The sequence below is a fragment of the Drosophila simulans genome, chromosome 3L, assembly GCF_016746395.2.
Source record: "Drosophila simulans strain w501 chromosome 3L, Prin_Dsim_3.1, whole genome shotgun sequence".
NCBI lineage: Eukaryota > Metazoa > Arthropoda > Insecta > Diptera > Drosophilidae > Drosophila > Drosophila simulans.
In genome coordinates this window covers 6,792,871-6,853,818 of record NC_052522.2, presented here as the reverse complement: position 1 = coordinate 6,853,818, position 60,948 = coordinate 6,792,871, and the positions used below count along the sequence as shown (strand labels likewise).

At 43.5% G+C, this 60,948-nt stretch overlaps 15 protein-coding genes and 2 long non-coding RNA genes across 25 annotated transcripts; 12 read left to right on the top strand and 5 right to left on the bottom strand.

Moving 5' to 3' along the window:
- The first annotated feature begins 2,794 nt into the window (after positions 1-2,794).
- LOC6737069 lies at positions 2,795-3,258 on the top strand. Its single transcript, XM_016170088.3, has 2 exons — positions 2,795-3,079; positions 3,142-3,258. Exons 1-2 carry the CDS (start codon positions 2,920-2,922, stop codon positions 3,219-3,221), a joined length of 240 nt encoding a protein of 79 aa, XP_016030687.1. The 5' UTR covers positions 2,795-2,919; the 3' UTR covers positions 3,222-3,258.
- A 62-nt stretch (positions 3,259-3,320) lies between these two features.
- LOC27206246 lies at positions 3,321-3,944 on the top strand. Of its 2 annotated transcripts, none has more exons than XM_016170090.3 (2): positions 3,321-3,491; positions 3,579-3,944. In XM_016170090.3, the coding sequence occupies exon 1, from the start codon at positions 3,321-3,323 to the stop codon at positions 3,489-3,491; it is 171 nt and encodes a 56-aa protein (XP_016030686.1). In that variant the 3' UTR covers positions 3,579-3,944. The 2 variants fall into 2 exon arrangements, with proteins under 2 accessions (XP_016030686.1, XP_016030685.1); XM_016170089.3 differs by having other exon boundaries at positions 3,321-3,507.
- A 3,317-nt stretch (positions 3,945-7,261) lies between these two features.
- Positions 7,262-14,669, top strand: LOC6737067 (G protein alpha i subunit). The gene is made up of 5 exons (XM_002083878.4): positions 7,262-7,817; positions 12,966-13,437; positions 13,502-13,596; positions 13,656-13,844; positions 13,901-14,669. Exons 1-5 carry the CDS (start codon positions 7,697-7,699, stop codon positions 14,089-14,091), a joined length of 1,068 nt encoding a protein of 355 aa, XP_002083914.1. The 5' UTR covers positions 7,262-7,696; the 3' UTR covers positions 14,092-14,669.
- A 296-nt stretch (positions 14,670-14,965) lies between these two features.
- Positions 14,966-15,881, top strand: LOC6737066. Its single transcript, XM_002083877.4, has 2 exons — positions 14,966-15,141; positions 15,216-15,881. Exons 1-2 carry the CDS (start codon positions 15,075-15,077, stop codon positions 15,785-15,787), a joined length of 639 nt encoding a protein of 212 aa, XP_002083913.1. The 5' UTR covers positions 14,966-15,074; the 3' UTR covers positions 15,788-15,881.
- LOC6737065 (putative serine protease K12H4.7) lies at positions 15,779-18,013 on the bottom strand. Its single transcript, XM_002083876.2, has 4 exons — positions 16,831-18,013; positions 16,631-16,769; positions 16,097-16,568; positions 15,779-16,025 (listed from the first exon to the last, which is right to left on the bottom strand). Exons 1-4 carry the CDS (start codon positions 17,616-17,618, stop codon positions 15,898-15,900), a joined length of 1,527 nt encoding a protein of 508 aa, XP_002083912.2. The 5' UTR covers positions 17,619-18,013; the 3' UTR covers positions 15,779-15,897.
- A 365-nt stretch (positions 18,014-18,378) lies between these two features.
- LOC6737064 lies at positions 18,379-19,404 on the top strand. The gene is made up of 3 exons (XM_002083875.4): positions 18,379-18,586; positions 18,650-18,942; positions 19,049-19,404. The coding sequence occupies exons 1-3, from the start codon at positions 18,517-18,519 to the stop codon at positions 19,226-19,228; spliced, it is 543 nt and encodes a 180-aa protein (XP_002083911.1). The 5' UTR covers positions 18,379-18,516; the 3' UTR covers positions 19,229-19,404.
- A 94-nt stretch (positions 19,405-19,498) lies between these two features.
- On the top strand, positions 19,499-22,173 carry LOC6737063 (cilia- and flagella-associated protein 52). The gene is made up of 5 exons (XM_002083874.4): positions 19,499-20,051; positions 20,120-20,824; positions 20,893-21,122; positions 21,181-21,397; positions 21,461-22,173. Exons 1-5 carry the CDS (start codon positions 19,630-19,632, stop codon positions 22,110-22,112), a joined length of 2,226 nt encoding a protein of 741 aa, XP_002083910.1. The 5' UTR covers positions 19,499-19,629; the 3' UTR covers positions 22,113-22,173.
- A 386-nt stretch (positions 22,174-22,559) lies between these two features.
- On the top strand, positions 22,560-27,833 carry LOC6737062 (UDP-glucose 6-dehydrogenase). Its single transcript, XM_002083873.4, has 3 exons — positions 22,560-22,997; positions 25,445-25,583; positions 26,039-27,833. The coding sequence occupies exons 1-3, from the start codon at positions 22,848-22,850 to the stop codon at positions 27,178-27,180; spliced, it is 1,431 nt and encodes a 476-aa protein (XP_002083909.1). The 5' UTR covers positions 22,560-22,847; the 3' UTR covers positions 27,181-27,833.
- LOC6737061 (SURF1-like protein) lies at positions 27,781-29,041 on the bottom strand. Its single transcript, XM_016170972.3, has 4 exons — positions 28,734-29,041; positions 28,544-28,665; positions 28,288-28,482; positions 27,781-28,229 (listed from the first exon to the last, which is right to left on the bottom strand). The coding sequence occupies exons 1-4, from the start codon at positions 28,935-28,937 to the stop codon at positions 27,848-27,850; spliced, it is 903 nt and encodes a 300-aa protein (XP_016030684.1). The 5' UTR covers positions 28,938-29,041; the 3' UTR covers positions 27,781-27,847.
- Positions 29,042-29,237: 196 nt separating this feature from the next.
- Positions 29,238-30,417, top strand: LOC6737060 (ubiquinol-cytochrome-c reductase complex assembly factor 1). Its single transcript, XM_002083871.4, has 4 exons — positions 29,238-29,403; positions 29,517-29,705; positions 29,765-30,016; positions 30,082-30,417. The coding sequence occupies exons 1-4, from the start codon at positions 29,347-29,349 to the stop codon at positions 30,361-30,363; spliced, it is 780 nt and encodes a 259-aa protein (XP_002083907.1). The 5' UTR covers positions 29,238-29,346; the 3' UTR covers positions 30,364-30,417.
- LOC6737059 lies at positions 30,352-31,605 on the bottom strand. The gene is made up of 3 exons (XM_044923046.1): positions 31,204-31,605; positions 30,969-31,151; positions 30,352-30,912 (listed from the first exon to the last, which is right to left on the bottom strand). The coding sequence occupies exons 2-3, from the start codon at positions 31,129-31,131 to the stop codon at positions 30,419-30,421; spliced, it is 657 nt and encodes a 218-aa protein (XP_044778981.1). The 5' UTR covers positions 31,132-31,151; positions 31,204-31,605; the 3' UTR covers positions 30,352-30,418.
- Positions 31,606-31,676: 71 nt separating this feature from the next.
- Positions 31,677-37,858, top strand: LOC6737058 (ATP-dependent RNA helicase DBP2). 2 transcript variants are annotated; one of them, XM_016170093.3, is made up of 5 exons: positions 31,677-31,695; positions 31,857-31,971; positions 32,183-33,579; positions 35,902-36,080; positions 36,145-37,858. In XM_016170093.3, the coding sequence occupies exons 2-5, from the start codon at positions 31,964-31,966 to the stop codon at positions 37,012-37,014; spliced, it is 2,454 nt and encodes an 817-aa protein (XP_016030682.1). In that variant the 5' UTR covers positions 31,677-31,695; positions 31,857-31,963; the 3' UTR covers positions 37,015-37,858. The 2 variants fall into 2 exon arrangements, with proteins under 2 accessions (XP_016030682.1, XP_016030680.1); XM_016170091.3 differs by lacking the exon at positions 31,677-31,695 and having other exon boundaries at positions 31,814-31,971.
- Positions 37,859-38,613: 755 nt separating this feature from the next.
- Positions 38,614-44,521, bottom strand: LOC6737056 (putative uncharacterized protein DDB_G0271606). Of its 7 annotated transcripts, none has more exons than XM_039294026.2 (7): positions 44,172-44,521; positions 42,563-42,900; positions 40,871-41,054; positions 40,760-40,817; positions 39,401-40,086; positions 39,212-39,350; positions 38,614-39,056 (listed from the first exon to the last, which is right to left on the bottom strand). In XM_039294026.2, exons 2-7 carry the CDS (start codon positions 42,639-42,641, stop codon positions 38,829-38,831), a joined length of 1,374 nt encoding a protein of 457 aa, XP_039149960.1. In that variant the 5' UTR covers positions 42,642-42,900; positions 44,172-44,521; the 3' UTR covers positions 38,614-38,828. The 7 variants fall into 7 exon arrangements, with proteins under 7 accessions (XP_039149960.1, XP_039149959.1, XP_039149965.1 ...); XM_039294025.2 differs by having other exon boundaries at positions 44,250-44,521; XM_039294031.2 differs by having other exon boundaries at positions 40,760-40,802; positions 44,250-44,521.
- A 2,136-nt stretch (positions 44,522-46,657) lies between these two features.
- On the top strand, positions 46,658-48,547 carry LOC120284742. The gene is made up of 3 exons (XR_005543953.1): positions 46,658-47,345; positions 47,522-47,913; positions 47,977-48,547. It is a non-coding gene; the product is annotated as an uncharacterized LOC120284742 (long non-coding RNA).
- A 2,846-nt stretch (positions 48,548-51,393) lies between these two features.
- LOC27207957 lies at positions 51,394-52,686 on the top strand. Its single transcript, XR_001600638.3, has 4 exons — positions 51,394-51,541; positions 51,607-51,776; positions 51,833-51,937; positions 52,026-52,686. It is a non-coding gene; the product is annotated as an uncharacterized LOC27207957 (long non-coding RNA).
- Positions 52,687-52,858: 172 nt separating this feature from the next.
- LOC6737053 (zinc carboxypeptidase) lies at positions 52,859-54,619 on the bottom strand. The gene is made up of 5 exons (XM_016170969.3): positions 54,365-54,619; positions 53,791-54,306; positions 53,494-53,587; positions 53,121-53,417; positions 52,859-53,059 (listed from the first exon to the last, which is right to left on the bottom strand). The coding sequence occupies exons 1-5, from the start codon at positions 54,512-54,514 to the stop codon at positions 52,866-52,868; spliced, it is 1,251 nt and encodes a 416-aa protein (XP_016030678.1). The 5' UTR covers positions 54,515-54,619; the 3' UTR covers positions 52,859-52,865.
- Positions 54,620-55,577: 958 nt separating this feature from the next.
- Positions 55,578-56,111, top strand: LOC27206695. The gene is made up of 2 exons (XM_016182500.3): positions 55,578-55,913; positions 55,978-56,111. Exons 1-2 carry the CDS (start codon positions 55,632-55,634, stop codon positions 55,981-55,983), a joined length of 288 nt encoding a protein of 95 aa, XP_016030677.1. The 5' UTR covers positions 55,578-55,631; the 3' UTR covers positions 55,984-56,111.
- Positions 56,112-60,948: the final 4,837 nt, after the last annotated feature.

Genomic DNA, 60,948 nt, shown 5'->3' with positions numbered 1-60,948 from the left:
ACGCTGTACTCTAAACACAACACAATCGAACCACCACCAGCACCATCCCAACTTTTGTATACAAGAAGAAGCCGCATTCGGATTTTTGTTTTTGCACACTGACCTACAACAACTGGTGAAAGCAAACAATTGCAACTAAGCCAAATCCAGCCAAGTCCAGCGACCACGCCCCTCCCGCCCTATTAAACAGTCCACTAATAAATAATCAAATGGAAAATCGGGCTGATAGCGAGGATCGATATGGAAGTCGAATGAATTTTCAAAATATTTACATAGAGTTTTCGAACCGACAAATTATGCCGTCTAGTTAAACTCCGCTGCCCCGCGCCCTCCCAATTCCCAGTTGGCCAAGACTTTGTTTAAATATTTACATTCGGCTGTGTGCAATTTGTTGCCTAGATCTCACTCACAACGACTGGTGAATGCGATTCGATACGCTTTTTGTTTATCACCATCTTGATTAGGATCACGTGTTGTGGCCAAAAACCAAAATCAAATACACAAACTTTGCTCTATTTTTATTTTTTTTTGTTAACCAGCAACCGTTTAAGTTGTTATTGTTCTTTCCCACGACTGTGATTATGTGTTTGTAAATATTTATGAATTTCCACGTTTTATTTCCCATTAAATGCGAGCAGTTCGCCTTAAGTGGATTCGAGCTTGTTTGGGCCCAATGCGGTTGACAAACTTGAGTGGCATAAACACTGGCACGATGGCCCACAGTTCAAAAAGGTAAACTCAAAGGATTGGCTATCTGTGTAAATAGGAAGCGAAATTGGCAAGAGAAGCTAAACAGAAGTAAGCGGAAACGGAAATGGTTTAATATGTTCTTGAAATGATATGCAGAAAAGAGAAGCTAAGAAACCTTAAAATATGAAATAATAATGTTTATAATTACAATACCGCAGAAATATTAGAAATAAATAAGATATTTCTATATTTAATTTATTTTGCTATACGAAATTGAAAAAATTCCTTTGTTCTTTCAACCGAATGCTACAAATACAAAATGTACAAATTCGGCTAATTGCATTTTCGGCTCCCGCCTCCTGTTGTGACCAACGATTGCCACACTTTGGCACTTCAGTTGGCCATAAACACCTTGGCCGCTGTGGAAACGTGTGTGCGAGTTTGAATTCAAGATGGGCGCCTTGCGCAAGATGGCCAAGAATCGCCCGCCTTCCAATCTCATTCGCGTTGCCATTGCCAAACTATGCGAACCATGGACAGAGGCAGTAAAAGTCCAGAGACGCCTCCAACTCACCAGCTCACATTTGGCGCTTTTGCGCCATTCAACTGTCGAGGCTGGCGCAATAAAATCGAACAATTTATAGACTGGCGATCCATTTGGTGCGCAATAATTGCGCCAAATGTACAAAAATTAAGACAAAGAGAGAGATAGAGAGAGAGAGAGAGAGGGAGAGAGAAAAAGAATTACTGTGGAAAAAAAGAAAAGCACTTCGGATGCCCGAAAATCGAGATCGCATCCGATTCTACACTTGGACTGCTGTTGTTTGGCTTTTAGTTTAATGGCCGGTACTTAAAAACGCGTTGACTCACAGAACAGGAAACCGAAATTGAATTGAATTTGAAATTGAGCATCTGATCGCGGCGATTTACTCGCTTTTCATCGACCCATCGATTCCGCAACGTTGGCAGTAATTAATCTTCCCGCTTAAGCACCCATTGCCAAAATGGCTGATCTACAGTCTTCGTTCTTCAGCTCGATTCTTGTGAGTCCCCCCAATCCCCCCCCCAATCGATGATCTCGATCTGGGATTTTGTATCTTGTATCTGCGATGGCATCTGTTTCGTTTCATTTGACGCCCATTGTCGTCAATGGTCCTCCGCTCTTCTGCAGTCTTCGCCGCTCTTCTCCGCCCACCAATTCTTCCGTGTCGTTCGCTTTGTTCTTCCAGGGCTTTTGTAGACGCGTTTTTTACGAATCTCAGTCTTTGGCCTTCGAGGGCAGCGCACCTGTGGGGTTAAAAATATACGAGTACGGATACGCGGGAAAATAAAGTTCACTTGCTCAACATTGAAATGTCATGGGGGGTTGTGTTTTCCAGCGCTTGACAGTCGAATGCCGAAACTATTTGCTTAAATGTTTTTCACGTTCCGAAGGTAAAATCAGCCTTAAAAATTCTTGTGATCGGTACAAAGCAGTTGAAGGATTTCTCCTTCACTTTCTCTATCCTTTGATGGATTTAACCATGCAGCGATAAATCAAACCCAATTTTCTTGACAAGCCATCAACAGCAGATCATTAGTAGACAGTTGAACAAGTTCGAAACCCCCAGCTAAGATCATGTTCAAGTGGTTTTAGCGTTGGAAAATTCCCTTTACTTTTCATTTTATTCAACGGCGACATCCTGACGAGGCAGTCGCCTAATTATCCGCACCATAAATCGAAGCAATTGAGGCGCTGACGACAAATATTTTGACGTGGCGCCGCCACGACGATTTCCCCGATTTTCCCCGCTTTTCCAGCTCCCTGTGCCCATAAAAAAAATCCAGAGGTTCGTGGCAAATGTGTGGTCGACACTTGAGTTCGATTTTGGAAGCGGTAGCCACGGGGTACTGAAAACTCTCGGCTTGTAATTGCAACCGAAACCCAAAACAAAAAAAATGCAAGCCAAGCGGCAATTGAGAAGCGGATCGGCCTTGTGTCACATTACTAATCGATTTTTTCACACAATTCAGCAAAAAATTCTGGCTTAAAGATAGTTTTGACCAGTCAAATTTGGCAGGAGGACAGAAAGTTTCAAAGCGAAAATCAGGTCTCCCTTGTTTTCTGTGTCAAATAGCAGCAGCTTTCAAATCAAAAGCATAAAAAACTCAGTTCAGCACACAATTTGGACACTTATATTACTAAAATTTCTGTTATAATTATTTGTTAAAAAATTATTCAGTTAAAACATGTTTAAAATACGCAGTTTAGCGCTCATGAAACTGAGTGAAGGCGTTTTCGGTCCAAGACTAATGGCCAAATCGTCGAAGGATTCGGGCAAGGATTCCTGCAAGGGCGCCGATTCCAAAAAGAAGAAAGACAAGAAGAAGAAGGATATGTGTGGCAGAAGTGGGTAGGATATCACTACAAAACGAATCCTGCTAATCTTTGAGTTTTTCTTTTTTGCAAAGCTGTTGTTCCCACTTCACCACGTTGCAAAAACAAGCCCGGCGGCGCAGACAAATCCAAAGATGAGTGCAAGAAAAAGTAAATCATTTAGCAACTTTAACAAAATCACAGCAGGCCCTTAAAAAAACTTCAAGCTGCTTTGGCCCAAGTCTAAATTAAAGTTAAAAAAAAAGAACAGAAAATGTCCCGACTTTTGCTGCAGTGCCGCAGAACTTTGCTGATCCTGCGCCATCAAACGGCGGTGGAAAATGAGAAAGGACTCTTTGGCAAGCTGCTGGGAAAGTGCCAGTCCTTCGGCAAGGAGGAAAAGGAGCTTGGCCAGCAGGAGGAGGAGGAATCAAAGAGGTCTTAGGTAGGAAATTCAAATGGTTAGCTATATGCATGCAATCAATTTTCAAAGATATTTACCATATTTTTTTTTCTTTACAAATCCTTACAGTCTGCAGCAGAAGCTAACCCCTACCCATTGAAGATCATATAATGGGCAGCAAATTACCATATTGTTGCCGGGAGCCCCAGATGAATCGGGTCCATTTTACGGGCAGCTCATAAAACGGAACATTATAAAGCCATAAAGCATCAACTAAAATCGGGCAAAAATAGCTTTGGAGGAGCACAGGCGATGGCCAGACTTAGACAAGTGATACAACATCCATTTCCCTGGTCGGTTTACGATGTCTGAAAATGCCAGGCATCGAAATTCGATGGCGAGGGGGGAAAGGGCAGGAATGACCAGCAGCGAGATGTATCTAAATTTTAAGCGAACCAAATTGTTAGATAAAAGCAGCCGTTTCTCATTGAACTATGTGAACTAGCGTTATTTTCTCAAGGGAAAAACTGCACAATCTCAGCTGGCAGGTGCTTAAAAGCTCCCACGTAGCAGCAACCATAGTTGCAATCCACGAAGTGCAAATTTCCAATCTCGCAGATACTCAGATACATGACAAAGATGAGCCGGAATCCAGAAGCCCAACATCCGTGAGTGGGTGTATGGGGATATGGGGGGGATGGGGCACGATTTCTCGGTGCTTCCCATTTTTATGGCAATTCAATTGCATCGCCAGCGACTTTTGTTTCCTGCCGCGAAGCGTTTCTCCCCCCGCCCCCTTGCTCCACCACACTGCAGGTTGCAACCGTATGGCCATGTAAGATCTATATTTTCGGCTTTTCCTTTGCGGAATGTAAACAAAAGTGAGATATATTTATATGCATATACCGACATAGTCACACTTGTCGGTTCAATAGTTGAAATACTATTTTCCCCAGCTCCATTAATTTATTTTTATATTTTTTGTTGCCTTGCGCTGCGTTTGAATTGATCGAATGAATCGGTGTAATATATGTTCTTCTTTTTATTTTTGGGTAATTATTACTTTATCGCAGTGTAAACAAATGCGATGCGGCTTATTTTAGTCGAAGAGATTATTCGCTCGGATTTTACGATTCTGCGGCCTCATTTCGCTGGCAAATCTTCGCAATTTATTGAATAATTGGGGTTACTCGGGGTCTGAGGTATCTTTCATGTTAGCTGGACTAAGTAAATACATATATGTTTTAAACATAAATCACTTTTATTAGTCAATTCTTTACAAGACAATTGATGGATCGGAAAGAAACTTTTGGCGGAAAGAAACCGGACGGAAGATTTCCATGCTGATTAATATATAAATTAGGCATTTTCCACAGCAACAAATTTAAGAAAAACATGTTTAGTTAGATAAACTATAATTACTAACATATATATTTCCCATCAATTCAATGTACCTACCAATTTAAACCCCATTCCCAAACTCCATTCCACTTTTCCCGTCGATTAATTTTCCCCACTTGTCGGTTTCCAGACGTCGTTTTTGAAAAAGTGCCGAAAATCAATTGGATAATCCGACGATCGACGCCCAAGGAATCCATCAGTACTCTTTAAACTCCAGACTCCAGACTGCAACTTCACTTGGCTGCAGACTGCAGATTGAAGGGGCTGATTTTTGGTGGAAAATGGGCGCTTTTCCCGCCTGTCTGTTCGACCTTTCAACGGCCGGCGAGAGATTTCGTCCGAAACTACATTTTCCAGCCTGCCGAATTATCGGGGAAATTAATCTTTTCAATCTTGAGTTTGCCCAGTGCCACAACACAACACATGTGCCAAACTCAGCACGCAGGCACTGAGAGAAATAGAAAGTACTTGCGTAAAAGGATCCTCGAAAAAATATATATTCCTATTCATATTTGTTATTAAATATTTTTGGAATGCAGCATTTTTGCATTTTTTCCACTGGCTGAAAGTTACTTTTTCTTATTATTAAGTCTATATATTTTTATAAATTATTTGGCAATATTTGTATTTTTGATAATACCAGCCACATACCAAATTTCATATTAATCATTCCCGAATTCCCGCCATAAATCAACTTATGCTTGCACTATTTTCTCGCAGTGCATGGTATGTGTGGCCTGGCTAACGGTATATCTATTTCAAGGCCCATCCTTGTAATTGCTCCTCCATCATCTTCTCTCTCCTTCTAGCCGCTGTTTTCCTGGCAGCTTGTTGTTTTTGGTTCTCCTTCCTCTTCTTCTTCGTTTTCCCGATGGCGATTGAAGTTTTGGATGAAATGATGCCGACATTCGTCAAATTTGTTGGCATCAGCAAACAGTTTGGGATTCCGATTCCGAATCCGACTGCAACAACAACACAGCGAGCTACAACAACAACAATGAGAACAACAAGAGCAGCAATGTGGCAGCGTGCGCCGCATTTGCAGGCAGTGAGTGCAACAGAGATGGGTAGAGGGACCACCCACAGTGCAGCATCGCTGTCTCTCTCTCTCGCTCGCTCGCGCGTCGAAAACCGCATAAATCCATATTTCTCTAGCTTGTGCTTTTTACGATTAATTACAGAGGTTGCAGGGTGTTGGCTAGCACAAATGATCATTCATTCACAAGACAGCAGATACCCCCAATTCCACCCCCCTCCCTCATTCTACACCCCCCTGCAAATGCCGCACGTTTCGTGTAAACATGTGTAAATCATGACCCGTTGATGGCCTTTATTTTCAGGGGAGGGCGGGGGGTTGAAGGGGTGCATGTAAGGGGGAGGGGGTGTTTCTTTAGGGGGATGGGGGCCACATGTGACGTCCTCCGGCGGCGGCAAAACTTTTGCACTGCGACCCCATCCTCATCCTCATTCTCAATCTCATCTTTATCCGCATCCTCTCGTCTTTCTGCCTTCGCATCGTTTTGTTTAGATAAATTAGCTGCGGAAAGAAGACCCCCCACCCCCTCCCCACCGCGATCACAAAATAGTTCCCTTTAATATCATCGATTTTGAAAAAAAAAACAGAGGAGCTTCTATAAGCGGAATAATGCTAATTGAATTTTGAAATATTACAATTGTTATTATTATAAGAACATTAGGTATATTTCGTTACATATCAAAAAATCAGTTTTAAATTCAATATTAAATATTAAAAAAAAATTTAACTTTATTCAATTTAATTACGAAAGTAATTGATTTAGTTTTTCGATGTTTACTTGTTTAAGCACTTACATATTAATGACATTTTAAATGATTTTAAATATTGCCAGTTTGTTAGAAAGGAGCTCCACTGTACCTGCACCGCATGCAACTGCAGACATTTGGGATTCAAATCGAGAATGGAATGGAATTGTCCCAAAATAAAGGCAAATATTATTTATGCCAGGGCCCTGAGAACTTTTTCAGCCAACGGGCTGCGTGCATATTGCGTTGGTGAAGATGAGGGGGGAGTGGGGGGCGTGCATTTCAGAACAACATCATATTTTCGGCTATGTTTATTTACACTTAAAGCGCTATAACAACAAACTGAAATGCAAAGGGCAAGTTGGGCATACTGCATGCATGGCTCACAACTGACCAGAGGAAACAAGATCATATAAGTGGCATTTAAGCACTTAAAGATACAAAGTTGTTACAATTAAAATGTGTGTATATCAATTAAAATAATTTAAAATTTGCCGCCCAGGAGTGACGTCACAGTTGCCTTCAAGAAGATTCTAGCCAAGTCACACACCCCGCCAGTGCTGCCAGACTGCTGCTAGCAGAGTACCACACCCAGCAGAGTTGCCACACAAACGATCGCGTGCAATGTACTAACGCCAGCGGCAAGCGATCTGTTAACATCAGCAAACGGTCACACCAATCCGACGCGAAGTGAATCATATTGCGCACAGCAAAATCAGCGGATAAGCGAATTTAAGCGACAAAAGAATATTAAATCGGCTCTGCCGCTGCAGCAACAAGCGTTAACAACAGCAATGCAATCGGGCTAATATCAAAATATCCCAAAAACGTTTCCAACCAGTGTGTTTGTGTGTGCCTGCGTACGCTGCGCATGTGTGGTGTGTTTGTGTGAAAAGGAAGAGAGGTGGAAACGCACACAAAAAACGAAAAGAAAAAAGTGTACAGCCGACGACGCGCAGACGCATCTCGAAATTGTTGGAAGAAATCGCGAGTGAGAAGAGTGCGCGGCGTGAGAAAGGAGCAACAAATTGCGATCACATACGCGCTAAAGACATAATTCGAAGATGGGTTGTGCCGTGAGTACAGCACGCGATAAGGAGGCCATCGAGCGGTCGAAGAACATCGATCGAGCCCTGCGGGCGGAGGGCGAGCGGGCCGCCTCGGAGGTGAAACTGCTGCTGCTGGGTGCGTCCGCCTTCCATTTCACCTTTTCACCTCTCTAGCATTATTCCGGTATTTCCCCCCTTTGCGAATTCTTTGCTGAAATTCGCGTTGTGACCTCATTATTTTTTTTTCGTTCGCTTGCTTTGCTTGGGCGGGGTGGGTTTCCGCTGGGTGCCGTTGCTTTGCGCTTTCGGCTGTGGTGAGTTGGGGCAAGGATTTTTGCCGGCTTTTCCAGTGCGAAAGGGTCTGGAAAAGGCTGGAAGGCATGGCAAGAAACAATACAGTAGAGCCACAGTATAACGAATTAGTCAGACTAAAATTAGAAAAAATTAAAAAATTTTTAAGATTACCTATCACTCCTTATTATGAAACAATGTTAATCTAGCTAACAGTTTAACATAAAAGTCAAGAGACCCCAACTATCCCATATTTCGACTATAAAGATGTATGGAATGGAGTAAGTAGACTCCACACAGCTCTGTTTATTTGGGAAAACCAATGTTTATGTGGCTGCTTGGGGCTAAACAAATCCGTCTGTTCGTAGATCGTGCATTATGCAATGTCTGTGTCCAATAATTCGTTGGCGATAAGGGAATTGAACGTAAATTGAAACCAAATGTCGGTTTGGCTGTGCGGATACACTCGATTCTAGATTCTCGGTACCCAGTGCTCGCTTCTCGTCTGCTGGCACGCACTTTTCAGATCTTTTGGATCGATGCAACAAGTGGATCGGATCGGATCGCAGTGCCGCAATGGAAACATGTTTATTGATAGTGCAGCGGTTTCCACTTTGCAGGAAAAACCATTCAAGCGACGAGGCGCCATCGTATCGCATACACAAACATACATATGTATACATATATGGTTTATGGTGACCCGACCTCTGCGGCAAATGCAGTGAAACTGAATGCCGCGCCGCGTTGCAACCTTCTGCAATTAAATTTCCACTCGCCGATTTATATGCACGGCATATGGGAACGATAATATATTTCACCGTCTGCGTGTGTACTTTTCATTTCATTGCCATTCATTTGCGAAAAACAATGCCGTGGAGCTTTTCCTCCAGCGCGGCTGAGTGGCCAATGAAGCGGGCCAAGATGACTAAGGCAGCAAGTGGCAGGCTGGAAAGTACAGCCAGGACTGGCTATGCAACACTACACCTAATTTAAGTTAACAGATATATAGGATTTACTGTACTAAATTAATTGTCAAATGTTATCATTTCAAATGGATTTTTCTAAAAGAATGATCTAGATTTGAAAATTATGTTTTAGGAACCTATGCAAAGTGTAGTTTTCATTTACATTTCATTCAGAACCCACTGCACCTTGCACAATGTTTGTTTCCGAGTAACCACTGTATTTGCAGGCTGAAAGATAGTGAGAAAAACCCTGTAAACCGGTTTGGAATATGTCCGCTGAAAGGTGCGGGAAAGTTCTACCATTTTCATCCCCATTAGAAGATATCCCCTATTATCTCTTAGTATTCCAGCTGTTTTCGTCCAAACCCCAGGTTGACCAGTGTAAATGGCTGTGGTTTACATAGCCAAGAAAACAGCTTGCACCAGTTGCATTTTGGAATTTAGCCCAACATTTTACACTTGATTCAATTGTTTGCACCTTGTGGGGCGTCGTGTGTTCTGTAATTTCTGGATCATGATGAAAACCGATCTCTGATCTCCGATCTCCGAGCTGCTGCTGCGGCAGCTCTCCTCCGACTTCCAGCTGAGTAATTGGCTGTTTTTGTTGCTGCTTCGTTGTTTGTTCGCTGACATTTCAAGTGGGGTGAACGATATTAGCGCAAATAAATGGGCCCGCCAACAAATGCAGCTGGCGCGGCTACACGGAAAGAAAAATCAGTGTACGAAGTGTTTATTCTTAGAAAATTATTCTTAAATATGAAAATATATTCAATAATAAGAAATTTTGTTCAAAGCCTGAAATAATAAATGCAGCATCCCAACATTTCTTTAAAAAATATAGTTTTAATGTATATATTCTCGGTATGCAGTAAAGACATTGCTTACAATTGATCTTATTTACAATATATATTCTTCATTGAATTTTGTAGTAATTTCTCCCAGTGTACCGCGACTACTTGCTCGAATTGGAATCGGAATTGCCAGCCCCCAACGCTGCGCTTATTGTGTAGATTTAATAAAGCTGCTCAGCTGACACTCAATTTATATTACACTCTGCTGCCTCCCCTTTTCCCTACACCCCCCTCCCCCATCCGCACGTCTTTCAATTGAAAAGCACAACTTTTTCAGCCGTTTTTCAACCAAAACGATAGTAAATTACTGCATTATTTTCATGATATTTGCAGAGAGAGAGAGAACAGCAAACCGTGGAGAGAAACAGAATTCCATTGGGGGGCATGAGTAAGCAGCTCGGATATCTGTAAAAAAAAAAAATACAAAATGAAAGGCGAAGAAAATAATATATAAACAAAATAGTGTCATGCTGCTGGCGCACCAATATCAAAATCGGCACCCAGACTGTCAACACACAGCAACTTAATAATCTACAATTATTTAAGAACTCACTTACCAACACATTTAAACTGAAAGTATCATTGGGCTTATCAAAATTATCGCCAAGCGAGCGACCTTATACATACGTCAATTTCGATCAGCTTAGTTACTACTTATATACTGAATGTGGTTAAATAATTGATGTACATATGTGCATCACATATACGAAATTTCACGACAATCGAGAGATCTGCGTGAAAGTCACTGGGTGGGTGCTTCCGTTTTCATCTGATTTAATTGTTTACTTTTTCGGTGGGTCCGCTCAATTTCACACTCCCCGCTGATTAACACATTTCCCACTTCGATAACTGAGGCCAGGCGCCATTTAACTCGATTACTCATGGCGCAAACACTTTCTTACGATTCTCCTGCTCTCGCTGTCTACAGCTATTGTTCTTTCTTCTCCTTAGTCACCGTGTTTCCAATGAATATTCTAGCGTCGATCAGTAATTAGTCTAACGAATTAGTTGGTGCACTACGTTGCACACAGCTTGGAAAGTTAATAAGTTATAGAGTGCAAACTGCATGTCTTTCAATTGCTTTTAGATTTCCTACCCCGCTTAATTTATATATAAATATAGTAGCTATATAATTATGTAATATAATAGTTAATAATAATAATTTTTTAATAGTTTTAGTACGTTCTCTGACACATGGAAAAAATATTTGAGTGTTTACAATATCAATTTCTAATAAACATAATAAAAAAAAAAATTTTAGTAACTTCTAACAACTATAAAATATATCAATAGAAGCTAGAAATCCGCAACATTCTACGCTGATTCTCTTTTCGCCGATATTCACTGTTTAATGATGTTAATTATAATACCGTTTGATGAGCTTGTAAACGCGGCTTTGTGCGTACCGCCGTTGTTCTGAGCCCGTCTCGCTCTCGCCCTATTGTTGGCCTCTCGCTCGCACGCGCTGTCGCTGGGCGCTTGTTATGGCACAGCTAACGGTGCATTGATAAATGAAGGCCCAGCCACACCAACACACGCACACACTCTTTCGCATTTTGTTAGTATTATTATTATTAAATTGACCTTTTTCCAGCCGCTCATTTGTGGATTGCTTTGTTCGCTGCTTTTTTACACACGGTGGCAAGTTTGAACATCGCCTAATGTCCATATTCGTATTCAAATCTGTCAATTTCATCATTATGCGGCGACCGTTGTTTGCCCATTATCTGCATTGAGCAGCCGTCTCTTTCGCTCCGACGCTTTTTTAAGGCAAAATTAGTTAGCATTGTTCGGGATTGGTTGAAATTGAAGTGTTAAAAATACATTATAAAATATATAAAACATATTTAAGGTAATATATATTAGCAGTAAATGTAACAGTGGCCATTTAATGTAATATATATTAACAGTAGATGTAACAGTAGCCATTTAATGTAATATACATTAACAGTAGATGTAACAGTGGCCAACACATTACAATTAGAGTGGACCTTATTCTTACACTTTATGGTACCTAAAACAAGAGTCTGCATTTTTTAATCTTCAAAAATGTTTGTAACATATGTATTCAACTTACCAATCTTCATTAAATGAGCTCCATTCGCCTAAGGGAACTTCAACCATGGGTGATTGATGTACCTATGTATGTACGTACGAATAGTAAAAACAATTATAGTTTCAGTGCAAGTACCGAAGCCCTGAAAGTTGAGAAAAGTGAAAGTAAAGTCGCAGTTTTGGCTTTGGCAATTACCTAATCATCCGGTGGCTGGGAATGGACCCAACTACCAACTGCAGCAAAAAGTCGGCTTAATGCGCCATTGTTGCAATGCCCCAACATCGCGTATATATGTTTATATATAGCTATAGATATTCGAAATAGACATATTACTTGGACCGGCAGATTTGCCAATTTTTGTATTTGCCCATTTTCTCAACGATTTCAGCTTCTTCAGTTTTCAGCGAAAAGGGAAACTGGCGGGCACGTAATGCGATTATGTTTCATATTTTTTTATCATTCGACGCAGCAGATAATATACACACATAGTACATACATAATAAACTGCACAGACGAGCCCGTGTGTTTGTTGTTTATCAACGCTGGCGGGTCAGGTCTCATTTAACAATTGAAGGCACTCGGCGAATAAAATTATGCCCAGTTAATTTTCTCCGCCTTTGATAACTTTTGAGGAGAACTAATGGGTGGTTCAACGAACTCCAGGGCTTGGCCATGCATTTTAATGCAAGGGAATGGAAACTGGGAAGTTCATAAATTATAATATATCTATTGGGATTATCTATAGCATAATAATGTGCATATCACTTGATCTGTTATCACATACTATTGACCCCTTATTTGGATGCTGTTCGTTCATTTCATTCGTATTACATGACCATATGCAATATACGATGTTCATTCATTTCTCAACTTGACCAGCGCAATTGAGCGTGACCTTTTGAGCCGCGCAATTGAGCAACTTTTCTCGATCGTCTCATTCATAAATTCCACTTCCGTTCCTCTTAGGGAAACTTAAAAACCCCTCCTCGAATCCGAACTCATCGATTCATTCATTCAGTTTTACGCCCTGAACTTGGTATTTACTCACTTCCTTCAAATGAATCTTTATAAACTTTAATAGTACCACTTAACTGATAAACTCTGTTGAATTCATTTTGTAGGAGCCGGAGAGTCGGGCAAGTCAACGATTGTGAAACAGATGAAGATCATCCATGACACGGGCTACTCGCAGGAGGAATGCGAGGAGTACCGTCGCGTGGTCTTCAGCAACACGGTGCAGAGTCTGATGGTGATCATCCGCGCCATGGGACGCCTGAAGATCGAGTTTGCCGATCCCAGCCGGACGGACATTGCCCGCCAGTTCTTCACACACGCCTCTGCCGCCGACGAGGGCATCCTGCTGCCCGAGATCGTGCTACTGATGAAGAAACTCTGGGCAGACGGCGGCGTTCAGCAGAGCTTCGCCCGATCGCGCGAATATCAGCTGAATGATTCGGCGGGATACTATCTGAATTCGCTGGACAGGATCGCGCAACCGAACTACATACCCACGCAGCAGGATGTGCTACGCACGCGGGTGAAGACCACTGGCATCATCGAGACACACTTCTCCTGCAAGCAGCTGCACTTCAAGTGAGTTGTCATTAATTGCCCTTTTCCGGTTGATTCGATTCTAATGGTTATGCTTTTGCTTTAGACTTTTCGACGTGGGCGGCCAGCGATCGGAGCGCAAAAAGTGGATTCATTGCTTCGAGGGCGTTACGGCCATAATCTTCTGCGTCGCGCTATCGGGTAAGATAAATATTCTAAGAATCTTAGGAATCTAATGCAATTGTTATATACTTCGTTAGGTTACGATCTAGTTTTGGCCGAGGACGAAGAGATGAATCGCATGATTGAGTCCCTGAAGCTGTTCGATTCCATCTGCAACTCCAAGTGGTTTGTGGAAACATCCATAATACTGTTCCTCAACAAGAAGGATCTGTTTGAGGAGAAGATCAAGAGATCTCCGCTGACGATATGCTTCCCAGAGTACACAGGTAAGATAAGAGTGTGGGAAACAATTACATTTTGGGTTAACTTGATATCCTTTTAGGAACCAACACCTTCGAGGAGGCGGCCAGCTACATTCGCATGAAGTTCGAAAACCTGAACAAGCGAAAAGACCAAAAGGAGATCTACACGCATCTCACCTGCGCCACGGATACGAACAACGTGAAGTTCGTCTTCGATGCCGTCACCGATGTGATCATCAAGAACAATCTGAAACAAATTGGCTTATTCTAAGAGATCTTCATTATTTAGCTGGCGTCGTAGTATTAAAGGAAAACGCGCATAAACATTTCCATTAAACGCTAAGAACTCGATACATTTACGCTCTTATGATCCATATATGTTTTAAATGCGTTACATGCTTGACACACGTAATTTTAATAACCGATTTGGTTGCCAGTAGTCGCGGAACAAATACCATAACCAACTGCAATTTAGTTAACCGTGTCCATTGAATTGCACCCATAAGCTAACTAATTTAAACATTAGCCTAACACACAAATGTAAAGTTCGACAAAGGACGGCCGGTGGGTTTTGTACATCCTAAACCCTCAACCCGATCGGCTCCCTTTGGAATTTAGTTAAGTTTCGCGGGCTAATGGCGGTGACCAAGGGGAGCACCCCATCCCGGAATCCCCAGAGGTGTCTCCTTGGACGCAAGCCATTTTCCGGACGTTTATTTTTTGCCAAGAGCTTGACAGCGTTATTTAAGGTGAACCTAAGGCCTGGAGTTGTAAGCCCTAAAATGTAACTAGTAAACTTACTAATATGTTTAGTAATAGCCTAAATAAAAGACAATTTATACAAAATAACCATTCGTACTTGAATGCTGCCAATGCTGCCCATTATTCCATGTGTGCATACAGAGCTGACAACTTAGTTAAATATATATTTGGATCCTTAAATTATGTTGAGCATTTCTCAGTTTGTTTAGTTTATATACCAATTTAGAGCTATAGCTTGTTTCTATTTGCTTAACTACCTTTAAAATATTTTTTTGTTTTAGGGTTAGCTTTTTTTACAACTTAGCGTTCTATTCCTAAAAAAGGGATTTTCTTCGGAAAGAGTTGCAACTCTGGCTGATAATTGGCTCTGGCTCAAGTTGGCCTTTCCGCATTCTGCTTTTTGTCAGGCATTTTGGATTAATTCGTTTGTTGAAATTTTCAATCGCTTCAGTGAAGAATTTTAAATCTACAATCGCCGCTTAAACTTGCAAGATGATTCGCGCCATGGTGATAACCAAATGGAGCAAGTCGGTGGCGGGACCACTGGCCACAGCGTGGAGTAAGTGAAGCAAGCGCACGTGTATTTTTTTTCTCTAGAAACTACATATGCTTACGCCTTTCTCCACCATAAAGACTACTCCACATTGAATCGCCTCAATGGCAACACTGTGCGCCCGCGGGCTCTGTTCCAGAATCTCGATCGCAAGTTCTCCGCCGAAGGTGGCGGCGATGAGAAGCCCAAGAACGTGCCGCCCGGCTTTGCGGCTCCAGGCTTTCCATCCACCTTGGGCAACAACCCAGAGAACACTACGCGCAAGGATGTGCCCATTGGCGAGGTGCAGGCGCCAGCCATTTCCGTAGTGAACGCAGGCGGTAAACTGGGCAGAGCCGAGCCACTGGACGCCAGCGCCATCGTGCGCAGCAAGGGCACTTCGAACGAGGACAAGAGGACCGAGGCGCAGAAGAAGGCATCGGAGGCCAAGGAGGCGGCCGCCAAGCAGTTGCAGGATGTCATGGCCAACTTGCCCAGCAAGGAGCAGACCGAGAAGTACTTCTTTCGCGTGGTTGCCTTCTTCTATGACCTGACCTACCTAACCGGCACCTGGTTGCTCAACTTTGTCGAGCACAATATCGTTCGAAATGCCACGGTGCAGCACTACTGGAAGCGATTCCACGAAAAAATGGAGCAGGCCAAGAAGGATTAACTCCCAGCGGAGCAGAAAAATATTTATTATACAACTCATCATGCGAAAGCAAAAAAATAAAACAACTCGCTGACGAGTCCAAAATTACACTTAACTTGGCCACTTTTCCATCAGATTAAAGCCGAGGTGTAGCCATCCAGTAGCTTGGCCAAGAATTTGAGTATCTTGTTGCGAGCGGCCACCAGTTGGGGCGGATCGGTTTTCACCGGCTCGTACATATTGGCGCAGTGAGCAGTTCCTACAAAAAAAAAACCATAAATGCTTATATTACCCGAGTTATATGTGGAAAATGTGTTGGTAAGCACATACCTTCTATGTAAATGGTAGGAAGTGCTGGGCTAGTGGACTTGACCAAGCCCAAAGCATGCCAGGGATCGATGGAACCGTGCACGTACAGCACATTTGTGGTCTTTGGCTTTAGGGCGCCATAGTTATCATTGGTGGCGGACACCACCAGCTTGAGGAACTTGGCGTTCATGTTCTTGGAGAACACATCCATGCACTGGCGAATGAAGAAGTCGACCCCGAAGCGATCACCAAATGTGTCAGCCGGTTTATCCGAGGTCTGATAGAAGCCGAATTCGTGGCAGGTCTGATATGTCCACTGGCGCATTCCCTTGCCCGTCTCCGAGTCCCAGGAAACGTTCTTCATGTCCGCCACCATCTTGTCGTACTTGTAGTCCAGACAGGTGGTGTTCGATTCCTTCAATAGCATGTCGTTGACGAGGCCCAAACGGGTTACAGGTGGACCCGCCGTGGTGTTTAGCATGACATCGCAGATCTAGGGAGTTTAAACATTGTTAGCATGGACTTGGCAGGGATCAAAGTGAGGGTGAAACACACATCGTCAATGGTGATGCTGGCATGGGGACTGTTGTCCTTGTTGTATTGCACCACTCCAGCAAAGTTGCCGGCCAGATTCTCAAAGAAGTTGGACATGTCCAGGTCGTTTTCAATGGAGTCCTTGATGGGAGTGCAGGTTCTGAGCATAAAATGGTTTACAAAATTAACATTTGTGCAGGATGATAGCCTAATCCACTCACTTGAACTTCTCGTCCAGGCTGCGTTGGCCAATCATGTGCTTGAGTAGAATCTCCACTTGCGCAAAGCTGCGGGTCACGGCATCCAAGCATTCGGGCTTGTAGGAAGCTAGAGAGGCTTTGACCACCTCGAAATACTCCTTGAAGTCAACCTCAGCCAGCAGAGGACCACTGGAGCTGATTGAACCGTAGATGAGCTGGGGATACTTCTCGCGTGCCCAGGCAGCCAGCGATCCCGGATAGGAGCCACCGAAAGCGATCCATTTCTGGCCATCGCCCAGATTGAACTTAACCTTCATGGCGGTCACAAAGCTGGCCAAATCCTCCAGAGCCTGCTCCGAGCTGAGATAGTGCAGATTTTCGGTGGACAGATCAGCGGTGGGATGGCTCTTGCCATAGAAACGGTGCTCCAGCTGCAGGCACAGGGCTCCAAAGTGCTCGGCATAGTGCACCCAGGCGCCTTCGCGCATCCACTTGGCCGACGCCTCGCCCTCGCCGCCGATCATCAGGAATACGGGTGCGGAGCTGTCATTCCGATAGAAGTCGGCATTCACAAAGTATCGCTGCTGCCAGGTGCGCTTATCGCTGGACTTGAAGTGATCCAATCGCTGCTCGAACCACAAATCCTCCGAGTGCAGGTTCCTTTGCAGGGTTGGAATCTTGCTGGGCTCCCCGAGGAATCCCTTGGTCAGCCTTCCGCGTCGAAATCCCATTCCAGAAATGGGCGCAAGCAGACCCAGGAGCAGAAGACCCACTCCCAAGGGCCTCAAAACGCCCCCAATGAAAAGCATATTTGCCTCCTTTGTTTGTTCGGGTCAAGTAGAAATCGCAGTAATTGAAGTATTTAATTAGTTGGAACCTCGCACAGTGCCTAACTGTAAATAGCGACTGAAGGAGAGTGGTGTGTTCTATTTATATAGGCACCGTTATGTGTGTCGCACTCTCCTGATTATTCAGTTCTCGCTGTATTATCTATATTCGCAAAGCCGGCAAGACAAAACCAAAACATTAGGGGCATTCATGGTTATTGATTTCAATCATTAATTTAAATAATGTAATTTCAAGCAGAGAAAGAGATTTCTATACATTGTAAGTGTTCTGGTGACTTTACAAAAGTCAATTTAGCTTTTTTTATTCATATTATTTTTTAGCTAGATATTATCGATGAGCTTAACAGCGCCGTAAATGTGAACGTGTTTTGAACGTATTTGTCAAGTAAATAAGAATACATATATACATGCTTATTTTAATTTCCACCTTTATGTAATTTTAAATTTCACTCAACTAATGTAATAGAAGATTCCTCTATTTTGAATACTTTAATAAAGAATTCAGGTAGTTTAATAAACACCATAGAGCCTTTTTAAATTAGTCAATACATTAGCTAGATGTTATTTCACAGCGCCGTTAATGCGGATGCTCAATAAATGTATTTATCACAAATTTGAAAAATAAAGTTAGCATAGTTATGTTTTTTTTTCATAATTTCAATCTGTATAGTCAGCTATTAGGAAGTAGCCAAATTTAGTAGCTAGATTTTGTAGCTAAGTATGGAAGCACTGTTGCTGTGGTAGCATCTATTTGCATTCTGAAAACGGTAACACTAATTGCGCGACAATTTGGATTGTTTACGTTTTTGTTAATTTTAATTGTAATATATCTAAAAAAATATTGTTGTTAACTGTCATAATGGACTTCAATAGCCTAACCTACGATCAGAAGTTCTTCAATTTCACAGCAGCCCAACTGTCGGCAGAGCGTAAGTACCACATCCTTATATCTCTGGATTAGCGTCCTTTATCCATTAATTTCTTTTAAATAGGCGAACATATTGTGCAGGACATAATTAAGAAGGGCATTGGTCAGATCATCGACAAGATCAAGACACCCGCCACAGCGGAATTACTGGAAGCCGAGAAGGAGACCGTGGAGCGTCGTTTCGAGGCATCCGCCTCCAAGGGCCTAAAAGCCCTCAGGCAACTGGACAGCAAAGTGTTCCACGTTCCACCGCATGTGCTGCATCCGGAGCACATGTTCTTCGAGAATCAGTATACCAGCGAGGAGGAGGAGCAGAAGACAGCTAGGTTGGAGGAGCTGAAGGCCAAATACAGAGAGGTAACTTGTAGAACCAAGGGAAACTATCTTGCGTGCCTCATTTCAATCATTATAATGGGAAAAGGATGCTTTATATTAGATTTTAACAATGCTAAATCAATTTCAGAACATGGCTATGCTGGCGCATTTGAAGATCGAGGAGGAGAAGTACGCCGCCATTGAGGATCTCATCCAGAAGGAGATCGAAATGCAGGATCGCGTGCAGCGAAGCTGCTCCTCCCTCAACATCACCAAGCTAAAGCAGTTCTGCAATCAAGTGCCCCTGCAGCTAAAGAAGGAGACTTGATTAATTAAATTAACTAAAACTAATTTTTTAATTTAGATTTCCATTATTTAACTTCAAAACCAGTTTTAACCCTGAAACATTTATAATCACTTAAGACCTTTTGATATTCCACTTAAACTTTTATTCGGTCGTTAACTTAGTTTTAAACTTAACATTAAAATTATTTTGAAATTGAACTACCTAAATTACTTACTAGTTTGAAACCAATTTACCTTAGCATCATATGAGTTCCTTTGGCAACAGCGGCAACCAAGCAACGGTCGCTGTTTGAAATTCCAACTGCCTTGTTTTCAAACAAACAAAAAAACAAGCCGGTTAAAAAGCTTCAAGCTCAGAACAGACACAAAAACCCCCTTATATGTTACATTTCGAATCGTATATTTAGCTATAAACCTGGAAAAATGGGCGACCAAGATGTCTGCAGGCAGCTGCTGCCGCGCGCGATCTTCGGCATCAATGGCAAGGTGGAGAATGGAGTGCGCCAGCATCCGGTCACGGGTTCCATCATCTTTGCGCTGGGCAACAAAATCGGCATCGCCGACTACAAGAAGAATACGCAGGAGTTTGTGGCCGGACACACGAACACCATATCGTGCCTGGATCTCAGCAAGAGCGGCAAGTACATGGCCTCCGGTCAGATCAATCACATGGGCTTCCGCGGCTATGTGATCATCTGGGACTACGATCAGCGCAAGGAGATCGCTCGCCACGATCTGCACAAGGTCTCCGTGCAGGCCATCTGCTTTACTGCCCAGGATAGATGCGTGGTGTCCATCGGTGGCGTGGATGATGGTTCCGTGATCGTCTTCGACATGGAGGCATTGTAAGTTGTCCATATCAAAGCTCATGCTTGTAACTCCAATGAACTCCAATGAATGTTCGCCATTACAGCTCTCCCATTTGCCAAACACCTGCGTCGAGGGCCATCTCTGGAAATGCCTTGACTGTCCGGCCGTTGCACAACAATCCGTACTTCTTTGTGACCGCCGGCGATCGCCATCTGCGCCTGTGGAGCATCCTACGTGAGGAGAAGAAGCTGTACGTGCAGGATGTGCTGATGGCCAGCAAAACGCGGGTTTTCTATTGTGCGCGCATCAATAAGACGGATGAGTTTGCCTATCTGGGCACCGGAACCGGTGACATTGTGAAGATCGTGCTCAACTGCTGCGATCGCGATCATGTGAGCAAGAAAGGCTCCACCAGCTGCATCCTCGGAGCCTTCGGCACCCACAATCCCAGGAAGCCAACGGGCAGGGACTGCAATCGCTATGTGAATGGTGTGCGTGCTCTGTACGTCCTGGAAGGCGGACGCCTGCTGATTGGAGCGGGAAATGGTGATATAGAGCTGGTGGAGGAGCGCACCGATGTGCCGCTCATAAACTTTCGCGATTATCCCGGACCGACATGGCCATATTTGCGCACCCTGAAGAAGACGCACGTTTCGGGCAGGATCTCGTCCTTTGTGCGCTCGAAGACGGACATGTTTTACATCTGCACGGACACCAACGAGATCTATGGGCTAAATATCAAGACTTGGGTGCTCAAGCTGCTGCGAACGTGCCACACCAAGTCGGTCTACTGCATCACGTTTCCCAAGTGAGTAGAAGGAACTAAAGCAATTGCAATTGCAATCTATATCCTACAATTGATCACATATATTTAAGGAACTACTCTGGTGTCTTTGCCACCTCGGGCAAGGAGTGCATCCGCATCTGGTCGTCTGGTCGCAAGCAGGAGCTGCTGCGCATCATGGTTTACAACTTCAACTGCGCCTGCGTGCGCTTTACCCACGATGGCACTAGCATAGTCTCCGTTTGGAACGATGGCATCATTCGCGCCTTCACTCCCATCACCGGCAGACTCATCTACGCCATACCCAACGCACACAACAAGGGTGAACTCTGGGAATACCCATTCTAGCCTTCTTACTGAAATCCTCTCCTTCAACACAGGATGCAGTGCGTTGGCCGTGGCCTCGTCGGGTCGCCTGATCGTCACTGGCGGCATCGAGGGACAGGTGAGGGTGTGGAAGATCGATCCGTATCGCCAGGATCTCGTGGGCGTGCTGAAAGATCACTCGGGACCCATAACCTCGCTGGACATCAACTATCTCGACACCGAAGTGATCTCGGCCTGCACCGATGGCTCTTGTGTGATCTGGGACATAAAGTGAGCTAATCTCAGTGGCAATGTATAGCATGTATTCCTCATACAGCAACTAATCCCCGCCAGACGCATGACCCGCAAGCAAGTGGTGACCGCCAACACGCAGTTCATGTCCGCATCCTACTTCCCAACTGGAGTGCAAGTGATCACCTGCGGCTCGGACGGCAGAATCATCTACTGGATGGTGTACAATGGAGCGTTGATCAGGGAACTAACTGCGTCCAAGAAGTCGTCGGTCAACTGCTTGGCCATCAACGAAACGGGTGACTACTTCATCACCGTGGGCAGCGATCTGCAGGTGAAGCTGTGGGACTACAACAGTGGTGCTGTGGTGGGCATCGGATCGGAGCACGCCTCCTCCGTGATCAGTTGTGCGTACAGTCCCTGCATGACCATGTTTGTCACCGGCAGCACGGACGGATCGCTGATCATTTGGGATGTGCCGCGTGACTTCTGGGGCAGGCCCAATCCGCCGGATGTCACCAAGTATTCGCTGCCCAAGACATCGTCCAAGACCAGGATGAGTGACGTGCCGTCGCGGGTCAACTCGGGCACTAATCTAAAGACGCCCAAGGGCGAGAACATCGATGGCTTGCTGAAGGCCACTCCCAAGGACGATCTCTGCTGCGTGGAGTGTCCGCCGTGCGCCAAAAAGGATACCAAGGGCGTCGATCCCTATGCCGAGTGCGGAATCGTTCCGGATGTCCGCAAGTGCTGAGCTTTTCCTTTTCAGTTTCTTTTTGTCGTGAAATAAAGGCAGTTGTCCTTCATTAGCTTGATTTAACTGAGATTTTTTATGGGAGCTTGATTTTTTAGGATAGATTGGCTCTCTTTTATAAATCTTATTGATTAAAAGAAACCATTTTCAAATTCAAATTAATTTGATTAAATGATTGTTTGGTCACACTTAGCTTCCGTTCCGTTCAAGCAATCGAACAATTTGTTCGAATCAAACATGTTCGTCGAACCAATTTTCAAAAATTTCAAATGAGCAAGCAAAATATTTTAAAATTAAAATCAAGTCAATGAAACAAAGAATTTGGTAGTAAATATGCATATAAGTTATTAGTTTGTTAAGAAATAAAATTTTTATATATTAGATTCCCAGTATGACCGTGCTGGCGTGTGGCGTAACGCGCGGCTCGCCCTGCGTTCACACTGAATTACTATTGGCCAGCCTTGTTGTTGTTAATCGTGTTCGTAAACTAAGAGTTCGTGTGCATGGATTCTCAGCGGCATTTGTAGTAGTTACTGTCGCTCCGCCGCCGCGTGAAGTCAGATTCCTCCGAGCGCTCGAACGAATAGCACGCGACACTCGCCGGAAAAAAAAAAAAACAAGTACAATAAGTAGTGGGAAATTCGCACAAGAAGGAAGAAGAAGCAGCAGCAGCAGACGAAAGGGACGAACGGCGAAGCAAAACAAATCGAGCGACGAATAGCGGTGTGCAACGAAATGAAGGTCTGCTGCATTGGCGCTGGTTATGTCGGCGGTCCGACCTGCGCGGTTATGGCGCTCAAATGCCCCGATATCGTGATAACCCTGGTGGACAAGAGCTCCGAGCGGATTGCCCAGTGGAATTCGGATAAGTTGCCCATTTACGAGGTACGTTCGCTTTCCTCTTCCTCACCGTTTGTATGTACATAGGAAGTGCCACTGTGTGTGCTAGACAGAGAGAGAGAGAGTGAGGGCACCATAGCTGCACTGGTGTGTGTGTGCTCACGCCTTAGCCTTGCAATTTGTGTGTTTTTTCTGCTTTTCGGGGTTTCCACTAATCATAAACAAACAAGACATCAATCAATTCCCGATCCGAACCATCGAGCAGAAACCAAAACGTCGATGACCGCTCATGTCCAAGTCGGTGAATACCCCCCGCACTCCTTATGTCCACTTAGTAAACCAGTTCCCTGCACACAGAAAATGCCAGATCTATTTGGAGATTTCTTGAATAATTCCAACCTATGAGATAGATTACATGGTGCATAGATATATTTATCATTTAGTACACAAAGCATTGAAATACTATTTGTAATTTAGCCAAGATTTAGTTTGCTATCCAGCTTGTTTAACTACAAATCATTTTATATTTAGCCAGATTTACAAAACTCCATTGAGTTTTCGCGCAGTGTAGTCCGTCTTCACTTGAACAACGCTGCGTGTCCGGCATTCTACTAGACTTCAGGTGCTTAACGCACTTGGCCCACAACAAGGTCAATGGTCAGTCCATTAGTCACTCGAAATAAACCATGAAAAGCGCGCAGAGCCGTTTGATTGCTGAAATATGATTCGGAACGGAAAAGCAGCGTGGGAATCGATTTTACTTTCCAGACTGCGTGACCATCGTCGTCGCTCCATCAGGCCCAAATTCCAGATACTACAAGGCGCATTTGTATGAAGCCATAAGGTGCAAGCGGATTGCCTTCCTCCACCACACCACTGGCGCATTTCCGTCCTGGCTTCCGTTCGCCCTCATTCCCCACTGTAGTAGACTCTTCATCTTCTATGTGTGTACATATGTCGAGCTACCCACTCTTCTTATCGGTTCTGCGCCAAAACAAAGTCTCGGGTCGAGATAAGCTCGCTGGGCATGGCGGTTTTTTTTTTCTTATAATTTTTGGTTTAGCAAGCGCACATTAGTTGGAAATTGTCCAATTACCCACGTTTCCGACAAACAGCCAGTATCTCTGGGGAAAAAAAAGCACGAATAGAAGTAGGTACAATCAGCCAAACACTCAGTTTGGGTTATATATATATATGCATTGTTTCCTAGTAGACAATTGGTATTTGTATCCTATAGCAGTAGTAGCCATTATCAGTTAAAACCCACACAATTTGTCACGAGCCTTTGAAGATGGTATATTACATATATTTAGCTAATTTTTATCGCTCTCCTAATGTATCCCTAAAAATAGTTAAAAACCCATTAAGAAAATACACGATTAACTGCAGTCTAGACCGTAAATGTTTTTCAAAAATACACTTTTCAAGATAAATTCTTCTCCACAATGAAGTTCGATTGTAATCAATACCAATGATATGCACGCAAAAAAACGATGCTGTTTGGTGCACTTGTACCCATTAGAGGCTGTCTAGCCAGTTTCCCATTATTGCTACTCACTTACCAAGATTGCAGAACCACCAGCAAATAATCATGGCCAGCACTTGGAGTACTCCAATGCAATTTGCTGGCGATGGCGATGGCGATGTCAGGGCGAGCATGTCAACAACATCCTCTTGTTTTTGGAATTTGCACAATTGGCGTACTTTCCATTGACACCTACATATTTTCAACGTTTCCTACTCGCTGTACTCATTAATGTTCCATTAGGTTTTTTGCACATCGCGAAAACTTATCGGGCAAACAGTTGATAGCATACCAATCGTATATTTTTCAGCAAATATTCCACAATAACATATTGTATCTGTTTGATTTGCTCTTGTAACTGAGTTTTCAGCTAGATGTATTTAAACTGATAGATTGTTTATAGCTTAGTCAAATGAAATGCGATGTAGAAAGGCAGTTATTAACACCTGCCCCCACGGAGAAATTCGTATAAATACGTATGCAAATTTGGCAAAACGAGTTCAATGAACATTCAAATCGTATCTGAAACGGAAACATGTCTGGCTGAAACTGAATGCGTTGAATGAGAGTGGTGAATGGTGGGTGAATCAGGGGTTCGTGTGAATACACGTATTGCATAAGCGGCATGGTCATGGGAAGACCCTATTCCATAGCTTCTAAATTAATCATTAAATGCCAACAAGTGGACCACTCCAAGTAAACAGAAGTAAAGCAGAGTTAATTGTAAGATAGCTTTCTTGGGAAACCCAATCGGATAAGACCGACGTACAAACTATATGTACATATATCCATACAGAAGGGTTATAATCTTATCGGGCGACGAAGTGGGAACGTCACCAAGTGCCCAGCTTTGGGCGCGGGTCGTCGTGATTGGCATTTTAAAGAAGGAACTGCAAACTAGGCCAACAACTTGTGGAATAACTTGTAAATTATATTAATGAGGCACTTTGGTTCTTCTTTCTGACAGCCCGGCTTGGATGAGGTGGTGAAGAAGTGCCGCAATGTGAACCTCTTCTTCTCCACGGACATCGAGACGGCCATCAAGGAGGCGGACCTCATCTTCATCTCGGTCAACACGCCCACAAAAACCTGCGGCAATGGCAAGGGTAAGTACGAAATAAACCAATATAAACGAAATCTATAGAGAGGTTATCATATAATATAGCATTATTCCAATCATAAAGCTTCATAAGCTTGAATTATGGCTAATATCATAGCTTAAAAATAACTGCCTATTAAAGCATAGATTTGTTAGTTAAATAGCCATAAAATAGCTAAGCTAAACATAAATAATTACAGCATGAGCTGGCACTTGAAAATATTAGTTCTAAAAATAAACAAAGCATAGTGCGAGTTTAATCAGAAATCGTTTGATAATCACACGACACTAAAATCAAATTAATTGAAAAAGTAATTAAAGCTTTTAGTCATCGCAATGTTTAACTTTTCATGGTTTCATACACAAGTTTATCTTTGCTGGTGGAAAAATACTTCAAATTAGATCGAAAGTAAACATTGCCATACTTAAGATCACTTAGTAATCCAATTTTTCAATCTGCAGGCCGTGCGGCGGACCTCAAGTATGTGGAGAGCGCAGCGCGGATGATCGCCGAGATCGCGCAGTCCAACAAGATCGTGGTGGAGAAGAGCACGGTGCCCGTGCGGGCGGCGGAGAGCATCATGCACATACTGCGGGCGAACCAGAAGCCGGGCATCCACTACGACATACTGTCCAATCCCGAGTTCCTCGCCGAGGGCACCGCCATCAATGACCTGCTGAATGCGGATCGCGTGCTCATCGGCGGCGAGGAGACGCCCGAGGGCCACCAGGCGGTGGAGAAGCTGTCGTGGATCTACGAGCACTGGATACCCAAGCAGAACATACTCACGACCAACACGTGGAGCAGCGAGCTGTCCAAGCTGGCGGCCAACGCATTCCTCGCCCAGCGAATCTCCAGCATCAATTCGCTGTCGGCGGTGTGCGAGGCCACGGGCGCAGATGTCTCCGAGGTGGCGCGGGCCGTGGGTCTGGACTCTCGCATCGGTTCCAAGTTCCTGCAGGCGTCGGTGGGCTTCGGCGGCAGCTGCTTTCAGAAGGACATCCTCAATCTGATCTACATCTGCGAGAACCTCAATCTGCCCGAGGTGGCCGCCTACTGGCAGCAGGTGATCGACATGAATGAGTACCAGAAGCGTCGCTTCTCGCAGAAGATCATCGAGAGTTTGTTCAACACGGTGTCGGACAAGCGGATAGCGATCCTGGGCTTTGCCTTCAAGAAGAATACGGGCGACACGCGCGAAACGGCCGCCATAACCGTGTGCCAAACGTTGCTGGAGGAGGGCGCCGCGCTGGATATCTACGATCCGAAGGTGGAACCCGAGCAGATCATCGACGACCTCACGCATCCCAGTGTCACGGAATCGCCGGAGAAGGTGAAGAAGGCGGTGCAGATCCACAGTGATCCGTACAGTGCAGTGCGTGCCACACATGCGTTGGTCATCTGCACGGAGTGGGATGAGTTCGTCGATTTGGACTTTAAGCGTATATACCAATCGATGATGAAGCCGGCCTACATTTTCGACGGCCGCAAGATTCTCGACCACGAGCGACTGCAGCAGATCGGCTTCCACGTCCAGACCATCGGCAAGAAGTACCAGCGCACTGGACTGCTCCGCTCGTGGGGCATTGTGCCGCAGCTTTAGGCGCGTCGGGCGGCGGAGGTGGTGGCATTTACACTTAAAGTTGGCGAAATTTCCAGTATTTGCGAGACTAAATTGTAAATATCCGTATTCTTTTCTGTAGCTGAGTGTGTGTTAGATTGGGTCGATTAAGCTTAAGTTGAAGCATTTTTTAGAGAATAGAATCGTTTCCAAGAAATCAATTCAAATCATCAGCGGACTCTGTCGATTTTAAGTGAAAAGTAAAGTTGAATTCTTGCATTTTGTACATTAGTTTCTAAAGGATATGAGCTTTTAAAACATTTCTGTGTATATATAGAAAGCGAAATACTTATTTGAACAACATAAGGCAATGATTAACCACAAAGTTATAAAACGTAGCGTAACTTTTTATGATCAGACAATATAATATTATTTAGCTTTCCCCATATCGACCCAAACTAACGAGTGTGTTTCTAAATAGTTAAAGTATTCAACTAGGCACACCCGCAAGGGAAACCCTCGAACCGTATTTGTATTCATATTCCTATTCCCCTGTCGATCCGCCACTCGAGGATCGGTAGTTGCAATATTAAGTCCCAGCAGGACAAATCCTCTCCTGCGGCGGGCCAATAAAAACCAGCATTTACACGAGAGCATGTAAATTTTTATAATAAAAATAACAACAGTGCGTTTGATTTGAGTTCCCTTTTCAGAAGGGTATCCTCTTGACTATTTGGCGGTACCACAAAAAGGAGGTGGCCGCCGACAGGCTGAACCAGGTCACCAGGTACGACAGATGATCGTTGCGCAGGGTAACGCGTGTCTGTCCACCGATTGGAGCATGTGCAGCCGTTTGCGGATCGTAGACGGCGTCCAGGAACACAGGAGCTGCTCCCGTGGCGGCGCACATGCGCGCCAGGTCGCGATAGAGATAGACATTGCCCTTGTGGTCAGGTGTGAACTGCGGACGCGCTTCTCCTTTGCGCACCACGGCGGTAAGCTCCACTTCCGCCTGCTGTTGGCCCAGCGGCCTGGTTTCCGGCTCCACTTGCTTGCGGGACACCCAACCCCGATTGACGAGCACTATGTCGCTGGGGAAATCGATGATTCTTAATATGATTCTATGGGATTTCCTCGAGCATAACTTACTCTCTATCCGCCAGCTGAAAAGGGGTTACTATTAGATAGCCGTTGCCCGAATCGCGCTGCGAGAAGAGTCCTCCTTGGGTTTCCACGCCATCGGGACGTATCAGCGATCTCGGACCCATGCGCATCTCCTTGTCGTGAAGGAAACGTCCACGGATCTTCACCAGTCGGTACTCCATTTGGGCTAAGTCACTGAGACTGCAGGAGGGGAACACACAGTAGTGGGAGTATATAGTGGAGAATATGTGGGCAAACCTACTCCTCTGGTAGAGCCACAGGCGGCGTGCTCAGCTGCTTGTTGAGATCCTTGATCAACTGCTCCTTCCAAATCTTGCGCTTTACTTGCCAGCAGCCCAAGCCAAAAGTGGTGGCCGGTATGAGCTGGGGAATGGATTATTAGCAACAAGGATTAGTTGTTTGTGTAGGTAGTGGAGTTGGCATTTACCCACCAGGAGGAACCATCCCAAAGGAGCAATCTTCTCCTTGTCTTTCGCCGCCTGATTGGGAATACTGGTTGTCCAATTAACCGGCGGTCGTTGTTGTGTCATCTTTCTGATGATTAATCTCGGGTTGTTTATGCTGCCCGGGTATCTGGATACAGTCTGCATATTAAACGCCACTTGCCGGCACATCTGGCTCCCCAAACGCATCATACTTTTTTTTATTTTGTTCTAAATTTTCTATTTATTTATTTATTTACATTTCCAATTGGAAGTTGATAGTATGACCGTTTTGTACCGTTATGAACGTATAATAACTTCATGCGGTCACACCATTTCCGAATGTAAGCTTTTCTTGATTTTATGAATTAAAACTACAAAAGTCTAAAGTATAGAAGAAAGTAAAGTAATAGTTCTTACTTTTCCCATGTAATTAAACATTTGTTTTTCTTTACAAAGATTTGTAACTGTTTCTGTTAATCATATGTTAGTAAGTCACTGTTAACTTGTCGTTATACCCAAGTTGGCAGCCCTGTTACGATCAGCTGTTTTGGTCTGTTGTCGCGTGCAATTGGATTTTTTTTAACGATTTTGTTTTAGTAAATTTAGGAAATATTTAAGAATGCAGTGCACTCGTGCAGTCGCAAGACTGGCCGGCGGCATAGCGAGAACCACATGGGTATGTTTAATGCCATGGCTGCACTCTATTTACTCAAAACACGGTCATCCGAATGCACCGCCTTCAACTCTTATATAAACGAATGTAAAATTTTTAAATTAAACATATTATAGGCAACACAACATACGTATAAGCACAGTCCAGCGATACTGGGGCTGCTGGAGCAACCTTGCCGCTTGTGTTCGTCCACCGGCGTTGTGGATAATCCCAATAAAACGAAACCCGGCGCAGCGGAAGCCGCAGAAGGCGGAATCCTGAAGAGAGTGCTCAACAAAGTGGGCTTCACACCGAACACAAAGGCGGTAGGACTGGGATTACTTTGCCTATTTGATTAATATTCATCACAGTGATTCCTTTTCAGCGCCTCAAGGTAACCAGTCACCTGCTGTACGAAAGCGTCGCCGACAAGATCAATTATGTGACCTTTTTCCGCGACTTCAATCTGCCCAATACCTTCAACTCCTGGTTTTTGGTCACCGAACTGCATGTTTGGCTACTCCTGATGCGCTCCATGGCTGAGGGCTCCGAAACGGGCGAGGATGGACGCTTCCTGCGCAACTGCATTGTGGAGGCAATGTGGGGAGATGTCAACACACGCGCCAAGAAATTGGGAGTAGGTTTTACTTTAGTTTACCATTATATATAATCTTTATACTCTTCATGTATGTTTCCCAACAGGCTCACAATCCTTCACGCACCCGTCAGCAAATCGAGACCTTATCCGAGCAGTTCCAAGCGGCCCTAATCGCCTACGATGAGGGCATCATGTCCGACGATCGGGTCTTGGCCTGCGCCTTGTGGCGCCGCTTCTTCGAGATGAACTGCGATGATTACGCGCAGATCGAGCGACTGGTGAAGTACGTCCGGCAGCAGGCCAGCATGTTGGACAGTTTGCCGCGCGATCAGTTCATTGTCAAGCCGAAAGTGGCATGGTTGGAATTGGACAAGTGCAAGGTTTAATCTTAGTTATATTCTGTTTTTTAAAAATAAAGTTTGAGAGTATGTGAACTGGAAGCTAGATGCTAAGGTCCTCCACAGACTGATTACTCAATGCACGCAGCTGGCACTTGAGCAGAAATGCTGTTATCCTTCGCTCTGCTCTTCTCCGCTGCGGTTCCTTTAGTTGGGCCAGTACTTGGTCCATCTGGAGGAAGCTGCTTCTGGGCGAGAGTATTTCAGCGGGCTCTTGCTCCTCGTAGATGATTTCCTCGTGGATGATCTGTTCGCTGGGCTCCTCGATGACCTCCTCGATTATAAACGTACTCGACTGCTGTGGAACATCCCCATCCTCAAAGGTCTCCCACAGAAACTGCACAGGAGTTTCCGTCTGGATGGTCGCCTCCTGCTTGTTTGTTTTGGGTTTGGGTTTCACTTTGGAGGGCGGCTGGATCTCGGCCAGAAATCGCAGGCGTTCCAAGTACGGCCAGGTGGATCCACTGGTGTCCGCGCGGCGGAACTCCTTGCGAAACTGATAGTGCAGATTGTTCCAGCGCATCAGGCAGAAGTCCACTATGAGAATTATAGCGTTAAATAGATATAGCTAATGCTTTTGTTAACTGACTCACCATCACAGCCCATCATCTCGGCTATCCGAGCCCAGATATCGGTTTTCGCCTTCATGGCATCGTAGTTCGAGAGTCCAGATCTCTTATAGAGCACAGGATTGGGTTCCACCAGATCAATTAGCTTGAAGTCGAAAGGTCTGTTTTTCTTGTAACTGGTGCGCATGGCTACCAAATTGAACTAATCTATCTTGAACTTGATAATTAAGAATCTCTTGTTTAAGCCATGTTTGTTTACCTTATGAAGTACAGCAAAGCTACGATTAAGCGAAAACCATTCGACACCTTTTGTATGGCATAATTGCGGGCATAAGTTACTTAACAAATAAAGGGAAATTACGCAATAATAAGTTATTATTTAACTGCATTAATACAACCTTGTTCATTAGTTACAGTTACATTACAGGTAGAAATTAACGGGTTAACTACATTGAGTGATCACTGTAACATTCCAATTTATGTCCACACTTTGGTGTTTGGGCAGGTCTATAGGCTGGTCACATTTTTTTTTTGCTGACCGTTGTTATCGAAGTTGTTGTACTCGATAGCTTCAGACAAGCAAAATTAAACGGATTTGTTTTGCTTAAAAAATTAATAGTTCTTATTGCTAAATACCGGTGCCGCACTAACAAAATACTGGTTAGACAACGAACTAACTACAAACTAAAAAGTATAGTGCTCAATCTAGTGTCTAGTGTCTCATATTCTTTTCAGTTCTTAAAAGTGTTAGGTAAGTTTAAATATTTATTTTTATATATTAATTGTCTCCTACTTACAAATATTTTGACATTTTGCTCCATTCATTGTGATCGTTTCTAGAAAACTCAATCGATGTTTCCAGAAAACCCAACCTATCGAACCAATCGATACTAACACCGATTTTTTCCACAGCTCTATTGACGACGTAGAAGCTGAAAAAATTGTGGAGTGAAAAATTGTAAAAGTGACCGAAAAACTATACTTTGGCCAGCTATATTTCCACTTACATCACACTAGCAATGAACATGTAAGTATAGAAACACAGGCACACATTGTTTAAGCCCAAATTTCGGTCTAACATGCGGCCAGGGGCCGAGTGTCGAAAATCAATAAATTCAAAATGGCAGTAAAAAATGAAAATTACATAAAAAAAGGTCGCTTCGTGTAAATTTCAACATTTTGGCAAATCATTAAAAGGCTCAAAATTCTTATTTCATGGCACAATACGCTCGTCGCAGGTATAACGGACAGATGAACGCCTTCGGAGGCGGTGGCGTCGGAGGAGCTGGTGGCCTAGCCGGCGGTATGGTGCCCAATCGCATGGGCGGTGGTGCTCCCGGCGGCGGACCCGGTGGAGCTGGCATGTTCCAGCGCAATCGCTCGGCCCCATACCCAGGATTCAATGGTCATGGACCCGCCAACGGTGGACAGCGACGCATGAACGGTGGTGGTCCTAGCATGGGACCCGGCGGACCACGCAACCAGGATGGATTCGGTGGTCAGAACGGTGGCCAGCGCTCTTCCAATCACGGCGCTCACTTGCCCAAGATCGTTTGGTCAGAGGTGAATCTTACGCCATTCCGCAAGAACTTTTACAAGCCGTGCGATTCGGTGCTGGCCAGAACTGCCGGTGAAACAGAGACCTTCCTCACCAGCAATGAGATCACCATCAAGGGCGATCAGGTGCCCACACCCAGTATTGAATTCGAGGAGGGCGGCTTTCCCGATTACGTGATGAACGAGATCCGTAAGCAGGGTTTCGCCAAGCCAACGGCCATTCAAGCCCAGGGTTGGCCCATTGCTATGAGTGGACGGGATCTAGTGGGCGTGGCCCAGACCGGATCGGGCAAGACCTTGGCATATGTTCTGCCGGCGGTGGTGCACATCAATAACCAGCCGCGCCTGGAGCGCGGTGATGGACCCATCGCCCTGGTCCTGGCTCCCACTAGAGAGCTGGCCCAGCAGATCCAGCAGGTGGCCATTGAGTTTGGCAGCAACACTCATGTGCGCAACACTTGCATCTTTGGTGGTGCACCCAAGGGACAGCAGGCTAGGGATTTGGAGCGCGGCGTGGAGATTGTGATTGCCACACCAGGTCGCTTGATTGATTTCCTCGAGCGCGGCACCACCTCCTTGAAGAGATGCACCTATCTGGTGCTGGACGAGGCCGATCGTATGCTCGACATGGGCTTCGAGCCCCAGATCAGAAAGATCATGCAGCAGATCCGCCCGGACCGTCAGGTTCTCATGTGGTCAGCCACCTGGCCGAAAGAGGTGCGCCAGCTGGCCGAGGAGTTCCTTAATAACTACATACAGGTTAACATTGGTTCGCTTTCGCTGAGCGCCAACCACAACATCCTGCAGATCGTGGACGTGTGCGATGAGAACGAGAAGTTGATGAAGCTGATCAAGCTGCTAACGGACATCTCGGCGGAGAACGAGACCAAGACCATCATTTTCGTGGAGACCAAGAAGCGTGTGGACGAGATCACGCGCAATATCTCCCGCCAGGGCTGGCGCGCGTGCGCCATCCACGGCGATAAGTCGCAGCAGGAGCGCGACTTTGTGCTCTCGAGCTTCCGCAATGGCCGGCACTCGATACTGGTGGCCACCGATGTGGCTGCCCGCGGACTCGGTGAGTATACGTAGCCTTTGTGGGGCCCTCAATGGGGCCAACTTTCGTTTTTTCTCTCCGTAACCAAGCAATTGTTGCCTGTGGATCAATCAGCATCCCGTGGGGTTTCATTCATTATTTTGTGATTCGTCGTCGACGCCTTCCTGGTTCGTCTGGTCTCAGCGATCCGTCAGCGATGAATCGGCCAACACCGCCCAGCCTCTTCGCTCTTCCTTCCGCTCTGTTTCCAGAACTTTGGAGGTTTTTCGTTTCGGGTCTGTTCCGGATTTCACAAGCTATTCACGATTTGAAGCCTGAAAGCGCACGATTCCCATTTGGGGTCCATTGTTGGAATCTTCGCTTGCTTCAGTGTGTAAATACTCATAGTTTTTTTTTTTTGTTTGTATTCATATTAATTTAATTAAGCTGGGTAAACAGTAGCCTAATCTAGGAGCTCAACCGCAAATCTTCGCCTAGTTGTATTCGAAATTAACTGGGGTTAGATATTCCTTAAATATTTATAAACAAATTTTTATTTCATTCTGTATTGAAATTGAAGTTTGGGTAGCTAGGCGAAGTTAAATGAGCTCATTACTGGTTACCATCTATCAAAGAAAGTAATTTGGTAAACGTGAAAACCGGAAAGGACCGCTTGTATTTTTTAAATTGCATGTTAAAATCTCTAGACAGCCGAGAAATTGCCATTTATTATTTTTCAATCATTTTCGAGTGGTTCGATGCCGGGTGGACCATTAAGTCTAACTTATTGAACCCTTTAGTTTGCTGAATGATTCTACGAATCCGAAGAAAAGGTGTGGGCTCAAATAATGAGGGGAATGTGTTTGTTCTCCATGCATTGCTGGTTATATGATGTTGTTACTTTTAGTTCGTTTGTTGCTCTCTTGCTCATAGTTTTTAGTTGTGTCTCGTCAATCACATTTTGAGTAACTTAATTGTAAAAAGCGATTTACTGTCAGTCAAGGAGTCAATGGCCAGCAAAATAATCTTAAAAAAATACCAACTAAATAGTAATCTCAGTGCACCCAAAAGAAATTAACCTTTAATCCAAGGCGATTAAACCGTGCCTTAAAACTATATATATATATCTTAAGTTTTTTTTTTTTTAGTTTTTAGAACAATGTGAAGTAACTAATGTGTTGAGTAATTGCAACATTTTGCGGCCCAAGTATTTGTTGACTGATGATAATTTTCTGTAGCTTATTTATGTATCATAAAGTACCTAGTATACTATATTACGTCGCTCCTTACTCTATGTATAATACCTAAATTTGTGTGTGAACAAAAATATCATCAGCACTTTATGAAATGGACTTCGATTTTTCAAATGGCAAAACTAGACAGAAAAAAAATGAAAAAGAAAAAAACCCGTTCAAAGTTTAAAGTTAAAAAGTTATATACACAAAGCAGTTAAAGAGAAAAGCTATATATACAAGTTGAGGGTTGAGTTATAAGTTTCTAGCATTGCGGAGATCCATGGGATCTCCATCATCACAGCCGCGTTGCGAGGACAGCATCTTCAGGGACTCTTGTTCGTAAGCCTAATTCTAATCCCATATTCTAACCCTAGATCGCCAGGGTAAGTACTAGGCTAATTTATTTCTTCCTAATCATAGCAATATGTCCGCACCCTCGTTCCTCCCTCCTTTCCATCGAAGTATGTTCCTCCTTCTAAACCAAAATCAGCACCCTCTATCATAAGCTTTGATCATTCATTCACATTTACATCTCTTTATTTATAATGTTAATTTTAATCAAGCCGTCTCTTGTATGCATTAAGCTTAAACATTTATATTACGATTTGTGTATTCAAAAATGATATAAAAGAAAGTATGATGAGAAGAAAAGGTCGAGGTCCACATTTCTGCAGTATAAAAAGAACATATGTCTAATTGCCAAAGATGTATTGTTATTAATATACGCTAATAGTATTGATGGCGAAATTTTTGTTCAAAGTACAAAACATACCAAAAAAAAATTGAAATCGAAACCGATCTAACACCAACCGACAAAATTCATTCGACAATTCGATCAAAAATGTATTTTAAGTTCTATTAACAAACTTTACAAAACAAAAACAAATGATCGCACCGACACAAACACCACTAATACCAATACCATGACATGAATACAAACACCATGACAGAAACGGACACCACTCACACAAGCACACAAATAAGTTTTTCGTTTTTGTTGAATAGTTTCTTGAGTATTGAGAAAGATTCCTATTTTCGACGCATTGGTTCGATTTGATAATTTTAACGCTTCTTTTCACATTCTTCAATTTTCAAATTCGAAATGAAAAATTTAATTGAAATCAAACAGACGTTGACGATGTCAAGTTTGTGATCAACTACGATTATCCTTCGAACTCGGAGGACTACGTACATCGCATTGGACGTACCGGACGCTCCAATAACACCGGCACCGCCTACACCCTGTTCACGCATTCCAACGCCAACAAGGCCAACGACTTGATCCAGGTGCTGCGCGAGGCCAACCAGGTGAGTGCTCCTTGTAGCTTTCAATCCTCTCGATGGCAAATGTACTCACCTCCTCCGTTTGCAGACCATCAATCCCAAACTGATGAACATGGCCATGAACGGTGGCTACAACAAGCGCGGTGGCGGCATGGGTGGCGGCTACCGCGGCGGCAATGGCTATCAGGGCCGCAATCCGCAGATGGGCGGCGGTTACAATGGCGGCAACAACTACCGCAACAACAATGGTCCCGGCGCCAGCATGAATCGCAATTCCTTCAACGGCGGCAGCGCTGGCGGCCCACCACGCTTCGATCAGAAGCCGCGCACTTCTCCGCCGAATCAGGGCGGACAGGGCGGCTACCGTGGCCAGGGAGGCGGTGGCTACCAGGGACAACAGCAGCAGCAGCAGCAGAACGGCGGAGTGCCCTTCTCTCGCTTCAATCCCAATGCCGCTTGCTTCGAGCCCAACAAGCCGCAGAATGGTCCGGGATCTGGACCGCCACAGGCGCAGCACCAGCAGCAGCAACAGGCTCAGGCTGCCCAGCAGCAACACCTACTGCCCGATGCCTCCGTGCAGGCGGCGATGACGGCTGCGAACTATGGAGTCGATCAGAAGCGCTCCCGTTTCTCGCCCTACAACATGAACTTTGCCAACATGCCACCACCAGCGATGAACCAGCAGCAGGCGGCGGCGGCCCAGCAGCAGCAGCAACAACAGTTGCAGACTCCACAGCAGCAACAGCAGCAGCAGCAAATGCAACAGCCGCAGGCCTATGGCCAGTACTCTTCAATGTCCTCCAGCATGGCAACCGTGTCGCTGAACGGAGGAGCTGCAACGGTGGCCAGCTCATACCGCGCCCAGTACGCAGTGCCCACGCAGGCGGCACCCTATATGATGGCGAACGGCGGCGATATCTTTGCCTATCCGCCGCCTCCGCTGCCTGTGCAGAACTAGAGGCTCTGCGGTTCGAAAGAGGCTACCAAATTGTAGACCAGCTCTACTGTAATTTCCTTTCCCCACACGAACATTACACGCACATCCGCACACCCACCCGTATTAATTGTACACGAGTCACGATCACAAGTCCAGAGACTTCATAGGGAGATGTTAGATGAGCGTCGGTGATGTACGTATCGTGTAGATCTCCTCCGCCCACATAATAGCTATATAATATGGTTTAATCTGGAATCAAATACGCTTTTAATTTGATTAATCTCTTTGTTCACCCCAAAACAAAACAAAACATAAACCCCACATTTAGTTGATAAGCTTTTGGTTTAGTCAAATTGTTAGGGCATTCGAGTGCCGATCATCGATGTTGTTGGCATTTATCTTTCCAGAGCCCTGGGCGTATTTGATTTCTTTATACAATTCTCGAATATTGTACGTATCTATTCATACACTGCAAAAGAAATGTTTGCAATGCTCCAAACAAACCCAAGCCAAAAGAGATTAGATACAATCGGATAACGAAGGAACACTAAATGGGAGAAGAACGCTCCCGCTACACATCCTTTCACACTATCGGACACATGTACACATAAGAAACAATGTCAATTTCGTGGAATCAAATGCGTATTATTATGTCATCTTAAACCATATTATGTGACTAGTCTAATGAATTGCTTAGCTGGACACTTTTCACACCGTAACAAGAACTTCAAACATAACACAAAAAAAAAACAATAAAACATGAGAATACGTTCAAAAAATTGAAATGCAATTCCATTTTATGTCAGCAGCCCATAAGTATGAATTGATAACAAGATATGAATAAAGGAATTAATTAGAATTTCAACCGTGCGTTATTAATTATTTCCGCCGAGAAGAAAGTCTTTGCATTTAAACTTAATTGATTTGCTTTTATTTTCCATTTTAAATATATATGTATATATATATATATCCATATAAGAAAAACTATCGTACATCCAAAATTATATTATTAATAATAAATAGAACTAAAGTATACAAATATTACTAGACAGCTTCATCCGTTAATTGCATATCCAACGAACATTCCATCATCATCCGCCATCATCAACGTTACACCATTTCGAGAATTTGACGGAAAAATATTTGTTAAAAAATTACACCATGAGATTTATGACTAACAAAATTGCGTGAGAATGTAGAAGTCATTTGTTTGTTACACTTTATATTATTTACTTTGTATGATTTGTGTTTGCTTTTACTCGGGCTCTAACACCTCCTACTCCGCTTCCGTTTCCGTTTCCGCTTCAGCATCAGCTTCCGCTTCCGCATCTCCTTTGTGGCATTTGCATATATGTATATATCGCTTTATAACGCTATACTCGATTCCTAAGTCTATGTACCTTGCGCTTTCGGATCCAACTTGGTATGTCCCTATGTACCTATGTCCCTAGCTTTCTTTGGCTGCCTCTTGAATATCCTTGTAGTTGAATGCTTTATTTGTTGCTCCGCATAGGTATAGTAGTTGCTCATCTTGTTTGTTTGTTGCAAGTAGTACGCATTTTGGGGATTCTGAGGGTCTGAAACATTGAGTGCAGTTTTACAATTTCTTAATTGATTTTCTTTCATTTTGAAGTTTCTTTTTGGTTGTTTTTTTTTTGGCATTTTCTTGGTTTTTTTTTACTGTGTGGTTTTGTCACGGGTTTCGTATTCTTATAATTTTGGTTAATTTTAGCTTTCCTCTTTGGCTGCAGTTTTTCCAACTGTGAGTGGTTGTGTGTGTGTGTGTCTGAACGTGGGTGCATCCTCCGTCTGCCGGCTGTTTACATATATAGATATCACGAGAGTTCCTGCGAGAACTGCGTCTCCAGGGTGGGTCTAGTTCTAGTGGGGTTCCTGCTGGGATTGCGTATCGGTGGTCCTGGGCTGCCATAGCCCGCCGCATACAGCTGCGGGCACGAGTCTTTTATGAGTTCCTGCGTCTCGCGCAGCTGCCGCTGCACCTGCGGCGCCAGTCGCTGCACGCTGATGGCCGGCGGGAACTTGTATTCCGCCGCTGGAGCGGCCTGTAAATGGTCAAGTGAGCATATTAGTCATTTACCTAGCAGTCAAGATAATAGGCATTAAGAACTAGTTACTCATGAGCGTGGATTCTGACAGAATCTTACTTAGCTTACTCCTCAGTTATTACAATAGATACCATACATAAAGGACCACTCACCTGTACGCCGTGCATCATCTCGCCGTAGTAGGCGCCCGGCGGAGGAGGCGGTGGCTGTTGCTGCTGGATTTGGCTGTGTGGAGCGGTTGGCGGTTCGTAAGTTTCGGGGGCGTTGCATTTGATGCTGAAATGCACATCACTGCATTAAAATGGATATAATATATTATGATGCCAGATAGCTGAACCTACCCAGTTGCACAGAGGAGAGTGGTTGCAGCGGGTCCACCATAGATCAGGCGCTTTGGACTCACGCTCTGTGGCTTTGATCCGGCGGGAAGGGTCAGCAGGTATTGCTGTTGCTGCTGCTGGTAGAGTTGCTGCTGCTGCTGATTGAGTTGCAGCTGCTGTTGCTGCTGCAGTTGCTGTTGCTGCTGCAGCTGTAGCTGCTGCTGTTGCTGTAGCTGCTGCTGTTGCTGCTGCTGCAACTGGACGAGCTGTGCCGCTGCTGCTGCCGTGGACGTGTTGACAACATTAGGATCCAACTGGGGCAGCAGGATTAGTTGCTGCTGCTGCTGGTAGAGCACTGCCGCTTGTTGCTGCTGTTGCTGCTGCTGCTGCACCACTTGCCGTCCCGTCAACACATGCTGAGGTAGATACTCCGTCGTGGGCAGCGCGACTATCGTCGATGAGGAGGAGGAGGAGGTGGAGGCGGTGACCGCCGAGGCGCTGGAAGGCTGGAGCAGCAGGCCGGCGCCACGCGGCGGCTGCTTCAATGGCACCTGCACCTGGCGGATGGGCGTCGTCTGCAGCGAGCGGCTGGCCGAGGAGCAGATGGAGGCCGTGATGCTGGCGGACTCCCAATGTTGGCGCAGGGCGTTTAGTCGGGCCTCCTCCAAAGCGATCTCCGTCTCGCTGGCCGAGTCGTAGTCGGGACCCTAAAATAAGCGTGTTTGTTTAGCCAGATTTATACACAGAAAAAAAGTATAAAAGTTTAGCTATCAAAAGCTTATTCTAACCACCCAGAATATAAGGAAATTTATAAAATATTTCGTGTCCAACATGTTTAATAAAATAATCAAGTTAATCCCCATGCATATAGATTTTCTTGCTGCGCATAAGTTGCTCCAATCTCTTTGAAGTCCAATTTTCAGGTAACAAGCGAATTTTAATGGCTCCTCACATGTTGTTCGAAAAGAAAACAAATAGGGGGCCATAAAACCAATTGTTTTGCTCTTTCGATTTGGCATAGCCAAATACTTAGTGCACTTACATATATATATATTGATCTTGGGCCATTTGTTTATTATCACGGAACAGCGCATTACAATTACACATCAATATTATTTACTTTGGTTGAGTTTAAATTGTAAAGTGTTTAAATTAATAAATTCTATTAAATTACGTATTTGGGGTCAATGAATTTATAGAATTCCGTACTTTAAGCTTTTTGTGTTTATAGAAACAACAATTGTTTTCTGTGCTTAATAGCTAGCAAGTGATTAAAGTAAACCCAGGCAAGTTTTTCTACTTTAATAGACTGATACTATTGGGAACCCCCTAGATTTAAATCTTCCATCTGGTATTATGTATCAATAAGTCAACTCTCACCTCATCGATCTTCTTGTCCAGCATGCGGAAGAAGTTCTGCTGGCTAGATGATATGTCCCTGGAAAAGTGAGGTGTTCATTTTCGGGTTAAGTGGTCGGTGGGCTGACTTACTGGCTTTGCAGCAGCGACAGGTTCTTGGCGCGCAGCAGTGAGACGGCCACGTCCTCGTCGCTTTCCTGGATGTCCTTATTGCTTAGCTCCTCGCTCTCGTCGTGCTTCTCGCGGTCGCGCTGCTGTGCCTTCTCGGCATCCTCGATGTGGCCTTCGTCCTCGTCCGTTTCGGCATCTGAGTCGGCTGCCAAACAAATGGATAATGCCAAAGAAGAGTTTCGAGCATTAGTCAAGATGAGTGGGCAATTTCGCGAGTGCCATGGAGTGGCAAAAGTTTTGCAATAAGCCAAGTGTGGCAAACTTCTATGCGAAAAGGGGGGCACTTGCAGTCGAGAAAAATGCTTAGAAAACACTTGTAGAAATTATGCTAGCTCCTTGTGCCCTGTGGACACTCAAAAAAACACTATGAACCCTACAAATATTCAATTATTTATAAAAATAATAATAAAGAAATCCCAGTTTTCAGCATCCTTTTTGTACCTGCACGTTTCTGTTTGGCTAATCCATCTTTCGGCTTAAGCTGCGTATACTTAATATTTCCTCGGGCCTTTCTTTGAAGTGGCCTTGCCAGCCGTAAATTTAATTAAAAGCCGTTATGCATTTTAATGCAAATTCGGTAAGCCGAGAGCCGAGTATTATGAATAATTAATCTAGGAACGAGACTAAAGCTTAGGCGCCTACGAAATATTTGGGTCGTTTATGGCACAATGGCGCCTTTGTGTATGCTATACTTTTTTAGCTTTAACCCTTTTGCCCACACACACACACAGCTATATACAAACTGGGGGGGCTGGCCACGCCCCTTGAAGCGGCGCCCACTGCAACAACAAGTTGCCTTTTTAGCAGTTAATTATACACACACAAAATAGAATAAAAAAAGCAAGAAACACGCACACACAGACACTGACAGCCACAAAGGAGCGGGGTTGGGCATAGTCAAAAGTTTGGCATGTAGGCTAGGTTTTTACATTCTTATAAACTTAAGCGCAAACACGGGCTAGTGTGCGTGCGTGTGTGTGAGTGTGTGTGTGTTTATATATAGACAATGCTGTGGGCTTTAAAATGTAGGCCTTTATTATTACTTTGGTGAATGCATGGCCTTAAAACTGGGCTCCTCCTTTCAACTTCCCCTTTTTTTCACTGCTGGTGACATATTAATCAATGATGTCCTCATTGTGTGGAAACAGGTGGCTCTCACACACACACACACACATGCAGGGAAACACGGACGCACACATGCACACACAGCTGGAGGCAAATTGATGTCGTCATGCGTGTAAGCTTTTGTTGTGCGAGGCAATACGTTTTACTCGCCGTTTTCCCAATTTCCCTTGCTCTACACAGAGGAAAATGCCCAAACGATTTGATAGATCATTCCAAATGTTGGGGGATATACAAAATTGGCAAAACAATATCAATTCTAGCACGCAAAAAGAAATAAAACATAAAATCTATAAGTAAAATGGACTGAGAAACTGAGAAATTTTTGAAGATCAATATATCAAGTATTGCTGATTCTTTATGATATATATAAGTGGCTACTAAAAATATTTGAACCGTGTATTTTGGGCGTAGGAAAACCTTTAGATTACCTATTGATTGCTAGCTTTAACGCATTTTCGTCTTGTGCACCGCGTGTGGAACTTATAGAGTCAGTTGCCCAAAGGATATACTCTCATTTCGCCTACTCACCATGTCCTCCTTTCTTGCCGTTCGCTTTACTCTTCGATTTCCTGGGATACAAATGTATCTTGCTCTGTCCACAGCCCATCTTTTGAATGTGCCGCTGCCTCTAGAAATCCAGAATCGCTGCTGCTGCTGCTGCTCTTGTTGTTTTTGTTTTCAATTTGTGTTGCTTTTTTTATTTATCTGTTTTTTGTTGTTGTTGTATTATTAATTTGTTGCTCGACACGTTGTTCTCTCGCTCTGCCTGCCACTCCTCACTCTTCGCGTCGCCGTCACCTCAACGTCTTTTATTTACGTTCGTCGTCTATTCTTTCTTCTGTTTTATTCAATTTTCACTAATTTAACTATGTGTGTAAATTTAATTTATTTGATTTGGTGTTGTTGTTGCTGCTGCGACTGCCGCCGTTGTCAATTTCGAAAGATTGAGGTAGCAGCAACAAATGCTCCTCGGGGGGAAATACATTTGTGCGTGAGTTTTTCTCAGGGAAAATGCCACCCAAGCCACCCACTCAGCCACTCGGCCACCTATTTCCAGTTCAAACCAAATACAGGACAACTTGGCTAATTCAAGTGAAGTTCAGTTATTGGAAACTTAAAACTTGTTACCAAGTGTAGAATGAGTTATTAGTGCAAATTTCTTTAGTAATATTTTTTGAGCTCCTTTAGTATTGAAACAAAAATTAAAGAACGAGTTTAATTTGGTAATAGCCTTATTATTATGACATGAACTAAACTTTCATCTCGAAATTGATGAAAATTTCAAGTTTCCACTGCACGATGCTTCACTGTAGTGGCATTTTCCTCATTTATTTGTCTTCTGTATTTTGGGGACCGTAGCGGAAATTAAGTGGGTCCCTGGCTGGCACTCAACCACTTGTTTCAGCCGTGCTATAAATTCAATTTGCAGCGTCAATTTGTAAACAGGACAAACCCATAAAAGGGTTTTTCTGACCAGGGCTGCAGCAGCACTACGCAAATCGCTCTCCTTGAGAGCCTTTTGTGTGTTGTTGATGTTTTCGATGCCTTCGAAGGTGGCTCCACTACGTTGTGCTAATCGCGCGCGTGGTGCTCTTGTTGTTGTTTATGTTGTCGTTGGTAATTTAAACAAATAATAACGATAATAAGCACAACAAATAGTGTGCAGCAAAAACACTTGAATTATATTCAATTATTCGCAGAGAGAGAGAGAGAGAGTGTGAGAGCACTCGGCCACTCGGTTTTGCTCACTGGATATTATAATAGACACCGACACGGGAGACACACCGCACCACCACACGCACACGAAGCACACGGAGCACACGCACACATGCGCCCGTTTTGGGGGAAGACGGACACAGACAGGCGCGCGCCAAAAAAGAGAGAGAGCGCGCCTCGGAGAGAGAGAAATTGATTTTTCTATTTATAAAAAAAAATCAAAATATATCCGCTTGGTTCACATCTTCCCTTTTTTTGTGTTTTTTGATTATTTTATTTTTGTTGCCGCCAACTGGCAGCGAAACATAATTTATGTTTTATTTATGATTGCCGGATTTTCATTTAATTTCCATTCCCATGGTGATTTTCGGCTGGCCGCCGTTTTATTTCGCCCCAAAGAAACTTGTTTGATTTATCTCACTTGACCACTTGGGCGCATTTGGCCATTCCATTTCATTCCGTTAAATAAAAACACAGTTCCAAATACACTTTCATTTACCGTTTAACGAACACGCCCATTTATTTACACCGATTTGCTAATAACTAAGAGGAACTGTCGCCCATTTTTCGGTTTTTTTTCAATTTATTTACACTGGCTTTTTCCTGCGGAAAACTTTGCCGAAAAGTATCTGCGACGCGTTGCGAGTGTGCGGAATTCGTATGAAATTTATGCTGCATGACACTCCTCTTTGTGTCACAGAAAGCGAGAACCGCTCTCAGCGGCATGCCAGCACACACACAACGATGGAGGTGAGTGCCCACTGCAATGGGGGTGGGTTTTCAGGCGGAGCTTTCGCACAGGGGTTCAATGCTACCGCGGAGCTGGAGCTTTCGGCAAACGGTTCTGGTACGGGATGTGGCTGCTGCTTTTGTTTGCAGAAGCTGATCGCAGGTGGGCTCCGTCGGCATGGGGTAGGCGTAGGCGGTGCCGGAAGATGTTGAGGCGTGGTCAGGATCAGCGATGGACACAGAGGAGGGCTCCGCCTCAGGTGCGGAAGCAGAAAGCTCTTCCGGAAAGTATACAAATATTTTAAGTGGCTTAAATCCAATCAGAAACGTGTTTGTTCCTTAAAAGACTCAGGGATCTGCTCAAAATGATCCTGATGTGTTCAGCCGCCAGACCCTTCATATGTCATGGAAATTCCCTCTTTTTAGGAAACAAGAAGTAATCCTAATCTTTATCGAGGAACCAAAATTAGTAGTACTCACGATTTCTATGTAGATTTGTTTCGTTGTGAGCAGGTCCTACGTGCAGGCCACGAGTCCATTTTGGCACATTGATTTGGCGTTGGTGTACCGATATGCATTGTTTTTCGAACCATCGATATCGGTATCGATATCGAAAAATACCCGCGAAGAAAAAGTAAGCAAAATTTGGATTTTGTCTTTTTTTGTTTTTGCTGGTAGAGCACGCTTTAAGCTTCGTGCCAGGAACTTTTGAAAATTGTTGGCCACGCGACAACTGCTCCAGTAATGCCAAAAAGCTCCAGCAGAGGTCAGGTCTGTTGCCATTCTTGAAGTTTCGAAATGGTACACTCACCCCTATTTCATTGTAATTGCTGGAATTTTTTATTTAAACTATTTTGTGTTATTTTTCTATTATGGATATGTACTGTTTGCCACTCTTATATAGACCATGAAAACATCAAACAACACAAGCACCACGGACAGACCGGACACACGGACAGCTCGAACAACACGAAAATCCACGGACAATAGGGACACCACGGACTCCGGCATATTCAATATTTCAATACTTTCCTTATACTTCGCAAAAATATATTCGCACGAAAAAAAATCGCGCCCAGTCATGTTAGGCCTCATTAATTTCAACAGCAATGATTTTCTGACCATCGCTCCGCTCCACTTCCGATGGACAGAAATCGCAGGACAAATAAACTACCCCTGCGATTCGCCCTTCTGCATAACATTAGATGGAACATGTATATGGCATTATTTATTGCATAATAATGAAGTGAGAAACGTTACAAATCAAAACACTCGACAGCATCGATATAAACTTTCGTCCGTTTCCATTCACTCGATTTTTTTTATCATTATAATATATTTTTGGGGCAGAATCGCTGGCATTTTTTCCGTGCATTTGTCAGCCGCATCGGAATTGAAACGTTTGCGCTTTTATTGCCACGGACGTGTGTCGTCGTCAGAGGGCTGGCATTGCGACTATATCGTTCTCAAGGGGTGGACAGTTAGGACATCTAGGACATCCAGGACACTTCGGACTGGTGGGAAAAATATGAAATGTATCTCTCCAAGCCGAACAGGAAGTAATATACAACAAATGCGAAATGATATCTTCCCATTGATCTATGGATTGAGCCAAAGCAGGGTGGCATTTTCCGTCTTATATTAATGGTGTTTGGTAGGAGTACCCAGAACGGTTTCGCTAAGTAACTAAAACAAGAAGAGAATTTTATACAAAAAAACTAAAAAAAAATTGCAAATTTGGATTGTTCAAATCAATATCTTATACATATATCATTTTAAGTCAAAGTCAACTTAATCTAATAGTAGAAAGAAAATATAAAAATATTATTTTCAACTTTATCAAAAAAGTCGACGCATTTATTCTGTAAGTTATAATTGTTATTATTATTATATTAAATATGTAATTTTGTAATTTCTTCCAAAAAAAATATTAAAAAGGAATAAATAAAACAGTATATTAAATATTTTTAATATTTTCCCAAACCATCCTTAGACTTTTACTCCCCAAAGTCATTCCCAAATTATCAGTCCCTATGAAAGGATTGTCATGTTGGTTAACTGCCGATAATGGCGACATATGTTTCTGGCATTTCTCACATTGTTTGGCATTTCTCCCGCTGTCTGCAACAGTTTGAACCTGTTGGGGTGTCCTGCCAGCATTTAGGCAAATTTTCGCCGGGGAAAACAATTTACATAATTTCAAGCGATTTTCCGCAGCTCTTTCCTGATTTCCCAGTCTTTTTTGGCAGCGTTTATGATTTTCAATGGGGGCCACATTGAATGACGTTTGATGCGGTGGGCAACGTTTTGTTTAAATCTCGACTGTCGATTGTGACTATCATGAAAGTGGGCGTATCCTTTAGCCACGTGACCGCACGCGTTGTGTTGAATTTAACACGGAACGTAGTCCTTCCCATCCGGAGACTTGGGTGCAATGCAAATGGGGTGCGCCAATAGACCCGCACAGCCCGTCAGCCAGCCAAATATTTTTTAAACATTTTTTTTTTTTCGCTGGCGAAGGACAACGACGGAGGACGCGTGCAGCCAATAAGTCCTTCATCACTTCCGCTTCAGTTCAGTTCCGTGATTTTGCACAAATAATGTTTTGATTGCGTGGCAGCGTGACGTGTAATTATTATCGCCGCACACAATCGCCATCGCCATCGCCAACAACAAAGGCTAAGCCCTCGATTCCGGGGGCTCTTTGGTAGGAGAAGGATGCCCAAGTGCGGCAAAGCAATTAAAATGATTTGCCAGATGAAAACCAGCCAACAGAAGATTCTCCGAACTGGTAGTGTAACAAAGAGGGCTGAAGTCATTCGGTTTTCCAAATAAATCTAATATCATTTTGGCAAAGCACTTAGTGGTAATGAAAATGACCAATCAAGATTGTATTGAAATATTATTATTATTTGGCATCTTAAAGTTAACTAGAAAACAGTGAGCAGCAAATTTAACAAAGTCTCTAAAAAGTTGCAATAAAACTTAAAAAATAACAAACAATTATTTAGAGAGCTTTAAATTATTATAAACTTTTTTCAGATCTTGTGCACACCCAAAAACTCAAAGATGTCTTTAATTACAAAGGATGCCCGAAGTGAAAAAAGAATCTGAAGACAATTTTTTAAGGACACTCACTCGACTGCCGCAAATCACAAATTAAAAATGGCTGACAAAAAATTATGCAAATTTCGCTGGCGCCCAATCCTTTACAGGACAGCGAGAAAATTTCATTAAAAACAGCAGCAGCGCAAGAAATCTTTTGATAAAAATTAAAAACTTTGCGCTGTTGGACAATTGACAAGGCGGAAAAAAGCAAAAATAAAATGAAACAAGAAACGAAAATAAAACATCAAAAAATTCTGAAATGATGGAACAAGGAATTAAAACAAGCAATCATAAAATATTATGACAGCGTGGAAATTGGGATAGAAGTCGGTGAAATATTTAAATTTCGCCAAGCTGCTTTTATATAATTTTAATGTCCTTTTTTCCAGAGCCTCTTAAGGTCCAGCCAAGTGGAGTGCGACTTGCCGGCTGCTTTGCATAATTATATTCATTGAAAACTTATTTTCTTCAAGTTTTCCGCAGCAGGAAAATATTAAAAAAAAAATACGTGGAAAAGAGGAAAAATCCCAGAGCTGAATTGAGTTACATCACAAGAAGATGGCGAGAAGAGAAACAGTTTTTGACATTTAATTGCTGAAGAACTGCAGCTTGGCGATGGGTCGCTGTATAATGGAGGTGGAGCAACTGAGTATCGGAGAAGAGCTGCCCAAATGTCCACCTCGCCACTTGGCGAAACTCGTTTCAATGGACAGCATCCTGAAGATGCTGAAACTTGTGCTGCCGCAGAATAAGAGGACCGAAAGCTGAGGAGCTCGTCCCAGAGAGAAGAAAAAATGTAACATGATTTAATGACATGAATTATTTATGAGTTTCCTGTCAATCAAAAACCACGTCAAAGCATTTTGATGGCGATGTCAACGCGCCAGTGAGCAAAACACACGATGCTGCCTCGCCACAAGCATAAAAAATAAAATACAAAAATAAAGAAAATCAAAAAAAAGTCAAGGTTGCTAAATATATAGTTGGGTAAAAGTTGGCATAGGACTTAAAGGTCTCATATGAGTGGTGCATTCCCTTAACTTTCTATGAAAGTAGCAAAAAAATTAAGTCAAACTATGTAGATACAGAAATAATATATTTTTAATCTTATAAATTATAAGCATAACTTTTATAAATAGCTTGACTATAACTAATTTCATTAGCTTGTTATTCTTTCTCAAACTTAAAATATATTTCTTTGTTACCTCAATATAGCTACTTCCTTAATAAAAATTGTGGAACATCCCCTTGGCTGGCAATCAATATTTTTCTAAATGCCAACAAATAGCTGCACAAATGATATGCTAATTTCTAAGCTTTTTAATCAAGCCAAAACCCGCAGTGAATTTGCATACTGTTTACATTTTTCCCGATTGTTTTGCCAGGCCAAAAAGTGTGTGAGCTGTGTGTTCCCATTGTGTTGCCCTTCGAATGAAATCAATCATGTAATTTATGTTTGCATAATATGCCCAGCGAAACAGACAATTCCTGCTCGCCTGCCGCCCAAATGGACTGCCAAGAAATAAATATTTAACAATAATTGATTTAAAAGTCGCATGCAAATGTTCCAGGACGAAGGACGAAGTCTTTCTCATCTTAAGCCGCTTGGCACGTGGGTAAAACAGCGGCTGCTTTCGCAATGGGGTGTACCTTCTATTTATTCTTTCCACTTTTTAACCATTTCCCCGGCCTGCTGAGCAAACATCCTGGTTCCAGGATATTCGGACTGCGCCTTTTAAGCGTGAAATTATAGAGAATATCCTTTAAAAAGCTTTTGATTTCGCTGCCTGCGTGAGTTCCTTCTGCCCTCCCATCTCCAAGGCGTATATGCAAATGTCCTTCATCTGCTTAGCGCAAAAAGTTGTTTTCTTCCTTTTCCAAGGCGACCCAAGTGGCTTCAGTTTTCCCTCTGTTCCTGCTCCCCATTTTCCCGCCCCCACCACCACCGCCAAGTGGCATTTGCATGTCTTTGTCTGGAGTTGACCTCGTCTTGTTGAAGTCGCCGCTGCGTCAGGTGTTGCCTACAGGATACTAATGTCCTCCTGTTAACGCTCTTAATGGCACGAACAAGCTGCCTGCATAATGGACTTTTCCTTCTCCCCACCATCTAGGGATCCTCGCAGTTTTTGCCTCCCAGCCCACAACTGTCTTCATCTGTCAGCTGCATTCATTCACCTGCTCCGTCTAATGGTAATGACATCTCCTGGGCCAATGCATCAGCCCATTTGAGTGAGTATCGGGAGCCTTAGAAAAACTAGCTCAGCATCTGGTCGCAGCCAAAGGATTCGAGAAGAAAGCCGAACTAGAAATCGATGAGAGATTACATCATAGGTATAACGAACTTAAAATACACTCTCTATGATACAATTGATGATTAAAAGAGGTTTCTATGGCTATATTTAACTACAGATTGAAATTCTATAAAGATTTCTGGATTGTATAGAGTGTATGTTTAAGCTACTTAAACTAAATTAAAAATTAACCATACTGCTTATATGGTAGAGTAGAAAGAGCGCACCTCTGCCCCTCTGGGAACGTGGATATCCACTCCTCCAACTACAACTCCAACTTCAACTCCAGCTCCGTACCCTTGTACCCATTTGGGTAACCGGGTAGACAACTGAAATTAGCATTACTTCCGAGTGATCGCAATCTGCGCATACTAATTGCTCGAAACGGCGACTCCAGAGCCTTGGGTCTTGGTCTTCAGTCTTGGATCCTCCATTCATTCATGGGGGCAATCATTGAAGGAAGGCCTCTGCGCCAAACTTGGCATTGCCTGAATGATTCCGATTCTGATTCTGATGATGACTCTGCTCTGCTGTGCTGTGCTGTGATTTTTTCCAGCCTGTCTAGACGTTGCATATAAGGCAGCGGCGACTGGAGGCTGGAAACCCAAGACTTGGGACGCAATGCGATGCGATGCGTTGCGTTGCGTTGCATTGCATTGCGTGGTGGAGAGCCTTGTTGTCTCCAGCGTTTGATTCTCGGGAAAACGGGAACCCTTGGCTTTCCTGCGAAACGGGCACAAAACACCAATCATCCAACATCATTGTCAACACGCCAGCGTCGTCGTCTCAGTGTCGTCGGCCCATAAACGGCAGTTTTTACCCAGCCATTTAAGGATCGCAGCTCCGCGGACTGTCATAACTCCTGGTTGTAGTCGAAGTCGTACCGTACCGAGCATCTCCATTCGAGCGCCAGCACTGGGCGATCATCTCGGAACCGAACCGGCGAATCCAATGCGATACCAAAGCGATTCCATACCATCATCACATTGCCGAACGTCCAAAAAAGGCGCAGACGCCGCAGCTTCATGACGCGCGTTGGGAATATCCAAGCATCGTCATACTTTCCCTGCTCCCAGCGATCCAAAGATCCAGAGATCCAGTCCGAAGACCATATATACAATATGTTTCCTTTCGTTTCCGAAAGCTTCAGATTACCAGCTGGTTCTCAAGCGCTCAAAGTGTCAAGCGTCAATTGCCGTTGAAGTTTATTGCCTTGGCAGCAATTAAAGATATTTTTCTTTTTATTTTTCTTCCTTTTTTTTTTGGTTGTGACCAAAATCAATCCACTTTGATTTGATTTCTTGATTGGCTGTCGAGGGAATTGAAATGCATAATTGAATTATCAAATTAGAGTTGGTGTTTGGCTAAATAATTGTTATTCAGCGGGGAGTTGGTGGTTTCAATGAGTCACTGGGTGTTTCTGGGTTGCATTTAATTGCCTATAAATGCAATTGGGTTTATTAGAGGGTAATGGGGAAAATATCAACATATTTCAAGCTACAGAGACTTGTCAAAATAGTAAACATAGCAAAAGACTGCACTTTGAAGGGGGAAAATCTAGTAAATCTTCCATGACTGTAAATCTTATTCGGTCAATTCAATTATACAAATTAGAAGTGTTCACTTCAAGTTCCTAACTCCTGGCTTACTGCAATTTGGCTAAGTAAGTTTTTATTGCTACCGGTACTGTAGCTTCAGCTAAGTCTGCCATTTCCCTCAACTCTGCAGCATTCTTGCCATATAACTCAAAGAGAAAAATTCATCACCGCAATATGCGCAACACACACCAAGAGAAAAAAAAATTGAAGAAAACTCTGGGAAAAAGAAGTGGCTGGTGGCAGTGGCAGGAAAATTGTCATAAAGGTGCAACTGACAACAGCAGAAGAGGCGATGGCGAGGTTAGTAAATTTCAATTTATATGCAGAGAGAACAGTGAGTGAAAAGGCAGACGCAGGACACAGGACATGGGGCACTACAGGACGAGAATGAGGATGAGGATGAGGACTCGGGACACACACAGGACGCGGAGTCAAGGAGCCAGCGCGCAAAAAGTGTCAACGTAATATTTTCTCGAATTTTCCAAGATTTTTCGTACCATTTTATTTCCCTTTTCTTGCTGTCATTTTCTTTTTATTTTTGGACGCCAGCAACGCAAGTGGAAAACGCAATTTCATTAGACAAATTGAAAAAAATAAGTGCAAGCGTACACAACAACAAGATCCAAGGACCATGCGAGAGGCGCCTCTTTATCCTTTATGTATATATGTACTATATATCGTTCTATGTATAAACACTATGTACCAAGAAGACTGACGCCATATTGCGGGCCATCTAAAGATTTTCCCTTGTCGCTTGCCATTCGTTGCGATTGTTTTTCACGCGCACATACGTGTAGGAGCGGAATGGAATATGTATATATATATGTAAAGATGTGAATGGGCATCCAACGGTGGAGCAGCCTTGTCCTTTTCCAACAGGATGCTGCGCGCGCGTTGAAAAGAGGCGGAGACTCGCTGCCCCAGCGTAAAAATAAAAATAGACCAACACTTTGCGAGGAGCAGAGCGGAAAAAAAGGCAAAAGAAAGCACTGAATGCAGCCGGGACTCTTTCTTATCAACGGACTCGGTTCGGCAGCACTCGCTTTCCCCACTTTTCCCACTTTCCCGACTTTTCAGCCTTTTCCCCCAAAAAACGATGCGACGTCGCTGATTGGAAGCTTCGGCAAACAGCTCGTTTTTGGGGCGGAGCATAAGCTTTCGTCGCAGTGGCGTCGCCAAATGGGGGAGCATTTCGCAACAAAGGGGATTTTACGGAAAATACATAATCATAGAAATAAAATAATTAAATTATAATTTTTTTTTAAGAATTGTTTTGATATATGTTACATTATTAAAACAAATAATACAGCTTTTTGGAAAAGTTCATTTGTCAATATCATTTGTTTGTTAAACAGGTTTGATAATTTTTTCCTTTAATTTAATTTTAAACTACAATATATCGATTTCCCGTGCGGCAGCTATCATGCCCACGAATCCTTCGGTCACCTCGCGTGCCACTGGAATAATATCCTCCGGAGGAAGGACAAAGCCCAATTCGCCCTTATCGCGCAGCTCTATGGTATAGGGTATCTTGATGTTCTTCACCGCATAGGCCCATTCCTTGCCCGAACCAGAAACTTCATCTGGAAAAAGTACCCAATTTTATTCTAAAATTATGTATACAGATAAAAATGGTAGACTTACATAATGTGGTAGCACTGGATCCATAGGTAAATACTGTGCCATATCTTCTATAAAGAGCATCTGAAAAGCCTTTGGCCACGTGCATCATTTGAGGATAGTGTTCGGGGAACTCTAGAGCTGTGTGTCCCCACGGTGAAAGAACATACTGTCCATAGGAATGCAATGAGATGTAGATCTTTATAGTGCCTTCAGGTATGGAGTTGTTTATGTAGGCGGTTAGTTGGCTGATCTCGGGATCGGATTCTGCCGAGGGACCAGCATAAATTTGTGAACAGGGATCCGATTCGGCTCCAGTCACTGAAATTAATAAGATTAAGATAAAAATAATAAATTTAGATTACTAGTACAATATTCAATATTATAATAAACTTACACATCCATAGGTAATCAAAGTTCCTATTGAGATCAGTTCCAATGCACTCCCCTGTGGGATCCGAAGGCAGACGGGACTTTCGCCAAAGGCGTTCCTGCAAGGTCATGGTAATAAAGATTATAGGTCATAGAGCTAATTGACTACTAGTTAGTAATAAGCGATAAGATAGTCAGCGCTATAACGATATCGGCATGTATTTGATCTGATCTGAAATCTAATCGCAATGGCTTGTGGCTACTTTCATGACCATTCATATCGTATCGTAAATATTTAGACAATTTATAAGTATATACTAACCACTTCATGGGAATAGGCAAAGCCATCTGTATTCAGAACGGGAATTATATACCAGTCCACATTCTGAGCTATATCCCTGACTGCCGGGTTACGAGGCACCAGCAACTCATCGATGAAGTAGGTGATCGTCGCTGACGTAATCCATTCGCGGGCATGAATATTGGACTCTATGAAAACGGCAGGATTTCCCTCTTTGTATGAAATTTTAACACCTCTAATCGGTCTGCCCTCGTATGAGTTTCCGATGGTAAAGGGTGTGACTATATCCGGATAACGATCCTCGATCACATCCAACCAGGCGAATATCTCCTCCAGAGTGTGAAACTGTGTCCATTCCATGGAAGTAATGCGCTGTTTGGGTCTCTGGGCATCGATGTGGGTCTGAACATTGTCGATCTTCAGGTTATAGGTGAAATTGTGGTTGGTCAAGAGGCTTTCAAATGTCTTCTGATATTCAGGAGGCAGCATTATATCAGAGGATTCACCCAGGTGACGAGCCTCGCGCCAACTGCTGAGCTGTGGAAGATACACATAAATTATGAGGATTTTCTTAGCTCCTATGAGTTTAACTTACCTTCAAGGACTTCTCCTGCGAGTTAAGCAGCTTAAACTGCTCCAGATCATCGATCCTTACATTGTATACCTTATAGTTATCATATCGCACTTGCTCAACGGACCAAGCCAGTCCACAGAGTCCTACGACTAGGAGAATCTTAACCAACATACCGCTCTATGGGAAAGCCCGTGTGGAACTGTCGAGGCCCGTAGAATTAACAACCTGATTAGGCCAAACTTATCGCCGCGACTGCCCATTGAGTCCATTGACGGTTTTTGTTATTTCTTTTTTTTTTATCAGCAATACGAAAAAACTATTTTAGGCCGGCCGAAGACTTATTGTTCAAGCAGTTCGAGTTCGAGTTGTCTGGGCAGGCGAGCAGTTGGTACTTAGGCTGTCTCTCAACTTTACACATAAATTTTGTGCAACGGCAGCCCATTTCATTGTAGGTCATTGCATAATGAAGTTACCGCCCCGAGGCACATAAATTTCCCTGGGAGCTCGAGGAGATTTCAGACCGCTTTCTGTTCGCTGTCTTCTGTTTGACTTGCGGTGCTTAGTGCGAACATTTTGTTTAGGCCCGTTGCGGTTGAGGTTTTCGCTACCAGTTTCAGTTTTACTTTTTTTATGTCCTGTGGCGAGTGCTTAAAGGACTTCGTCCTGGGCTTTGGTCATATTTTGCGCGGGTATTAGAGGAACACGACGTGGTCGTTGTCACCGCATGAGGTGCGTCAACGTGTGTCCTGTGCCCGAAAAATGGCAAAGGTGTGGGGTTTACTTAAGTGGCCTGGACATGAAAGGCGCATCAAAGTGGATTTCCAGCCGGGAAAATGCCGAACGAAGAACTACAGGGGTGGCAGCAAAATATTTCGCAAAAATATTAATGGCTGTGTGAAATATCGGTGGAAAATGCTAAGCTTCCAGTGGCATTCAATCTGGCAAACTTTTGAGAAGGGTGAAGAATTTACAGCCTTTACAATAAATCAGGAATCTAACAGCAACTTACAAGCCTCAAAAGTCGGACATAAAGTGTATTATGGTGCTATAATTCTTTATGCTTCAATCACTTCATCTTTATACTTAGAATAATAATCAAACTGTTTACTTACTACCAGAAATAAATATTTGATACTAAACCTTCTGATTCTTAACATTACTGACTCCAAACGCATTGCAATTTGTTTAAGTTCTGTAATTTAAATGTAAAAGAAATGATTAGTTTGCATGGTTATTGTTGTCACATTTGACTGAGAATCATACAAACTGTGAATATATTTTAGAAAAAATGGCAATTTTTGGAACATATTTTGCGCTGATGATCGCTGCCTGGGGAATGCAGTTATGTCCTCGTTTCTATTTTACAATGGGTGAAAATGCCCTGAAATTCGAGATATCCAGCATATCGTCGGCGTTTATAGAGGCCAACCTGTATACTCTATTCACGATACTTATTCTGCAGCTGCCCTCAAAGATATTTGAAAACCGAAGGCAATGGAACTTCAAATGGGTCTTTGTGATGCCGTACATTATGCACTATGTGAGCTGTTTTTGGAGCTCTACGCAAAATGTAAGGGATCTTCTGATTAAACCACCCATGTATATGATCAAGAATTATGGGTACTTACACCTAGGAATGACCCTGATTTGTGGACTCCAGCTGCTGGCAATGGTGGAAATCGTTTTTATTTTATTTTATAGCCTGAAAAAAGGGACTGATTGCGAACCGAAAGACGGGGATCGTCAAGATGCGAAGAAAAACCCAGGAGCTGTAAAATGGAAGACTAAAGCACCTTCCACTTCGCCAACTCCTTTCAACAATTAGTGCCGGATTATTTGATTAGCTCGCTAATTGCCTTGTCCTCAACGCCGCACCAAATAAATTGTATGAGCACTTATTTCTTATCAGCGGCAATAAAGGCGAGCCAAGCGGGATTAAAGCCAACTCGTTGGCGCAGGATTACAAGTCCTGCGGCGAAAACTTGAGCCGAAACTTTCGACACCTCTTCGCGGCGGTGGAAATTGCGGAAAACTTCTTAACTTTTTAACCAACGGCGAACACAACACTTGTCGTGGCGCGTGCGATAAGCCAGCGTTGCCTTTTTAATTGCGCAAAGTCCTTGGGACTTCAACCGGCCCAAAGGACTCCTGCTTAAAGCAGCCTTTAAAGTGCCATAAATATGGTGGCGTTAACATTTCCTGCAGCACTTTTAATTGTGTTTCGTTCGGTGGGGGGTGGGGAAGAAAAAATAAGCCGGCCATAACATAAATCTCATTGCTAAGGGTTAACATGTCGTATGCTTAATATTTTTCACTCAGCTCGCGAAAAAATGTCAATGCCGGAAAGCGTTTAGCATTCGCCTTTTTCTCTGTCCTCTGTGGATTTAATTAGCCTCAAAATGTCCCCGGAAAATGGCAACCTGGCATGCCACATGGCAAGTGTCCTCGCTTTTCTGACGAAGGAGGGTAAGCCAGTCAGGATAAGCCAAGGAAGTGCCCACGGCCAAGGAAGGAAGTTGCATGTTCGGCCTCAAGTTCAATTTGCTGGTTTCAGCCACATTTTTGGACAGCTGGTGTGCTGTTGGAGTGGGAAAAGCCGGTCGGGGAAAGCATTTAGATGAGAGATGGGCACCTGATTCATAATTTCATTTTTTGTTCTTCGTGAAAAAGTTTTCGTTGGCGGCAAGTGGGCAGTACACAATAACTCACATAACTTACTGATTCTTTAAATTAGAATATTTACATGTAAATTTATAGAAAATGTGAAAAAATAGACTTTATTTGACAAACAAACATGCATTAAAATATTGTAAAGATTCGATCTTAAGAGGTGAACGACAACCCGAATTAAATATAATAAACATTTGCACTAATGCATACAATCGTTAACTTTATCATCATGTGATTAAGTTAAAATGAGGCCTAACTAACTCTGAGAGCCACCCAACCGAACTTATACTTATTTTATTAAAATTAAAGAAGCCCATTCTCACCCAAATCCATACTGCATGTTCCCCGGCCATTAATGCAACATCTATGGATACGAACTGCAGATCGTTATCATGGCAATTATAGTTTTCTACCTTGAGCAGGCCGCTCTATTGTTAATTTGACTCCATTTCCAGGTGGAAAATACCAGGAACAATTGCGGTTAAGGCTAAGTGGTTCCATGCGTTGACACGCCCAGTTGGAGCAACTGCAGCAATTATCTGGGAATAATTAACGCTGATGCATAGCAATCTAATTGCCGAACGGGCACGCTTGTGTGATCATCTTCTTTCCGATACCGCTACCAAGTCATCCCATCTTATACTCGTATGTATGTATATATATCATAACCCATACCCATCCCAGTCGACGTGACAACAAGTGCCCACCTTGACTTTTTGCTGGCGGAGTGGGCGTGGCACATGCCAATGATGACGATGACGATGATGTGCCGTGTTCAGTAAGCGATTATTTTTTCAGTTGAGCATTTCTTCATCACGCCACTCGGGCATCGAATTGTTTTCATTTTGTGTGTGTGTGTTTTTTAAACGTCGTCGCTGCCAGCTATTTATTGTTAAATGAAGCGATTTGTTTGTTGTCATTATGCTGCGAAGCGTTAAAACATTTTCGCTTTATTTTTTCTACTCTCGAAAAATTGTTTTTCCACTGGCGCACAGCGAGAAAATTGGGTGTGGTAGCGGGTGTGCGACGTTGGAAAGGTGGAACGGTGGCCTATAGAAGCTATAGCCTCGGGTTAAAGTGGTTGGGATTTTTTGGCACATCGTCAGCGGCTCAGGTGGTTCTGAGTGGTTGGGGTGCACGGCGGTAAGTGGTTGGAGCAAATGCCTTCTAAGCGCCGTTGTCGATGTGTGAATTCCAAACAAGTTGCGGCAGCTGTTCAACATCTAGTCAGAGATGGAGAAATAAAAAAAATATTTTGCGAATGGTTCGACTGCTTTTTTACACGGCAGCATAGCAAACGATTTAGTGAGAAGCGTAGGTGAAGGCGATTTTTAAAGTTTAGTTGCTTACGCTTGCATTTTAGTGAAATTAAAAACTAAATTGATTGAATGTCCTCTCTTCAGCTTTTGATATAAATGGTATTAAAGTAAAGGATTGAACTGGCTTTTTATCCAATCCTTCAACTTTCGTCGCAGAGGTTTCCTTTGGAAACCATTTATCATAGGCAACGGCAACCCGGCTCCATCCTACTCACATCATTGACTTAATTCCACCTTGACATTCTTTCGACTTGTCGCTGAGAACCCACATCAGCGATCTCAGACATGCTAACTAAGCCCTTCACCTCGTTGTGGATGTGGATGTGGATATGCTGATGCCACCGTGGGCGTTTGTCTCCGCCTAATCCGCTTTTAAAGTAAGTAACAAAGTAGAGAAAATAAAACGCAAACCGGAAATCACAAGTCAAGTTGATGAACTGTCGTTGCGGTGCTGTCCTCGGCTTGAAAATCGGGCAGACTGCGATGACGACAACGCACAAACACAAAAGACATGGCACCTGCAAAAAAGTTTGCAGACACATTTGGACCCTTTGCCCAATGCTCTCCAGCTCGCAACCCATCCTCTTGTGCCCCGTTAGAGATTTACGCATTTATTTTGCATTTTTTATTTACCGCACAAAACATGCGCGCAGATTTAAGCAAAAATCGCAGGCTGAAATGCTGAAATGCTGGAAAGCAAAAGCTAAAGGCGAAACGAGTTGAGTTGAGTTGAGTAGAGTTGGTTAGACACATTTTTCGGTTCGCTTGTCGATTTGCCTGCGTTGACATGACAAAAGGCGCAGATCTGCATACATTTGCATGTCATTGGACACTGCTGGATCGCATCATCAGGCAAGGACACTGGAAATCTGAAATCCCCCTAAGACATTCGGGTACACGCCGCTTGCCCACGTTAACAATATGTTAAGTTGCCCTAAGACAGACTCGCAAAACTCCACATTGATGCGAAAAACCTCGGCATCAACGAGTTAATCGCTTCTCCTCGGCCTTTTCAGTCATTTGTCAGCTGTCTGTTGTGACTTTTCTGAGTTTGGGTGGGGTTTTTCACTCCTTGATGGGAGGCATAATTGTAATTTGTTTGAATTAACCAGTTAGATCTAGGCATTGACAGGCATTAGAGGCCTCAAAGGACCAATAGTCACCACTTGCAAATACCAAAATTTATGGCTTCGACCATTAAGGAAAGCAGCAAATTGCTTTCGGCTGGTCAGCACTCGAGGCTAATGTGCTCACTATTTACTGACCAAAGAGATCTCCAACCCTTCCTTTCGAAAATGTAATAAATATCAAAAGCACCCTGGAGGCAAATATTTACTTTAAAATTGAAACCTTCCACTCCCACGTTTCCCTGTTTGTTCAAGCTGCGTAAGTGCGTGAAAGGGTTGGCAGGCTTAGAAAAAATAAAATGTGGGAAAACGAAGCCTTTAATGGCCTCGCTTTTTGATGTTTCCTGAGCCGTGGGTGTTGGCAGGCAATTGGCCAACTCCCCCAAGTCCACACATCAATAGAATTGGGCCTATATCTTAGGCCTCATCAGTTGGAAACATTCTTTGCCGCGCAGAAATTCAATTCAAAGCCATTTTCAGCATTTTTATTGCCTGCTAAATTGTTTTTATAGGCCGTTCGAAATCAGCCAGAAGCTCTTCTTCCGGCCCACTTTAATTTCTCTATTTCCACTGCATTTTTTCCTGGTCTTTTCCGACCGAACGTCGGTCGTTATCTTGGTGCTCTTGTTATTCGCCGCAATTGCCAGACCATAAAAATTAACAATTAACAGAGCGCTTAAAATGAACAATCGCAAATCGCGGCTTACAAAATTGCCGTGGAAATGCCATGATATAAAATTGAAAAAATGGCGTGTCACAGAAGGGGGAAAATGGGAGAAAAACTTACAAAAACGGAAGTTTATGAATTTGTAAATACACTATACAATTCTAAAGAGTTTATATTTGAAATCGTGTACTGTAGTCTATTAGTTCGGAAAAATGGCAATACATTAATTTCTATATGTTAGGCTTTTTGTTATTTCTTATTTATACTAAATTATTTGATAGTTAAGCTACCCTTTACAAGCTCATACCTCATATAGAGCATAATTATGAGACGGAAGACTGGCGACCGTGCCGACCAACGGACAGCGTGGACAAAAAGGGTTATGAATGTGAAATTGTCATGCAAGAATTAGCCATGTTCTATGTTGTGGCCACGTCGCGAGTATTTCGTTACATTTTATTCTTATTTTTAACCCGTTTCTGCCTCTGTTATATTTTCCGCTCTTTTTTTCGCTGTCTTTTCGCTGGTTTTGTGGCTAACCGTCACGTCAAGTAAGCCGGCTTTTTATGGCTCCATTCGGTTCAGAATGTCGGCAATTATTTCCGAAATGCTGGAAAAACATTGCTAAATGTTTGCCATGTTTGCTTGACGCTCAGGAAACGTAAACATTTAGTGTAGTCGGTGTAGGTTCACCCACTCCATGGGATCTATCGGATCTGGGCACCCCCCGGTGGAGTTTTCCCACCCCATCCATGGTGGGCAAAGTCACCTCATATGCATTCATAACTAACCCGATGGAAAATGCATTTTAATGTGCGCAAA

Coding starts and splice junctions, on each gene's coding strand:
- LOC6737069 (XM_016170088.3), top strand. CDS start 2,920: ATGTTTAAAATACGCAGTTTAGCGCTCATGAAACTGAGTGAAGGCGTT. Junction 3,080..3,141: donor GAAGGATATGTGTGGCAGAA/GTGGGTAGGATA, acceptor TTTTTTGCAAAG/CTGTTGTTCCCACTTCACCA.
- LOC27206246 (XM_016170090.3), top strand. CDS start 3,321: ATGTCCCGACTTTTGCTGCAGTGCCGCAGAACTTTGCTGATCCTGCGC.
- LOC6737067 (XM_002083878.4), top strand. CDS start 7,697: ATGGGTTGTGCCGTGAGTACAGCACGCGATAAGGAGGCCATCGAGCGG. Junction 13,438..13,501: donor TGCAAGCAGCTGCACTTCAA/GTGAGTTGTCAT, acceptor CTTTTGCTTTAG/ACTTTTCGACGTGGGCGGCC. Junction 13,597..13,655: donor CTTCTGCGTCGCGCTATCGG/GTAAGATAAATA, acceptor ATACTTCGTTAG/GTTACGATCTAGTTTTGGCC.
- LOC6737066 (XM_002083877.4), top strand. CDS start 15,075: ATGATTCGCGCCATGGTGATAACCAAATGGAGCAAGTCGGTGGCGGGA. Junction 15,142..15,215: donor ACCACTGGCCACAGCGTGGA/GTAAGTGAAGCA, acceptor TCCACCATAAAG/ACTACTCCACATTGAATCGC.
- LOC6737065 (XM_002083876.2), bottom strand. CDS start 17,618: ATGCTTTTCATTGGGGGCGTTTTGAGGCCCTTGGGAGTGGGTCTTCTG. Junction 16,569..16,630: donor CCAGCATCACCATTGACGAT/GTGTGTTTCACC, acceptor TAAACTCCCTAG/ATCTGCGATGTCATGCTAAA. Junction 16,026..16,096: donor TCCTACCATTTACATAGAAG/GTATGTGCTTAC, acceptor TTTTTTTTGTAG/GAACTGCTCACTGCGCCAAT.
- LOC6737064 (XM_002083875.4), top strand. CDS start 18,517: ATGGACTTCAATAGCCTAACCTACGATCAGAAGTTCTTCAATTTCACA. Junction 18,587..18,649: donor AGCCCAACTGTCGGCAGAGC/GTAAGTACCACA, acceptor TCTTTTAAATAG/GCGAACATATTGTGCAGGAC. Junction 18,943..19,048: donor TGAAGGCCAAATACAGAGAG/GTAACTTGTAGA, acceptor AATCAATTTCAG/AACATGGCTATGCTGGCGCA.
- LOC6737063 (XM_002083874.4), top strand. CDS start 19,630: ATGGGCGACCAAGATGTCTGCAGGCAGCTGCTGCCGCGCGCGATCTTC. Junction 20,052..20,119: donor GTCTTCGACATGGAGGCATT/GTAAGTTGTCCA, acceptor TCGCCATTACAG/CTCTCCCATTTGCCAAACAC. Junction 21,123..21,180: donor ACCCAACGCACACAACAAGG/GTGAACTCTGGG, acceptor CCTTCAACACAG/GATGCAGTGCGTTGGCCGTG.
- LOC6737062 (XM_002083873.4), top strand. CDS start 22,848: ATGAAGGTCTGCTGCATTGGCGCTGGTTATGTCGGCGGTCCGACCTGC. Junction 22,998..25,444: donor ATAAGTTGCCCATTTACGAG/GTACGTTCGCTT, acceptor TCTTTCTGACAG/CCCGGCTTGGATGAGGTGGT. Junction 25,584..26,038: donor AACCTGCGGCAATGGCAAGG/GTAAGTACGAAA, acceptor TTCAATCTGCAG/GCCGTGCGGCGGACCTCAAG.
- LOC6737061 (XM_016170972.3), bottom strand. CDS start 28,937: ATGATGCGTTTGGGGAGCCAGATGTGCCGGCAAGTGGCGTTTAATATG. Junction 28,483..28,543: donor CCTGTGGCTCTACCAGAGGA/GTAGGTTTGCCC, acceptor CCCCTCCTGCAG/TCTCAGTGACTTAGCCCAAA. Junction 28,230..28,287: donor TTTCAGCTGGCGGATAGAGA/GTAAGTTATGCT, acceptor CGATTTCCCCAG/CGACATAGTGCTCGTCAATC.
- LOC6737060 (XM_002083871.4), top strand. CDS start 29,347: ATGCAGTGCACTCGTGCAGTCGCAAGACTGGCCGGCGGCATAGCGAGA. Junction 29,706..29,764: donor TCACACCGAACACAAAGGCG/GTAGGACTGGGA, acceptor ATTCCTTTTCAG/CGCCTCAAGGTAACCAGTCA. Junction 30,017..30,081: donor CACGCGCCAAGAAATTGGGA/GTAGGTTTTACT, acceptor GTTTCCCAACAG/GCTCACAATCCTTCACGCAC.
- LOC6737059 (XM_044923046.1), bottom strand. CDS start 31,131: ATGCGCACCAGTTACAAGAAAAACAGACCTTTCGACTTCAAGCTAATT. Junction 30,913..30,968: donor CGAGATGATGGGCTGTGATG/GTGAGTCAGTTA, acceptor TAATTCTCATAG/TGGACTTCTGCCTGATGCGC.
- LOC6737058 (XM_016170093.3), top strand. Junction 33,580..35,901: donor TGTGGCTGCCCGCGGACTCG/GTGAGTATACGT, acceptor GAAATCAAACAG/ACGTTGACGATGTCAAGTTT. Junction 36,081..36,144: donor TGCTGCGCGAGGCCAACCAG/GTGAGTGCTCCT, acceptor CTCCGTTTGCAG/ACCATCAATCCCAAACTGAT.
- LOC6737056 (XM_039294026.2), bottom strand. CDS start 42,641: ATGGGCTGTGGACAGAGCAAGATACATTTGTATCCCAGGAAATCGAAG. Junction 40,818..40,870: donor CTGTCGCTGCTGCAAAGCCA/GTAAGTCAGCCC, acceptor TCACTTTTCCAG/GGACATATCATCTAGCCAGC. Junction 39,057..39,211: donor AGATGATGCACGGCGTACAG/GTGAGTGGTCCT, acceptor GACCATTTACAG/GCCGCTCCAGCGGCGGAATA.
- LOC6737053 (XM_016170969.3), bottom strand. CDS start 54,514: ATGTTGGTTAAGATTCTCCTAGTCGTAGGACTCTGTGGACTGGCTTGG. Junction 54,307..54,364: donor CGCAGGAGAAGTCCTTGAAG/GTAAGTTAAACT, acceptor TATCTTCCACAG/CTCAGCAGTTGGCGCGAGGC. Junction 53,418..53,493: donor CTTTGATTACCTATGGATGT/GTAAGTTTATTA, acceptor TATTAATTTCAG/TGACTGGAGCCGAATCGGAT.
- LOC27206695 (XM_016182500.3), top strand. CDS start 55,632: ATGGCAATTTTTGGAACATATTTTGCGCTGATGATCGCTGCCTGGGGA.